The sequence below is a fragment of the Abramis brama genome (genome assembly GCF_963993115.1).
Source record: "Abramis brama genome assembly, chromosome: 3".
Lineage (NCBI taxonomy): Eukaryota > Metazoa > Chordata > Actinopteri > Cypriniformes > Leuciscidae > Abramis > Abramis brama.
The window spans coordinates 61247422-61319510 of record NC_139965.1 but is presented as its reverse complement, the minus strand read 5'-3'; the positions used below and the strand labels follow the sequence as shown (position 1 = coordinate 61319510).

At 40.9% G+C, this 72089-nt stretch overlaps 3 protein-coding genes across 3 annotated transcripts; all 3 read right to left on the bottom strand.

The window, feature by feature from the left end:
* Positions 1–16470: 16470 nt before the first annotated feature.
* Positions 16471–25839, bottom strand: LOC311079945 (cadherin-1-like; the record flags this gene model as incomplete). Its single annotated transcript, XM_084109671.1, has 13 exons — positions 16471–16670; positions 16785–17009; positions 17081–17226; positions 17710–17954; positions 18036–18221; positions 18343–18471; positions 18554–18726; positions 18832–18976; positions 19214–19369; positions 19462–19602; positions 20148–20398; positions 22452–22566; positions 25666–25839. 13 exons carry the CDS (start codon positions 25837–25839, stop codon positions 16471–16473), a joined length of 2286 nt encoding a protein of 761 aa, XP_083965797.1.
* Positions 25840–28870: 3031 nt separating this feature from the next.
* LOC311079943 (cadherin-1-like) lies at positions 28871–39609 on the bottom strand (the record flags this gene model as incomplete). Its single annotated transcript, XM_084109669.1, has 14 exons — positions 28871–29501; positions 29617–29841; positions 29913–30058; positions 30459–30703; positions 30785–30970; positions 31093–31221; positions 31304–31476; positions 31582–31726; positions 31966–32121; positions 32214–32354; positions 32897–33147; positions 35234–35348; positions 38710–38833; positions 39566–39609. The coding sequence occupies 14 exons, from the start codon at positions 39607–39609 to the stop codon at positions 29269–29271; spliced, it is 2313 nt and encodes a 770-aa protein (XP_083965795.1). The 3' UTR covers positions 28871–29268.
* Positions 39610–40959: 1350 nt separating this feature from the next.
* On the bottom strand, positions 40960–67964 carry LOC311079942 (B-cadherin-like; the record flags this gene model as incomplete). Its single annotated transcript, XM_084109668.1, has 14 exons — positions 67866–67964; positions 67461–67575; positions 55232–55482; positions 54556–54696; positions 54242–54397; positions 53767–53911; positions 53479–53651; positions 53268–53396; positions 52982–53167; positions 52659–52903; positions 52167–52312; positions 51871–52095; positions 51540–51758; positions 40960–41474 (listed from the first exon to the last, which is right to left on the bottom strand). The coding sequence occupies exons 1-14, from the start codon at positions 67905–67907 to the stop codon at positions 40960–40962; spliced, it is 2688 nt and encodes an 895-aa protein (XP_083965794.1). The 5' UTR covers positions 67908–67964.
* Between the last annotated feature and the right edge of the window lie 4125 nt (positions 67965–72089).

Below are 72089 nucleotides of genomic sequence, written 5' to 3'. Positions count from 1 at the left end.
GGGTTTGTGTCTTTGGTAGGCAGTGCTGTAAAAGTGCCTGTAAAAATTCTGAGAGACACAGGAGCATTTGACTCCTTTATTCTGGCCGAAGTACTGCCCTTTTCTCGGGAGTCCGAATTGGGTACTTTAGTGCCAGTTCGGGGAATGGGGTTAAATGTATTGCATGTGCCATTGCATAAAGTGCTTGAATGTGATCTGTTTCAGGGTGAGGCTGCACTGGCTGTGCGTCCGGCGTTGCCGATTGAAGGAGTTACTGTTATTCTTGGTAACAAATTAGCAGGTGATCGGGTTTGGTCCGATATCCCATCGTTGGGAACGGTGGAGGAAAAACGCTGGGTAGGTCAAGAGCTGGATGGAGACGGGTTGGATTTTCCTGAAGTTTTTACGGCTTGTGCGGTAACGCGTGCTATGTCGCGCATAAAAATTGATGAGGAATCTACCGCACTGTCTAGTGTGAATAATCCGTTGAAAAGAATGTACTTGCCTTTGGCTGATTTTCCTTTGTCTGTATCTTACAGTGAGTTGGTCTCAGAGCAACAGGGGGATTCCTCTTTATCGAAGCTGTTTCAACAAGTGAAACCCGACGCTGAGATTGAGGATAGTGCCAGCGGATATTTTCTCCAGAACTCATTGTTAGTGAGAAAGTGGGTTGATCATAAAGGTAAAGTCCTTGGGGAACCTGTTTTTCAGGTTGTGCTGCCAGTAGGATTTCGTGAGGCGGTTCTGAAAGTGGCACATAACGAGTCTGGGCATGCGGGCGTTAACCCTCTGGAGTCTGGGGTGTTTTTGGGGTCCTTGAGATGTTCTGACATGCCCTGACATTTGTGCTTTATTCAGTTGCTTATAAACATATCAATGGCAAAAAAAAATTACACTCTATTTAGCACAAACAGGACTACCATAATATGTGAGCCACATGTATGTACATGTTTTCATTTTTGAGAGAATAATGTTTATGCATGGTTATTGAAAAAACTAAAAATGAAAGTTTCTGAAATAAGGCCACAAAACACATACTAAATATGTGTCAATAAGACTTTTGACTAATGGATGTCCTCGCCTAGAGTTTTTTCTTCAAAATGATGTGAAAATCATCCTGCCTAATCATTCACATAAAACGATACATTGATTTAAGTTTTGCAAAAAACTTTTAGTTTGGAAAGCCAATATGCGGATGGGGCGTAAACGATCATGCATATTTAGTAGTTCACACCTGATTAGACAATGCCCCTGCATACTTAATGAGCCATTCATTCAGGTGTGTCACCTATAGCTAACTTAAATATATAAGCTTCATAAAAATGATCATTCTAGAAGAAAATTTCAGATGGCATTTAGAGGCTTTTGCATCTGAACTCTTCATATATATACACACACACATATATATATATATATATATATATATATATATATATATACACTACCAAATTGGTTCAGTTGGAGGCATCGCATTTTTTTTTTTTTTTCACAAATTGTGCTTGCAAATTGTATAATATCCAAGGTAAACATGTCTAGTAATTGTGCAGTTAATTCTCATACTGTATTTTCAATTTTGGAATATTTATCCTCTCCACAAATTTGTCACTAATAAAACACAATACAAATTATTTAAAGAAAAAAAAAATATTTACTTGTTTACATCTACCTTATAAATATATATTTTTTATTAAAAAGGTTACAATTACAACAATTCAAGTGTAATCTTTCTTTTTAAAAACTAAAGTATACAAAACGTATTATTTGATGACTTTATTTTTGATAATTTTTGATATTTTTCCTCATCTCAGTATAGCAATAGAGTTTGCTAAAAGCTGTTCATTCAATACAGCAGTATTTGAAAATCGATAATATTTTGTAAAATTACATTTATATTTGCATTTATGTCAAAACCTAGACATTTTATTTCAACATATTTCAGTCGATTTTACTCATCTCAGTAAAGCAATACAGTTTGCTAAAACATCATCATTCATTCACACACGCGATTTAAATTTAAACTCTTTTTGTGAGCTGTGGTAAACAGCGCGCATCTCTGCCGTTCATTCATTCATAAACAGAAACGCCTCGGTTACGACTGTAACCTCGGTTCCCTGAAGAGGGAACGAGCGTTGCGTCGAGAATGACGCTATGGGGAACGCTTTGCGTGATGACGTCTTGAAGCACATGTAAAATCAGTCCAATGGTGTGGCGGAACGTCAGAGGCGGGTGACGTCACGTACCAGGAAGCTATAAAAGCCGGCCTGAAACAGAAAACGAAAGCTTCGTATAGTCTGAAGTCGGGCTGACAGGCATGAAGGAGATATGGCAGGGCGACGCAACGCTCGTTCCCTCTTCAGGGAACCGAGGTTACAGTCGTAACCGAGGCGTTCCCTTTCAAGGGAACTCGCGTTGCGTCGAGAATGACGCTATGGGGAACGTCTATACCAACGCCTCCATAGCTACAAGTGTCTGTCCCGTGTGAAATCTGGTGAGCAGCACTAGGAAGACAAAACATGAGACCCTGGAGCAGAGTCTAGATCCAGAGAGTAGAACCTGACGAAAGTGTGCGGTGAGGACCAGCCTGCCGCATCACAGACGTCCTGTAACGATACTCCTGATATAAGGGCCTTAGAGGCTGCCATACTCCTTGTAGAATGGGACCGGACAGCCATAGGAGAAGGCTGCCCAGCCGCCTCATAAGCAAGTGAGATAGCCTCGACCACCCACTTGCTCATCCTCTGCTTAGACACTGGACCTCCCTTGTTAGGAGACCCAAAGCACACAAATAATTGATCACTTTTACGCCACAGGGCAGCTCTGTGGACATAAGCGTCTAACGCCCGAACTGGTTAAAGCAAATTATTAGCCTCCTGGTCAGCATTTTGAAAAGGAGGAGGACAGAAGGCCTGCAGAACAATAGGTCTGACCACATTAGTGGGGACCTTGGGGATATAACCCGGTCTCGGATGAAGAAAAGCTTTAACCATACCCGGAGCAAACTCTAAGCATGACGGAGCAACCGACAATGCTTGCAGATCCCCTATTCTCTTGAGAGAAGAAATAGCAAGAAGGAAAAGAGCTTTCAGAGTTAAAAACTTCTCAGGAACCTCCTCAATGGGCTCAAAGGGGGCCAGGGACAAGCCTTGTAATGCAATGGACAAGTCCCATGGTGGTACCCTAGAGCGAACTGCAGGCCTCAGCCTCCAAGTGCCACGAAGGAAACGAGATACCAAAGGGTCTTTCCCCACAGACATTCCACCCAAAGGAATGTGGTAAGCACCTATGGCCGCCACATAAACCTTTAAAGTGGACGGGGTCAGACCTGCAGTGAACCGGTCCTGCAGGAACTCCAGAACTGTACCAATTGGGCAGTTGACTGGATCCAACCGACGGTCACTACACCAAGAAGTGAAGACTCTCCACTTCAGGGCATAAAGTTTCCTCGTGGAGGGAGCTCTGGACTGTAGAATGGTCTCAACAACCTCAGAGGCCAAGCCCACAGGTTCCACAGTTCTGGCCGAGGGTGAAATATCGAGCCCTCCGCCTGGGACAGAAGGTCCCTCCTGACGGGTAGCTCCAGAGGAGGCCCGTCGAGGAGCGACACAAGATCGGGAAACCATACTCTGCCCGGCCAGCGCGGGGCTATAAGAAGCAGGCAAACCCGGTCCCTGCGAACTCTCTCCAGAACTCCCGGGAGCAGAGCAACTGGGGGAAAGGCGTACAGACGTAGCCTCGGCCACGCCTGTACCATAGCATCCAGTCCCAGAGGAGCTGGATGCGTGAGGGAGAACCAAAGTGGACAGTGAGACGTCTCTCGAGACGCAAACAGATCCACTTGAGCTTGGCCAAACTCCCTCCATATCAGCTCCACCACCTTGGGGTGGAGCCTCCATTCCCCGGGCCTCGGCCCCTGTCTCGACAGAGTGTCTGCTCCTATATTCTGGACCCCGGGGATGTAAGCTGCCCTGAGTGACAGTAACTTCCCCTGGGACCACAAGAGGATATGGCGTGCCAAGTTGGATAACGGGCGCGAGCGCAAACCCCCTTGGTGGTTGATATAGGCGACTACCGACGTGTTGTCCGTGTGTACTAACACATGGTGTCCCCTGAGATCTGTGATAAAGCTCCTCAGAGCCCGGAAGACAGCTAACATCTCTAGGCGATTGATATGCCAGGAACGATGATGGTCTTCCCACAGACCTTGAGATGAGCGACCCTCCAGGATCGCTCCCCAACCCGTGAGGGAAGCATCCGTCGTTAGCAGTTTGCGACGACAAGGAGCTCCCAACACTGGGCCCTGGGACAGGAACCAAGGTTTCTTCCACATAACCAGGGCACGTAAGCATCGCCGCGTGACCCTGATTGTGCGAAATGGGTTGCCCCTCGGGGAAAACCCCCTGGTCCTGAGCCACCACTGCAGGGGCCTCATGTGCAGTAGTCCAAAAGGTATCACGTTGGAAGCTGCTGCCATGAGACCCAACAGTCTCTGGAACTGTTTGACAGTGAGTAGCTGGCCTAGCTTTACACTTTTCACAGCTGCAAGGATGGATTCTATACGTGGCGGTGACAGGCGCGCCTGCATCGACACAGAATCCCAAACCACGCCTAAGAAAGTGGTCCTCTGTAGTGGAGAAAGCACACTCTTCTTGGCGTTCAACCGTAACCCCAACTCTTTCATATGGGCGAGAACGACATCTCGATGTCGAACCGCCAACTGATGCGACTGAGCTAAAATCAACCAATCGTCGATGTAGTTCATTATGCGAATGCCCTGGAGGCGCAGAGGCGCCAGAGCTGCATCCACGCATTTCGTGAAAGTGCGGGGTGATAAAGCTAGGCCGAATGGAAGAACTCGATATTGGTATGCTTTGCCCCCGAAAGCAAACCTCAGGAACTTCCAGTGACATGGACGGATGGAAATGTGGAAATATGCGTCCTTGAGATCTATCGTGACAAACCAGTCCTCGGACCTGATCTGTGGCACGATCTGTCTCAATGTTAACATTTTGAACTTGAGCTGCATGACTGACTCGTTCAGAACTCGAAGATCTAAAATGGGACGCAATCCCCCGTCCTTCTTTGGAACTATGAAGTACCGGCTGTAAAACCCGGTTTCCCTGCTGGAGGGAGGTACATATTCTATGGCCCCTTTCTCTAACAGAGTGTTTACTTCCTGTTCCATAACCAGAACCTGCTCGGGGCCCACCACTGTGGGCAGGACCCCCATAAACCGAGGTGGGCGTTTCTTGAATTGTATCTGATACCCTTTTTCTACGGTCTGCAGGACCCAACGAGAAACATTTGACAGTAGCTTCCACGCTGTCAAAGATTCTACTAGAGGTACCAGCCTCTCGAGACCTGTAACGGCGCACCGGCAGGGAACGACTGAACAGACTGCTCTAACACCCTCCTCAGAGGGGGCGGGCATCCCGAGGCCACTACGTTTCCGGGTGGTCCTTGAGATATGTGCTCGCCGGAGACCGCTGCGCCCTGTAACACCGGAGGCGGCAGGGTTAGCAGAACGGTCCCCTGAGGGTACCGAAGAGAGACGGGCACCGTAAAAAGAGGTGTTAACCGCTCTGCTTCGGGGGGGACTACCCTCATTCGTCCTGAGCCCACGGACATCAGGACTTTTTCCCAGCAGCCTTCTTGGCGGTAATAACGGTCCGCAGATCCGTTTTACCCCTCGAAGACTGCTGGGTTTGAGAGCGCCCTCCGTGTCCCCGTGATTTTTGTGGGGGAGCACGAGAGGACACACTCTGTTTTTGAGTGGCACGATATTCAGCGCTCTTTTTAGAGGAGTGAGGCTGCTCCCGCTCAGCAGCCTCAACGAAAGAACGGCGGGGGAGAATTTTCTGAAGTGCAGCTGTCTGTTTTGCAGCTTCTTGTGACTTAGCTACAGCACTGTTTACAGCATCACCAAATAACCCAACAGTGGAGACCGGAGCATCTAAGAGAACATGTTTCTCTTTATCTTTTATGTCGCTTAGATTGAGCCACAGATGCCTCTCAGTGGCCACCAGGGCTGCCATAGACCGCCCGATTGATTTAGCGGTCTCCTTGGTGGCCCTGAGAGACAGATCTGTGGCTCTGCGCAGTTCGGCTACTGTGTCAGGGCCAATTCCCCCGCCCTCCTCTAAATCACCCAGTAATTCGGCCTGATATGCCTGCATAAGGGACATCGTATGCAGACACGCTGCAGCTTGACCAGCGGCTGCATACGATTTATGAACCAGGGCAGAAGTAAACTTAACTGGCTTAGAGGGAAGTGTAGAAGCCTTCAGGGGGTTAATAAAACATATGACAGAGTGTTGAGCCATTTTTTTGGCCTTGTGTAAAAAAAGATGTTGCCGCTTATATTAAAACTTGTCATACATGTCTGCTTACAGATAAACCGAATAAAAATTTAAAACCTGCTCCGCTATTTCCTATTCTGGTGGTGGGACAGCCGTTTGAACATCTTATAATTGACTGTGTAGGTCCTTTGCCTAGATCGAAATCGGGGGCAAATTATTTACTAACAGTGATGTGTCAGAGCACCCGTTATCCAGCGGCATATCCCTTACGCACAATAACTACTAGGTCTGTGGTTCGTGCACTTTCTCAGTTTATGTCGATTTTCGGCATTCCAAGGGTAGTTCAATCAGATCAAGGATCTAACTTCTCCTCTCATATGTTCGGTCAAGTTTTAAAACAACTTCGTATCCGTCATGTCCAAGCCTCGGCCTATCATGCTCAGAGTCAGGGAGCGTTAGAACGTTTCCATCAAACGTTAAAATCCCTGTTACGAGCGTATTGCACTGAACTAGGAGCGTATTGCACTGAACTGATGTGTCAGAGCACCCGTTATCCAGCGGCATATCCCTTACGCACAATAACTACTAGGTCTGTGGTTCGTGCACTTTCTCAGTTTATGTCGATTTTCGGCATTCCAAGGGTAGTTCAATCAGATCAAGGATCTAACTTCTCCTCTCATATGTTCGGTCAAGTTTTAAAACAACTTCGTATCCGTCATGTCCAAGCCTCGGCCTATCATGCTCAGAGTCAGGAAGCGTTAGAACGTTTCCATCAAACGTTAAAATCCCTGTTACGAGCGTATTGCACTGAACTAGGTGGGGACTGGGAGGAAGGTCTGTCCTGGTTAATGCTTTCAGCTAGAGAAGTTACACAAGAGAGCTTGGGGTTTTCTCCGAATGAGCTGGTGTTTGCGCATAAAGTGCGGGGTCCGTTAGGAGCATTGGCAGATGGTTGGAAGGATGTTGAACCTCCTGTAAACCTGATAGATTTCGTTAATGGGTTTCGACATCGGCTTTATACAGCTGAATATATTACTAAAACCTTATTTTACTGGTGTACTTCAGCATTCTGCGTGTAGTGATCCTCCTTCAGTAGTTCAAGCTCATGTGGCATGTGTCGCGGTCTCTGCAGGTTCAGTTAAAGCTGACGATAGAGACATTGAAAAAACATTGGATGAGGTAGAAGAAATGTCGATAGGTGGTTTTAATAACTCGCAGACTTTGGCTGAATTGGAAAAACTGTTTGCTCATTTGCCGGTGCAACGTGCGGAGCAGTTGACAGAATTAATTCATCGGTTTTCCTGTTTATTTTCTGATTCGCCTACGTGCACTCATCTGATAGAACATGACATTGAGGTGGTTGATGGGAAACCAATAAAGCAGAGATTCTACTGGGTAAATACGGACAAACAAAAACAAATGGAGGACCAGGTAAAATATATGTTGGAAAATAACATTGCTGAACCTAGTTTTTCTAGCTGGGCTTCTCCCTGTTTACTTGTTCCGAAGTCAGATGGGACTATGCGTTTTTGCACTGACTTTCGTAGAGTTAATTCTGTTACAAAGCCGGATTCGTTTCCCCTGCCGAGAATGGATGACTGCATCGATCAGGTGGGGGCTGCGAAGTTTGTCAGCAAGTTTGACCTACTTAAAGGCTACTGGCAGGTGCCCTTGTCTAGACGTGCTCGTGAGATTGCTGCGTTTATTACTCCAAAGGGTTTATATTCGTATAAGGTAATGCCGTTTGGGCTTTGGAATTCACCTGCGACCTTTCAGCGTCTCATGAATCACGTTGTAGGTGACATGCAGGGTTGCGCTGTATATCTTGATGATGTAGTCATTTATTCAAACACTTGGGATAGTCATTTAGAACGTATGCAGGAATTGTTTACTTGTTTGGCGGAGGCAAAGCTCACGGTCAACCTCGCAAAGTGTGAGTTTGCGAGGGCGACCGTGACCTATCTTGGCCGAGTAGTTGGGCAGGGTCAGGTGCGTCCGGTGAATGCAAAAATTCAGGCGGTGGAACAGTTTCCAGTTCCAACAACTAAAAAAGAGTTGATGCGTTTTTTAGGCCTGGTAGGGTATTATAGAGCATTCTGTAGAAACTTTTCTAGTGTTGTGGCACCTCTCACTGATTTGTTGAGGGATAAAGTAAAATTTTTTTGGTCTCCTGTTTGTCAAAGTGCCTTCCAGCATGTCAAAACGCTTCTATGTACCGCTCTGGTGTTAGCGGCGCCGTGTTTGGACAGATCATTTAAATTGTATGTGGATGCGAGCCAGGTAGGGGCTGGGGCGGTCCTCATGCAGGAGGATGACTGTGGTATCGAAAGGCCAGTTAGTTTCTTTTCAAAGAAATTTAATCGTTACCAGGGGAATTATTCTGTGATCGAAAAGGAGACGCTGGCTTTGATTATGGCTTTAAAACATTTTGATGTGTATGTTAGTGGCAGTGCTCCTGTGGTGGTCTTTACCGATCATAATCCTTTGACCTTCTTAAATTCCTTGCATTGTCCGAACCAAAGATTGATTCGATGGTCATTGTTTTTGCAGTCCTATTGTTTGGACGTTCGCTATGTGAAAGGAGTTGATAATGTAATTGTGGATGCGCTGTCCAGAGCGCCGCTAGGGTAATTGTTTTTGTTCCTACTGTTGTCTGCCTCTTCTGGATTCTTAAAATTGCTTTTTAGGTACATTGATTACTGAACCAGAAGTAGGAATGAAAGATGCTGAGGATTGAAACAGTAATCGCTTGTGTTAAGTATTTATTCATTTATTTCTGAATGTTGGTTGGGGGTAATTGTTTGGGCTTAAGTTGGAGTAATTGTGGTCGGGTTTCCACTTGGGAACCCCTTTCTTATGGGGGGGAGTGTGACGGCCTGCATACCTGTCTTTGTTATTCTTTGTTTCAGTAGGGCGGGGCGGCGATCCTGAGAGTGGATGGAGGACACCTGTGTTTGGAGTTTAACGTCCTGTTAAAAGCTTCCTACTTCCTGCCTTCCGGGAGGGAGAGAGTGGTTCTCTCCCCGGCGTGTCTTCTCCTTTATGTTTTTGTTATTGCCGGCATTTTGTGTTTAGTTTTGGTTCTGTTTAGTAAATAAATTGGTTATATTTTTATTAAGCGTTTTCGTTTTACTTCTTTGTCATAAACTCCGAGCCGGGTTATGACAATGCAAAGGAGGAAAAGAAAGGGTGAGAGCAGGCACCCTTGCCGCACACCAGTCAGGACCTCAAATGCCTCCGATATACATCCTTCATGGAGGACTTGACATCTCGTCCCTTGGTAGGTGCTCCTTATGATGTTGATGATCTTTGCTGGGATCACATAATGAGCCATCAGTTTCCACAGTCTTTCCCTATCCACACTGTCAAAGGCTTTTTCGAAATCTATGAAATTCACATAGACAGGCGAATTCCATCGATGGACTGTTCAATAATAATCCTGAGGGTGGCAATTTGGTCTCCACAGGATCTGTTGTTCCTGAAGCCAGCCTGGTTTTCCCTCAGTTTCTCATCGACCCCCTTCTGGAGCCTCTCGAGCAGGATATGGTTGAGCACCTTCCCAGGTGTTGAAAGAAGCATTATTCCTCTGTAGTTTTTGCACTGCCGGAGGTCTCCTTTCTTGGGGATTTTCACGATGTGGCCATCTCTCCAGTCAGATCTCCAATGGGTTTGGGGCTATTGGGATATCTGCTGTCAGTTGAGGAGGCTGCCTGTTGAGCAGGTCTCTGAAGTGTTCAGTCCATCTCTTCACCTGGTCTTCCTTGGTTGTGAGGAGTACACCCTGTGAGTTTTTAATGTGTGCCTGTACATGTCTGAATTTGCCTGTGAGCTTTCTTGTAGTTAGGTATAGGTGTTTCAGGTTGTTCTTTCCTGCTGCTTCTTCTGCCTGTTGTGCTAAATCCTCAATACATTTCTTCTTGTCTCTCCTTACACTTCTTTTCACTTCTTTATTTGCTGTTGCATATTCTTTCTGTGCTGCCGCCTTGGTCGCTCTGGTTTTACTTCTGTTTACTGCCTCTTTTTTCTTCCTCCTCTCACTCACTTTGCTATCTGTATCTCTGGATAGCCAGGGCTTGCTGTCTGTCTTCCTCCTCCCTACTACTTCTTTGCATGTGTCTTTCCATAAGGTTTTCAGACCTTTCCATATCTCTTCCACTTTGCTTAGGGTTTCTATTTCTAGGGCTTGGTACCGGTTGTGTAGTGCCACTTTGTAGAGTTCGGATTCATCGCACCCTGCTAATTCCCTTTTCACCCCTCTACCATCAGGCAGAAGGTTAGGAAGCATAAGATCCAGAACCATCCGTTTTTCTAATAGCACTTACCCGCAGGCTGTGAGGGCTCTCAACTCACAACAACAATCTCTATCTACTTATACAGACACAGCTACGTCCTCCTTCTCAGGGTCACTAAACGCACTAGCACTTTGTCTGATCAGTTTTATTACTATTTATTAGCAGTAATCTAAGTATCTGTTCTCTGTTTAGATTTCATGTTTTTATTGTTTATGTTGCATTGTCTTGTGTGAGCCAATTCACCAAAATGAATTCCAGGCGATGTGGGTCGTTCTGGCAAAATAAAGACTTGAACTTGATGTACCTATATCCTGAAATTGCTGTGTGTTGAATTTGACCCTTTCTTCCCTGTGCTTCATGCATTTTAACTTCAGCTGGATCTTTGCTGTGAGGAGGTGGTGTCTTACTTGCTCACAGCAGCGTGTCATTAGTGTTGCTTTCGTCAACGAAAATTATGACGAAATATTGTCGTCAACGAACCGTTATCACCTGACGAAAACGAGACGAGACGTAAATGCTGCATGTGACGATGACTAAAATACATGTATAATGCAATATCGTTGACGAATAAAAACGAGACTAAATGTGGTTTACAAAATAAAAACTATGCTAAAATGTCTCTTCATTTTCGTTGACCAAAACGAGACAAGGCAAAATGTCACGACGAATGAGAATGTTGTGCGTGAACCCATAGCTTTGTCGGCTTTAAATTCTGGTTTGCGATCTGGTCACCCGATTATCAGCGAATTTAATAATATTACTCCATTAGTTATTCTATTAAAATGTCTCATTGATATATTTGACACATTCATAATCATTACTTTTGCCGGTTCTTTGTGACAGCTGTATGTTATTGGCAGCGTCTCTGGTTACATGAATGCGTCACCGCATCAGCACCAGAACATGGAGATTTTATTTTAGAGAATAATCGCACAACCTATTCGATATTCTATAATTAAATAAACTAATCGAATATCCAAAAATCGTGACTCATCCCTGCATGGAATCTCTTGTTTCTTTTCCCAAATCTTCACTCACGTCTCACCCATTTTCTAAAGGGATTATAAACGTTTCTTCATTGGTTCGCTTTTAATTAGGCCTATTACATTCGTATTCTTTACTGTGGTAAAAACGCTGTAGGACAGATAGCCTACATTTGTACTTGCATGTCAAATTCTTTTTAACACAGTTTGTGCTTGTTATATTAGACATAGGGCGCGTCAAGTTTAGTTGTAAAGCGCGTTTCATACGCGCGGGTGATTTTTAGTTTCACTTTCTCTGGCAGCGCAATCTCAAACACAGCCTAAATATCTCGCCCTTGTGGAGGATAAAATTCGCTCTTCAGACCAATTTACATCAAGTAGAAAACACGAAGATATCATAAAGAGATCGATGGTCTCTTTCCTGCTCGTGTCCCACATCCCTCTCAGAGCGCAGAGTATCACGCGTCTTTGTGTGGAAATATAAAACGAGTTTTTATTTTTTTATTTTTTTAAATAACCCCCCAACCACCGCCGGTAGTTGGTCCATTACCGCGGTGGTAAAAAAACTGCCACCGTCACAGCCCTAAATATAGACTAAATATAATAAGATAACCTTGTTTGAAATTCTATATTGACTGGGTTAAATAGAATTGCATTACTAAAAAGAGACTAAAATACAATTTTCATTGACTAAAACTAGACTAAAATGTCATCAGTTTTCGTCGACTGAAACTAGACTAAAATGTCATCAGTTTTCGTCGACTAAAACTTGACTAGACTAAAAAGAGTATGAACGTGACTTAAACTAATAAAAACTAAAACGACAGCTTGACACAAAGACTAGACTAAAACTAAAATTAAAACAGGCCGCCAAAAACAACACTACGTGTCATGTATGTATCTGCAGTAGCAATAACAGGAGCAATAATACCAGCAATAACAGCGACAATAATAATCAACAACAGTAGCAGCAATAACAGCAGCAGCAGCAGCAGCAGCAGCAATAACAGCATCAGCAACAATAACAGCATCAGCAACAACAGCATCAGCAACAATAACCGCAGCAGCAATAACAGCAGCAGCAGCAATAACAGTGTCAGCAGCAGCAACAACAATAACAGTGGCAGCAGCAACAATAACAGCAGCAGCAGCAATAACAGCATCAGCAACAATAACAGCAGCAGCAGCAATAACAGTGTCAGCAGCAGCAGCAACAACAATAACAGTGGCAGCAGCAATAACAGCAGCAACAACAATAACAGCAGCAACATCAATAACAGCATCAGCAACAATAACAGCAGCAACAACAATAACAGCAGCAGCAACAATAACAGCAGCAGCAGCAATAACAGCAGCAACAACAATAACAGCAGCAACAACAATAACAGCAGCAGCAACAATAACAGCAGCAACAACAATAACAGCAGCAGCAACAATAACCACAGCAGCAACAATAACAGTGGCATCAGCAACAATAACAGCAGCAGCAGCAATAACAGCAGCAACAGCAATAACAGCAGCAGCAGCAGCAATAACAGCAGCAACAACAATAACAGCAGCAACAACAATAACAGTGGCAGCAGCAACAATAAGAGCAGCAGCAGCAGCAATAACAGCAGCAACAGCAATAACAGCAGCAGCAACAATAACAGCAGCAGCAGCAATAACAGTGTCAGCAGCAACAATAGCAGCAGCAGCAGCAATAACAGCAGCAACATCAATAACAGCATCAGCAACAATAACAGCAGCAGCAGCAGCAATAACAGCAGCAACAACAATAACAGCAGCAACAACAATAACAGCAGCAGCAACAATAACAGCAGCAGCAACAATAACAGCAGCAACAACAATAACAGCAGCAGCAACAATAACCACAGCAGCAACAATAACAGTGGCATCAGCAACAATAACAGCAGCAGCAGCAATAACAGCAGCAACAGCAATAACAGCAGCAGCAGCAGCAATAACAGCAGCAACAACAATAACAGCAGCAACAACAATAACAGTGGCAGCAGCAACAATAAGAGCAGCAGCAGCAGCAATAACAGCAGCAACAGCAATAACAGCAGCAGCAACAATAACAGCAGCAGCAGCAATAACAGTGTCAGCAGCAACAATAGCAGCAGCAGCAGCAATAACAGCAGCAACAACAATAACAGCAGCAACAACAATAACAGCAGCAGCAACAATAACAGCAGCAACAACAATAACAGCAGCAGCAACAATAACCACAGCAGCAACAATAACAGTGGCATCAGCAACAATAACAGCAGCAGCAGCAATAACAGCAGCAACAGCAATAACAGCAGCAGCAGCAGCAATAACAGCAGCAACAACAATAACAGCAGCAACAACAATAACAGTGGCAGCAGCAACAATAAGAGCAGCAGCAGCAGCAATAACAGCAGCAACAGCAATAACAGCAGCAGCAACAATAACAGCATCAGCAACAATAACAGCAGCAGCAGCAGCAATAACAGCAGCAACAACAATAACAGCAGCAACAACAATAACAGCAGCAGCAACAATAACAGCAGCAGCAGCAATAAAAGCAGCAACAACAATAACAGCAGCAGCAACAATAACCACAGCAGCAATAACAGTGTCAGCAGCAGCAATAACAGCAGCAGCAGCAATAACAGCAGCAACAACAATAACAGCAGCAACAACAATAACAGCAGCAGCAACAATAACCACAGCAGCAACAATAACAGTGGCAGCAGCAACAATAACAGCAGCAGCAGCAATAACAGCAGCAACAGCAATAACAGCAGCAGCAGCAATAACAGCAGCAACAACAATAACAGCAGCAACAACAATAACAGTGGCAGCAGCAACAATAAGAGCAGCAGCAGCAGCAATAACAGCAGCAACAGCAATAACAGCATCAGCAACAATAACAGCAGCAGCAGCAGCAGCAATAACAGTGTCAGCAGCAGCAACAACAATAACAGTGTCAGCAGCAACAATAGCAGCAGCAGCAGCAATAACAGCAGCAACATCAATAACAGCATCAGCAACAATAACAGCAGCAACAACAATAGCAGTGTCAGCAGCAACAATAACAGCAGCAGCAGCAGCAATAACAGCAGCAACATCAATAACAGCATCAGCAACAATAACAGCAGCAGCAACAATAACAGCAGCAGCAGCAGCAGCAGCAATAACAGCAGCAACAACAATAACAGCAGCAACAACAATAACAGCAGCAGCAACAATAACAGCAGCAGCAGCAATAACAGCAGCAACAACAATAACAGCAGCAGCAACAATAACCACAGCAGCAATAACAGTGTCAGCAGCAGCAATAACAGCAGCAGCAGCAATAACAGCAGCAACAACAATAACAGCAGCAACAACAATAACAGCAGCAGCAACAATAACCACAGCAGCAACAATAACAGTGGCAGCAGCAATAATAAAAGCAGCAGCAGTAATAACAGCAGCAACAGCAATAACAGCAGCAGCAGCAATAACAGCAGCAACAACAATAACAGCAGCAACAACAATAACAGTGGCAGCAGCAACAATAAGAGCAGCAGCAGCAGCAATAACAGCAGCAACAGCAATAACAGCATCAGCAACAATAACAGCAGCAGCAGCAGCAATAACAGTGTCAGCAGCAGCAACAACAATAACAGTGTCAGCAGCAACAATAGCAGCAGCAGCAGCAATAACAGCAGCAACATCAATAACAGCATCAGCAACAATAACAGCAGCAACAACAATAACAGCAGCAGCAACAATAACAGCAGCAGCAGCAGCAGCAATAACAGCAGCAACAACAATAACAGCAGCAGCAACAATAACAGCAGCAGCAGCAATAACAGCAGCAACAACAATAACAGCAGCAGCAACAATAACCACAGCAGCAATAACAGTGTCAGCAGCAGCAATAACAGCAGCAGCAGCAATAACAGCAGCAACAACAATAACAGCAGCAACAACAATAACAGCAGCAGCAACAATAACAGCAGCAGCAGCAGCAGCAATAACAGCAGCAACAACAATAACAGCAGCAACAACAATAACAGCAGCAGCAACAATAACAGCAGCAGCAGCAGCAGCAGCAATAACAGCAGCAACAACAATAACAGCAGCAACAACAATAACAGCAGCAGCAATAACAGTGTCAGCAGCAGCAAGAACAATAACAGCAGCAGCAGCAGCAGCAACAACAATAACAGCAGTAGATTTATTCTGCCAGACCAAATATATCAACATTGTCATATCCATTACATGCCAAACACTCAGAGAGTTGTCATGACAGAAATTTGGTTATCTGTTTCAGAAACTGCAATTCAGTTCTATAAAACAAATCTATATCTGTAGTATAAATGTACTAAATGAGTAACTGATTAAATGTTAGGATCACTTTGATTAATTGTTGGTCAAATGTATTCAAATGATAAACAACAGATGCAAATTAGAAAGTTTAATGTTCATAACATTATGAAAGCAATTGCAATTGCTTTATAAGAAAGGCAAATAAAGATTAAACTTGTAAAAAATAGTTAAAGAGTTACGTCAACAGAAGATATTCTTAAATGTTTGAAAACCAATTGTAAAACAGTAGAAAAGCCATCAAAAAACTATATTATAAACCATCTGGCTGTATTATCCTTTAGATAACAATGATTACAGCAATATTAAGACGACAGATATAATACATGTAAAATAATGTAAAAAATGATTATTTATGAATAAATGATTAATGAGTTATAAAGTAATTATATTCATTAATTCATTCATTAAATTTATATTACATTATAAATGTAATGAATGAATGAATTATTGATAAACATCATCAGGGAGTCATGTCATTTATGTCCTCATTCAATTATAAAATAAACTTCTATTTTTGGATTTTACCTCGTTTACTTCTTCACAGTAGAAGTGGGCAAAAGGTTGATGAATGTATCATTGCAGACAGAATGTATTGCTTATTAGGCAAGAAGCGTTGTCACAGTCACTACAATGCACTTCTTCTCCTTCACAGTCACACACAGTTGCTTGAATGGTGTTTTCCTGATCCATCCCACCCTGATCAATAACTTTCAGGACAACATTGTACTCTCCCTTCTCCAATGCAGACTTTGGGGTCAGAAAGACACCGGTTGCTAAAATGAATACATTATAATAGTTAGACATGTATACCAAGCCAGACAGATATTTCAATGTGTAATGAATGAAAGAATGAGATTAATTTATTTAAAACATTAGTAATTGCTCACATGTGCCATTCATCGAGGTGGACCAATTTTTTCTGGTTTCTCCGTAGATCTCAACTCTAAAGGGACCAGCGAAAGGAGGTCCATCTTTGTCCGTTATAGAGAGAAGCACTGGGGCTGAACCACGATTGCACATTCTTATATTCCTTTCACTGATGACAGGAGCGTTGTCATTTACATCCTCCAATTCAATTATCAGGGTTCCTGTGCTAGTTGCTGGAGCTTCACCTGCACACAAGCACAGACATCAGAAAAAGGCCAGCAATAATTCTCCTCTTAAAAAAGGAAACACAAATTACCATCATTATCCAATGCCCAAATGATAGCTCTGTATTTGCCATCTTTGACAAAGGAAGATTCTCTATCCATAGGGCTCCTGACTTTAATAACTCCAGTGTCTGGAGTAACACTCAGCCAGCCGGCAGGATCAGTGGCAATTTTATACCTGGAAGGAACCAAACATACAGGTTAAAACTAGAAATGTTCAGCAAGAACAACTTAAGTCTTGCCTGGTGGTTTAAAAACATTTGAAGTTCAAAGGATATACAGGCATGATATGATTTAAATTCTGTGTATGAGAGATTTGACATGGGAAGGGATATAGGCATTAATAGGTAGACATTTACTAAGGTGGTTCTCAGTGGTTACTAGTCGTTAGCCTCATAGCATAATTGCCTACGTCCTATTTAAAATAAATGACTTATAGGCAATTATGCTATGAGGCTAACGTAGTGCTAGTGAGGCTGTTTGACCAAAAAAAACAAAATAAAAAAAAACATAAAAAGTCTATCACTGGAAGACTATGTGATTTTTATTGTTCTACAAGATCTGAATCTCTAGAGAAATCAGTCAGAATTTTCAAATGAAATAATGATATTTTGGTGGGTTGATTGTCTGAGAGGGGAAAATGATTTGCAAAATTTCTTACGTTATCTTCTGTGATTTTCCAGTGTCTGGATCAGTGGCTTTATATGTAACTAATACACTATCAACTGGTGAATCTTCAGGTTTGGAGATAACCTTCTCCTTTGGATTAAACTCCGGAGAATCATTAACATTTTCTACATTCACAGTGACTGTGGCAGTGGAAGTGGGCAAAGAACCGACAAATGGATCATCGTTCTCAACAATCACAGTCAGAATGAATTGCTTGTTCTTCTCAAAGTCCAGGGGCTGAATGGAAAAGAAAGCATCTTTTACTAAAGGAACATGATCACGAATTGCCTGTGGAAACACATGAGCAACACACAGTACCTTTACAGTGGTGATGATGCCCTCTAGCTGGCTGGGTCCAGTACTGACACTGAAAAACCCACTCTTGTCACCGCTAATAATCTTATATTTGGTTGACCAGGCAGGAGATCCAGGATCATCTCCATCAGTAACTGCAAGTCTGGCCACTTCAGCCCCTACTTTATTCTCTGGGACAGATACAGTGTGCTAAAACAAAGAGATGTATGGCGTACATAAGTATTAATAAAGTTAAAATGAAAGAATTTGTTTATAAAATGCTTATTATAGCTTTCTGAATTTATATTATAAATGTATTAATATATATTACCGAGGTTTGGTCAAACTGAGGTGCGTTATCATTGCTGTCAGTCACAGTAATAACAGCTGTGCCAGTGGTTTCATAACCTTTTCCTTTCATGTCAGTAGCCGTAATTAACACAGTATATCTGAAAAATGTCTGAAAAGAAAGATGTTTTCAGGTGAGTTTGTTTACATGAAATTATTCTTCACTAATGTGAGATCCATTCATCATTTCTCACCTCTTTGTCCAAGCCTAAAGCATTCACACGAATTCCTCCAGTAACAGAGTTGATTGTAAACAGGTTTGGTTTTGGCAATTCTGGATCTTGCTTGACGATTGAGTAACTGATAATACCATTGTTAGTTTTTGGATCATCTGCATCAGTGGCTGTGACTGTCATAAACTCATGACCTTCAGTGAGAGAAGAAGAAAGACTGATTCTGTGAAACTGAAGAGGCATTTGAAAAAGACAAAAAAAAAAAAACATTTTATTAAGAAACTGCATCATACACCTACCTATATCAGCAGCTTCAGGAACATTCCCATTGAATGGATTTTGAGTAAATATAGGCCTATTATCATTCAGGTCCAGCACATTTACAATAATTTCCATTGGCGCTTCTACAATATTCACACCAACTCCAGTCGCATGAGCTACAAGCTAAAGACAGGAGAAGAGATACAGGCATGTTAAGAGACAAATATCTGAGGTTGTGTCTTTTAGTCCATGTCTGTTAGCTTTGACATCAATATGCAAGTGTAGTTTAAGAAAACACTTAATTTTTTTAGTAGATGTACAAATTACAAACGAAAGAAAAAAGAGAAAAAAATCTAACATTAAAAATACACCAAGAACTATCTGCTGATTTTAAAAGTTAGAGACCTAAAATCAACTTACTCTGTATGAAGCTTTTTTTTCTCTGTCAAGTGGTTGAGTCACATACAGATCCCCTGATAATCTTTCTATAGTAAAAATCCCCTTAGGCTCCAGATCCGCTCCTTCACCTGTGATCCTGTATTCCATCTTTGCTTCCTTAGAATAGTCCGACTTTATCTAAATACAGAAAGACATAAGAGAACAAAGTCAATAACAGACAAACCTCTCTCAATCTCATTTTGAACATTCCCTTCATGACTTTCTCTCACCTGGACCAGTAATTCTGGGAATTCACCATTGCCATCCTCAAGTATATTGACTGGAGGAATAACCCAACCTCTCTTTGCTCTCTTCAGACCCGAAGACGACTTTGGAAACATCAGAACCAGATCGTCAGCGGGAGATTCCATCTGAAAAAGTTAGTAAAAGAAACTGAGCAACAAAATATTTTTGTTTACAGTTAAATAATGAATAATGTTTGCATCTCAAAATGTTTACTAACGCTACTGACTGTATTCAAATCAGTCTGTTACAGTATTAATATATGAAGAGGGTAAAATTGTTGGGTCCCTTTTCAATAAACCAATTTAGGGTGATTCTAGACCTCTTCACTTCGTCTCTGGCTGAACATTATTTCCTTATAATAAATGGAGTACAATATAAAAGAGTGTAAAGTTTAGGTAATCTTAGGTTTTAGGCTTTAGCTCTGCATAAATAAAATATCTGAATTTTGTATTTGAGACTGATCAGAGAGAGCTGAGACAAATTATATTCATCAGCAGGGATTGGAAACATCATCAATTTAACACAGGCCTCCAATAATTAGTCCTAAACATGTACAGAAATTGAATTGTCCATTTACAGAACCATAAACCACACATAAAAACTGAAGTGTCCAATAGAGGTCAGGCTTGTACTGTACTGACAGCACTTTCTGGAAGGAACTTGTTTGTACCTGTGGAGAGGAGATGTTCATGACCGTGTCCATGTGATGGTCCTCATGATGATGATGGACACGCTCAACTCTGACAGATACCGTGTGCTTCTTGCCACTGGAGTCCCAAGCGTCCACAGAAAACACCTTGTGGCCTTCATGAAGAGTCACTTGTTTCTTCAGTGTTACAGTCCCATCCGTGTCCACATCAAAACCCTTGTCAGAGGACTGGAAGAGCGTTCTTGTTCTTCCATCGCATGCATTAAAAATTACTGTCAGAAAAAGTGTTTCAATTGGCACAATAAAGCATCTTGTCACATGTAAACCTGGTTCCCTGAGTTTTAAGGCTACATGCTAATCTTCTCATTTATTATTTACTTATAAATATTTTAAAAATTCTCAATAGATTTTACACATGTCTGTGTTCAGAGTGGAAGGCAATGGTATTAGTGGAAAGAGCAAGATAAGCAAATATAATAAGACATGGACAGAGGGGAAGGGAGGAGCAAGGTGTAAGACGAGGGAGGAGAGGTAGAAGGATAGGGAACAGACGGGTTTCATATTAAATCAGAGCCACCCTAATTGACCATGTCATAAATTATAATTTATAATATGGTCTTTCATTGAGAGGAGCTGGAGAGAGAGCCCATCCCAATAAAAACATTGTGCCACAGTCAATGTCCCTGGACAACAACTTCTGCAAACTCCTGGTGTTGTGGTACACAACACTAGCCGCGTTTCCATTACCCTTCAAATTGCGCAAATTGAAAATGTGAATTTTCTCCAGCACTTTCAAAAGAACTGACAGAAAAATTGCCCATTGGCCACGCATGAGCCAAAGCATCTATCCCCAGAGGCAATGGAAGAGGCAGAGTGGACAAGGGGCGCACTGGGCTGTCTCGCTCAAAGCAATCAGATCCACCTCTGCCAAATGTCTTAGCCCTTACCTTGAGAGAAGATTTTGACATCACTCGCGCACGGTGAAAGTATAACACAGCTTTAGTTATCAGCCTCAGGTCTGTGCACTTTAGAGGGTGCAAATGCTTAATTGAGTGAGGCCGGTGACCCCAGCACTTCTTGGGGGAGTCAGGACTACTTCACTGCTTCTCTGCTCCCCTCATGGGTGCTGGTGAGAGCTGAAGAGGGATCGGCTCACAAGCATGACAGATTCTCGAGCACAATTACACTTTGTTCATGTGTGTCTTCACAGAGACACAGAGACACACACTTTATGAAAAAACTGAGAAAATGAGAAAACTATGAGAACAATATTTCGCTGGAAATTCTAACAAAATATGGACAGATAAATTGCTTCCAGAATAAGAAGCAATTGAAGAGCAATGGCATGTCCTGTTGAGTCACGGGTGATGACCCTCGGAGAGTGGTGTTAGCACCATCAGCCAATGAATTGGTGTGACTCTATACAGACTTCAGACAATCGTTGCAACTGCCGGCTGTTTGATGAGACATTAGCTGCGTTTCCATTACCCTTCAAATTGCGCAAATTGAAATTGCGAATTGAAAATACGCCCAATGGAAACACGTCTATTTCGCAAAAACTCCCATTTATCGCAAAAAAGTTTTTCCGCTCGCATGAGGAGGTTTTTCAGGCAATTCAAATTAAGAAATATTTTGCAAAACTGCGATGGAATGGGACTGCATTTACAGTCACCTTACGCAGATGACGCGGTATGTTTGGACAGAATTTGAGACAGAGTTCTTTATTAAATTCATACAAGACAAAAAGAATTACAGGAATAATGGATTCTAAACCTCAAATAAATGCCACAATCAAGACCTCGAAGCAGAAATGAGGGAGAAACACCCAGAAACTCCTCATATGAGCCGCTCACAAGTATAATAAGGGTCGTTCCTTACCATTAATGCTTGGAAAACACACATACATCTCCTTCAATTAATAATAATGGCTAGTGCGGCGGCTGGGATATAGTACATAAACCTACCAGTGTCCGTTGACATGTTTTGTTGAATGATTTTACTGATCGCGAGAGGAAAAAATGAAGTTTTAGTCGCATAACATCGTTTAATGGAAACGACGTCATTTCGCAATAGTTTTTTGTTGACATTTAGAAGGAAAAAAAAAATCGCAAAAGTTTTGCGCAAATCTGTAATGGAAACGCGTCTACAGATAGCATTAATCATTAATCAACACTTACAGTATTTGTGAGCTATTTTTTTTTTAAAGTCCTCAGTTAAACGATGGTTAAAAAGATTGCATTTCGTAGAGAGATTATTTAGCCAAATACTAAAAATATTTTACTATTTTCAGATGCTTCAGTGTTTTGTATAAAGAGATCAGCTTACCTCTTCCTAGTATTTTTCCTTGGTGAAGGTCATCTCTGTGCACTTTAAAAACCAGCAACTCCGACTCAAAGCCTGGAGTACATGAAGACTCCTCCGCAAATTCACACAAAAGGACCTAAATTGAAGCAATCTCTTTATGTAACACATATACACTTAAAATTTAAGGTATTTCCAGCACAACAGGAGTCCATGTGAGCTAAACTGTGGATCATTTATCATTGCTTTGGCACAAAATGCATTCAACTACTAGCTCTCAACTTCATTAAACCTCTTAAAAAACACACATTAATAATGTCAAATAAAATCAGATTCACAAAAAATAAAACAATTCTCTGAACATGATGAGTACAATCAAACACTAAAGAGATCCAAAGTTTTTGGAAAGTGCCCTGAATAAAATCCTACCTTACAGAAGAAAATAAGAACACCCAATCGCATAATCTTCATTGTCTCAATTTGAAGCTAAATGCCTCGAAAGGTCCTTTAGGTAATACTTCCTTGTTGGTCTTTAAGATTGTACAGTTGTTTAATTTCTTGAGTTGCACATTTATTATCTTTTTAGGGGGGTGGGGGCGGGGTCGCCTAAAGGAGGGGCATGAAGTGATGTAAATTTGCTAGAAAATAAAAAATAAATTGATTCAACTCAAAATTTTAAATACCTGCATTATTCAGTGAATGAAGACTACAGTATATCAGCATTTCACAATTTAGGACAGTGTTTTTATGACTTGACTGGATCCAAGAGGATCTATGATATCGGAAGCTGTATCTGTTAGCATTTTAAATAACCTCAAGGGCAGTTTCTGGACTCACATGTTTTTCTGAAACCTGGTGAAACAAGTGTTTGGGAACACAACAAGGATTTCCACAGAGAAATAAAGTCCAGGAAAAGTTTTACACAATTATATATTATTTACCATTATTTGCCTACACAAAACATTCTGGCCAAAACAGCAGTTTATTTTTTATTTTATTTTATTTGCTAACAATCTTTCAATACTGAAGTCACTTCGTACAAAAATCTTTATACAGTCTGCATTACCATCATGCTATGAATCTTTGCTATCACGCATCGGTCAAACCTGAAGCCACAGTCACAACTCTTCTCACAGTCAGAGAAACAGAAGACTGGCACTAAACAGTGAATAATTTTTCATTTCATTAAATGACTGCATCTTCCAAAAACCATAAACTCTTTAGTCATTCATACTCCAACATCTTCTATGCAGTTTCTAGTTAATTCGCCTTGGTACTATTTTTTAAAGTAAAGTGTAAAACTGTCGCAGAAGAATGAAGGGCTTTTATTAATAATAAAAAAATACAAAACTCAAACAAAGACCACCCCGAGGGGGAAAACAAGAGACTTGACCTGACACATGAGGTTACATTAAACAACAATTCATTTTTTATTTGTTTTTGTTTTTTTTGTACATTTTTGTACATTTTTACATTCACAATAAAAAAAAGTGTTTATTCAGCATTTTGGATTATATAGACATGGACATGTCTCATAATATAGGGGATGTGGCCTAAAACCTAAATTCACACCACACAATTTTCTTGTGTGTTTTGTATTTTATTTTGATACATTTGATGAGCAAGTAGTTGTAATTTATAACAAGACATGATGTACTTGATGTACTTTTCCCCCCATCTCTGATTGTAACATATAATGAGAACATTTGGTTTAATTATTAGAACCCAACAGTATGTATGATCTTCTTTCAATTTAGTACTTTTAACAAATCATTTATTCAACAGCAAACAATGTCAATTCATGTCACCTTTACTTATATAGCGCGTTATACAATACAGATTGTTTCAAAGCAGCTTTAAATGGATAAACAGGAAAATAATGATTAAATGATGCAAACAGAGTTCAATTTTATATATATATATATATATATATATATATATATATATATACACACACACACACACACACACATACAAATTTTTACTTTTTATGGCATTGACAAAAAACTGACATCAAGATTATGTATACTGAATTAAAGTTCAACTTTGAAAACAATAAAAATACATGCAATGCACATTACAGTGGAAGATGTTTCAAATTACCCTTGTTGGTGAATTAAAGATGTTACAGTAATTCAGCTACAGTTGTCACATTGGAAAATATACATTACCTAATTCACATTCTAAGAGATATACAATTCATTCATTATAAATGTTTCGTTCCAGTGTGTTAGCAAATGTTTTATGAAGATATAACATAGCCATTGGGTTTTATGCTAGTACAGATGTTCTCAGTGTGAAATGTTGAGATATTAGTAGCCTTTAAAGAGTGGAAAAAAAATTCCACTTGCTTATGAAAACATTACCAAAGCGAAACTGTAGACAGGAAGAGACTGGCTAATCACCATGTCAGAGGATCGACCACAGTTATGTTTTCACATGCTCTGTGGTGTTATCTAAAATAGATCAGCAATAGCAAAATAAATTCAAATAGTGGTGCAACAGTTCCAGTAAACCATTGACCATAAAATTAAAATCGCCATACAATTAGCAGAAAATGTATATAGAATTTCTGTCCATCCAATTTGAATAAATATTGATTATTTTACAAACATATCTCAGCCATCAAAGCAGAATTTCCAGGTATGAAACAGTTAAAAGGGAAGGTAATGAAGACTGCGCTCTGAGGACATAAGGACTGATTTTTTGAAGACTTGCAAGTATTTTAGCAAGAAGATCAATGACGAGTGAATTTCAATGGTGCGTAAGTACACAAAGGCATGTACAACAGCTTCTGCACACTTAACACTGTGAGAGGTGAAGAAATGATGTCTTAACCAAATCAAATGCAAATCAAATGTGAGGGAGAAGTCAAAATGTACTACTTACTGTAAAAATGACAACATTTTTCAGGCATCATTCTGGGTTCCTCAGATCAGCACGAAGAGCCCTCTTCCGATCCAGAGGAGAGCATGTTGTCTAGCTCAGGGGACGTAGTTGGAGAGGACAAAGAGAGAATCAGTTGAGCCCTCTCCTTCTGTCAGCCCCACATCCAGGAGATTATTGGGTGTAATGGTCATGCCATGGCCAAGCTAAACTTAACCTGGTCAGGTGAGAAACAGACTCGGCAAGTGATTTCTGGTGTGCCATGACCGTCCCATGATCCTTCTGTTTCTTCGTGATCTTGTCCAAAAAAAAGTCAGAAGGAAGCCGTATTCAGCCTGCATCTTTGCTTTACCACATTCGAGTCCTTCTTTATGCTCCTATTTTGCCCTCTGGACTCCTCGGTACCTCCATTGAGACCGTTGAGACCTCCGTCGTGGGAAGGTTTGGAGATGTGAAGGGGCAGTTGGTGGTGTTCAAGAGATACATCCCGGTCCAATCCAATTCCTCCTCCTTCAACTACAATCATCCTGACCCGTCAACAGATAACTGGAGACAGGGTCAGAAGGGAAGTGTGGCCACTCATACACCCCACCCCCTCATGCACACACATACTCACACATCCATAAACGGGCGTCGAAATGAAACGCGCGTGTGACACGCAGTATGTGTGAATCTGGCGGTAGATTGCATGTCCAGACACAGAAAAAAAAAAAAAAAAAACTTTCAACAAAACACTCTGGAAATTTTTTACTTTCTGATGAAAGGGTATGTATAGGCCATGGCTAGAAAGATGTTTGAGAATGCATTGCTTGTTTTACCAGAGAAAAAAATATTTGTGTGGTGCCCCCCTGAACGTGGTGACCCTGGGCCCTTGCACAACTGGCCATATGGTTAATCTGCCTGAGAAGGCACTGAACCAGCCATATCCTTTGGACTCCCCCGAAGACCGGATGTCAATCGCTACATCGGAGGGTGGGCCAGACTTCTTTGGAGATGACGATTCGGCTTTGTTGCCTCCTTGAGGAACCGTAGCATTGCCCAAGTCAGATCTAGAGATGATGGCTATGCTTTCCCGGGCTGCTGAGAGGATCGGGCTCGAGTGGAACCCACCACCGTGTCCCAAGCCCTCGAGGCTGGACGATTGGTTTCTCGCAGTGGCTCGTGCTGGTTCTCAGCATCCCACCCCAGTACCTTTCTTTCCGGAGGTGCATGAGGAACTCACTAGGTCGTGGACACAACCTTTTACTGCCTGAAACCGTCTTGGTGGTTCCTCCCCCCTCGCCACCCTTGATGGCAGGATGGGTAAGGGTTGCTATGCAACTCTGCACTAACTCCACCTGGTGGGGGAATCCCTGTCTCCCTTCCCGGATCTGTAAGCACTCGTCGGATTTAACCTGCAAGGCTTGCCAGGCCTATGAGGAAGCCGCCTCTGCCATACACGCCATGGTGTTGTTGCAGGTCCATAAAGTCAAGGCACTGAAGGACCAGAGCAAGGGTGGTCATGACACAGAAGTTCTGCAAGAACTTCGCACCCGGACATCGCGCTTCATGCAACAAAGGTAATGGTGCGGTTTGTGTCTGGCTGACATGAGGGAAACCGACGAGGTCAGGTTTCTTAATTCCTCCTTGTTCCAGATGGCCTCTTCGGTGACGCAGTTGAGAGCTTTTCCCAGCAGTTCTCAGCCTCCCAGAAGCAGACTGAGGCGATCTCACACTTCCCCCTGTCAGCCGGCCGTACCTCAGTCTGCTCGGCGCCAAGCAGCAGCAGCCTCCACCTAAGCAGCGCAGAGGAGCCGGCCACAGACAGGGCCACAACCAGCCGTGAAGCGCAAGGGTAAGAGACTCTAGGACGGGCGACCCGGAGATGGAGGGGATTGCTCTTCGGGAGATGGTGACCGCACCGCTCTTTCTCCCGGAGGAGGGCCGGGTGGAGAATCTTGTGTTCCATTTTGTCTCTGTTCCGCCGCTGGACCCACAGTCAGCAGCACCCAAATTTTTAATACAAATTCCTCTATCTCCGGGTCCCAGGAGGGCTCGGAGGGCTCGGAAAGCAGTGGAAGGCCAAAAACCTTACCACTCTCATCCACCACTTTTATTGCCAGCGGGCAGCAGAAGGCAGTTCGAGGACGCCACCAAGCCTTCCCACGCACCCTCTGCCCAACCATGGAACCAGGTAAGTGTTGCACAGCACACTCAGACCCCGCCTCAAAGAGAGAGCCCCCTGGCCAGGCCCTGCATTCCACCTGGCTTCCCCACTGCAGGTACACCTATAGTCCTTTTGGTCCCGCTTGCATGGTCTCTGAGAGCCTGGCTAGCGCTCCCCAGCCCATCACGATGGGTACCATTCAAGATTCTAGCACAGAAACGCATTTTCGGAAGCATCCATCCCCGAGAATGCGTAGGATGTGAAGGATGCATACTTTAATGTCTCGATTCTTCCTCGACACAGGCCTTTTCTGCGCTTTGTGTTCGAGGGTCGAGCTTATCAATACAAAGTCCTATCCTTCGGGTAGTCCCTGTCTCCCCACGGCTTCACGAAAGTTGTGGAGGCGGCCCTTGTTCCCATGGAGGAGCACGCCGTTTGCATTCTCAACTATCTCAGCGACTGGCTGATCCTTGCACAGTCTTGGGACCAGTTGTGGGAACACAGGGACCTGGTGCTCAGTCACTTCAGTCAGTTGGGGCTTCAAGTCAACTGGGAAAAGAGCAAACTCTCCCGCATGTAGAGAATCTCTTTTCTCAGTATGGACTTGGGTTCGGTCGAACAGTCAGCAGACCTCACAGAACATGCTCCATTCCCAAGGAGGGAACGGAGATGTCACGTCACGTCGCCACATCTGCTGGGGAAGCCAGGTCACTGGCTCGGCTCCTCAGTGAAAACCTGAAGATGCGATGAACTTGCTGCTCATTAAATGCGCGTGCCGTGATGCAGCGCATCTGATGCAATTATAGTTTTAGTTACACTCAAAGTAGATTGCCCTCTCTAGCGAGATTCCTATTCGTTGGTCACTGACGTGACAATTATATACGTTCCCTTTCAGTCGGTCACTCTCAACATCATAAAAGAGTAAGCAAAAAAGTACCTGGATGACCTTCTTCTTCCATTGAAATTCTGAAGTGTGTGTATACGATGGACACTTTACTGTCCCATGAGGCCACGGGAGAATCGCGTAACAATGGTGAACTCTATTAAAAGTTTCCTCACATATTGCTAGATGTGTTGAAAACCCTCTGTGAAACTTCTGGTGATTTTTACATCTTTTTAAGTTTTATTAAAGAATACATTAGTGTCCCGTATTCTCTATTCACAGTAAAAATAATAATAATTGAATTACAATAGGGTCAGTTTAAGTGCTGCAATTGGCTGGCAACCCAGCTGCCAGTGTACTGTGTTTTCCTTCTATAGTTCATAATTGGTTACTGTGATTTTTTACAGGACATTTGAAGTTACTGTGATTTTTTACAGGACATTGCTGCTCACACACACACACACACACACACACACAATCTGTAGCATTAATTGATAGTCAAATGTATTCAAATGAACAACAACAGAGGCAAATTATAAAGTTTAATGTTCATAACATAACGAAAGGTTACTGCTTTATAAAAAAAGTAAATAAAGAATAATCTTATGAAAACAGAGGAAAAAAGTTACTTTGAGATTTTGGATCTTGCAATAAGTCAACAGAAAATATTATGAAATGTTTAAAAACAGTACATTTATGATAATCTGTTGTGCGATTAATACAAAAAAAGTTTTTAAATTGTGAAAATAGTACAAAAACAATAAAAAAATGTATACATAATAAACCATCTGGCTGTACATTATACTTTAGATAACAATGATTAGCCTACAGCAATATTAAGATGATATAATAAATGTAAAATAATGGTAAGCAAATGTAAAAAAAAAGAAAAAAAAAAGAATGATTACTTATGAATAAATGATTAATTATAAAGATGTGAAAGACAAACACAACATGAGCGATGCTAGCAATAGACAGAATGTATTGCTTGCTAGGCAAGAAGCGTTGTCACGGTCACTAAATTGCACTGCTTCTCCTTCACAGTCACACACAGTTGCTTGAATGGTGTTTTCCTGATCCAACCCACCCTGATCAATAACTTTCAGGACAACATTGTAGTCACCCTTCTCCAATGCAGACTTTGGCGTCAGAAAGACCGCTAAAATGGGCACATTATAATAGTTAGACATGTATACCAAGCCAGCCAGATATTTCAATGTGTAAAATATGAAAAATAAGATTAATATCTCTTTAAAACATTAGTAATTGCTCACATGTGCCATTCATCGAGGTGGACCAATATTTACTGGTTTCTCCGTAGATCTCAACTCTAAAGGGACCAGCGAAAGGAGGTCCATCTTTGTCCGTTATAGAGAGAAGCACTGGGGCTGAACCACGATTGCATAATTTTATATTCCTTTCACTGATGACAGGAGCGTTGTCATTTACATCCTCCAATTCAATTACCAGGGTTCCTGTGCCAGTTGCTGGAGCTTCACCTGCACACAAGCACAGACATCAGAAAAAGGCCAGCAATAATTCTCCTCTTAAAAAAGGAAACACAAAATACCATCATTATCCAACGCCAAAATGACAGCTCTGTATTTGCCATCTTTGACAAAGGAAGATTCTCTATCCATAGGGCTCCTGACTTTAATAACTCCAGTGTCTGGAGTAACACTCAGCCAGCCGGCAGGATCAGTGCCAATTTTATACCTGGAAGGAACCAAACATACAGGTTAAAACTAGAAATGTTCAGCAAGAACAACTTAAGTCTTGCCTGGTGGTTTAAAAACATTTGAAGTTCAAAGGATATACAGGCATGATATGATTTAAATGCTGCGTATGAGAGATTTGACACTGGAAGGGAAATAGGCCTTGATAGGTAGACAGTTGCTAAGGGTGGTTCTCAGTGGTTAATATTGTGCTAGTGAGGCTGTTTGAAAAAAAAAAAAAAAAAAAAAAAAATCATAAAAAGTCTATCACTGGAAGACTATGTGATTTGTATTGTTCTACAAGATCTGAATCTCTAGAGAAATCAGTCAGAATTTTCAAATTAAATAATGATATTTTGGTGGGTTGATTTGAGGAGAAAATGATTTGCAACATTTCTTACGTTATCTTCTGTGATTTTCCAGTGTCTGGATCAGTGGCTTTATATGTAACTAATTCACTATCAACTGGTGAATCTTCAGGTTTGAAGATAACCTTCTCCTTTGGATTAAACTCCGGAGACTCATTAACATCTTCTACATTCACAGTGACTGTGGCAGTGGAAGTGGTCAAATAACCAACAAATGGATCATCGTTCTCAACAATCACAGACAGAATGAATTGCTTGTTCTTCTCAAAGTCCAGGGGCTGAATGGAAAAGAAAGCATCTTTTACTAAAGGAACATGATCACGAAGTGCCAGTGGAAACACATGAGCAACACACAATACCTTTACAGTGGTGATGATGCCCTCTAGCTGGCTGGGTCCAGTACTGACACTGAAAAACCCACTCTTGTCACCGCCAATAATCTTATATTTGGTTGACCAGGCAGGAGATCCAGGATCATCTCCATCAGTAACTGCAAGTCTGGCCACTTCAGCCCCTACTTTATTCTCTGGGACAGATACAGTGTGCTAAAACAAAGAGATGTATGGCGTACATAAGTATTAATAAAGTTAAAATGAAAAGAATTTGTTTATAAAATGCTTATTATAGCTTTCTGAATTTATATTATAAATGAATTAATATATATTACCGAGGTTTGCTCAAACTGAGGTGCATTATCATTGCTGTCAGTCACAGTAATAACAGCTGTGCCAGTGGTTTCATAACCTTTTCCTTTCATGTCAGTAGCCGTAATTAACAAAGTATATCTGGAAAATGTCTGAAAAGAAAGATGTTTTCAGGTGAGTTTGTTTACATGAAATTATTCTTCACCAATGTGAGATCCATTCATCATTTCTCACCTCTTTGTCCAAGCCTAAAGCATTCACACGAATTCCTCCAGTAACAGAGTTGATTGTAAACAGGTTTGGTTTTGGCAATTCTGGATCTTGCTTGACGATTGCGTAACTGATAATACCATTGTTAGTTTTTGGATCATCTGCATCAGTGGCTGTGACTGTCATAAACTCATGACCTTCAGTGAGAGAAGAAGAAAGACTGATTCAGTGAAACTGAAGAGGCATTTGAAAAAGACAAAAAAAAAAAAACATTTTATTAAGAAACTGCATCATACACCTACCTATATCAGCAGCTTCAGGAACATTCCCATTGAATGGATTTTGAGTAAATATAGGCCTATTATCATTCAGGTCCAGCACATTTACAATAATTTCCATTGGCGCTTCTACAATATTCACACCAACTCCAGTCGCATGAGCTACAAGCTAAAGACAGGAGAAGAGATACAGGCATGTTAAGAGACAAATATCTGAGGTTGTGTCTTTTAGTCCATGTCTGTTAGCTTTGACATCAATATGCAAGTGTAGTTTAAGAAAACAATTAATTTTTTAGTAGATGTACAAATTACAAACGAAAGAAAAAAGAGAAAAAAAAAATCTAACATTAAAAATACACCAAGAACTATCTGCTGATTTTAAAAGTTAGAGACCTAAAATCAACTTACTCTGTATGAAGCTTTTTTTTCTCTGTCGAGTGGTTGAGTCACATACAGATCCCCTGATAATCTTCCTATAGTAAAAATCCCCTTAGGCTCCAGATCCGCTCCTTCACCTGTGATCCTGTATTCCATCTTTGCTTCCTTAGAATAGTCCGACTTTATCTAAATACAGAAAGAAATAAGAGAACAAAGTCAATAACAGACAAACCTCTCTCTATCTCATTTTGAACATTCCCTTCATGACTTTCTCTCACCTGGACCAGTTTCTCTGGGAAAGGACCATTGCCATCCTCAAGTATATTGACTGGAGGAATAACCCAACCTCTCTTTGCTCTCTTCAGACCCGAAGACGACTTTGGAAACATCAGAACCAGATCGTCAGCGGGAGATTCCATCTGAAAAAGTTAGTAAAAGAAACTAAGCAACAAAACATTTTTGTTTACAGTTAAATAATGAATAATGTTTGCATCACAAAATGTTTACTAACGCTACTGACTGTATTCAAATCAGTCTGTTACAGTATTAATATATGAGGAGGGTAAAATTGTTGGGTCCCTTTTCAATAAACCAATTTAGGGTGATTCTAGACCTCTTCACTTCGTCTCTCGCTGAACATTATTTCCTTATAATAAATGGAGTATATAAAAGAGTGTAAAGTTTAGGTAATCTTAGGTTTTAGGCTTTAGCTCTGCATAAATAAAATATCTGAATTTTGTATATGAGACTGATCAGAGAGAGCTGAGACAAATTACATTCATCAGCAGGGATTGGAAACATCATCAATTTAACACAGACCTCCAATAATTAGTCCTAAACATGTACAGAAATTGAATTGTGCATTTACAGAACCATAAACCACACATAAAAACAGAAGTGTCCAATAGAGGTCAGGCTTGTACTGTACTGACAGCACTTTCTGGAAGGAACTTGTTTGTACCTGTGGAGAGGAGATGTTCATGACCGTGTCCATGTGATGGTCCTCATGATGATGATGGACACGCTCAACTCTGACAGATACCGTGTGCTTCTTGCCACTGGAGTCCCAAGCGTCCACAGAAAACACCTTGTGGCCTTCATGAAGAGTCACTTGTTTCTTCAGTGTTACAGTCCCATCCGTGTCCACATCAAAACCCTTGTCAGAGGACTGGAAGAGCGTTCTTGTTCTTCCATCGCATGCATTAAAAATTACTGTCAGAAAAAGAGTTTCAATTGGCACAATAAAGCATCTTGTCACATGAAAACCTGGTTCCCTGAGGCTACATGCTAATCTTCTCATTTATTATTTACTTATAAATATTTTAAAAATTCTCAATCGATTTTACACATGTCTGTGTTCAGAGTGGAAGGCAATGGTATTAGTGGAAAGAGCAAGATAAGCAAATATAATAAGACATGGACAGAGGGGAAGGGAGGAGCAAGGTGTAAGACGAGGGAGGAGAGGTAGAAGGATAGGGAACAGACGGGTTTCATATTAAATCAGAGCCACCCTAATTGACCATGTCATAAATTATCATTTATAATATGGTCTTTCATTGAGAGGAGCTGGAGAGAGAGCCCATCCCAATAAAAACATTGTGTCACAGTCAATGTCCCTGGACAACAACTTCTGCAATCTCCTGGTGTTGTGGTACACAACACTAGCCGCGTTTCCATTACCCTTCAAATTGCGCAAATTGAAAATGTGAATTTTCTCCAGCACTTTCAAAAGAACTGACAGAAAAATTGCCCATTGGCCACGCATGAGCCAACGCATCTATCCCCAGAGGCAATGGAAGAGGCAGAGTGGACAAGGGGCGCACTGGGCTGTCTCGCTCAAAGCAATCAGATCCACCTCTGCCAAATGTCTTAGCCCTTACCTTGAGAGAAGATTTTGACATCACTCGCGCACGGTGAAAGTATAACACAGCTTTAGTTATCAGCCTCAGGTCTGTGCATTTTAGAGGGTGCAAATGCTTAATCGAGTGAGGCCGGTGACCCCAGCACTTCTTGGGGGAGTCAGGACTACTTCACTGCTTCTCTGCTCCCCTCATGGGTGCTGGTGAGAGCTGAAGAGGGATCGGCTCACAAGCATGACAGATTCTCGAGCACAATTACACTTTTTTCATGTGTGTCTTCACAGAGACACAGAGACACACACTTTATGAAAAAACTGAGAAAATGAGAAAACTATGAGAACAATATGTCGCTGGAAATTCTAACAAAATATGGACAGATAAATTGCTTCCAGAATAAGAAGCAATTGAAGAGCAATGGCATGTCCTGTTGAGTCACGGGTGATGACCCTCGGAGAGTGGTGTTAGCACCATCAGCCAATGAATTGGTGTGACTCTATACAGACTTCAGACAATCGTTGCAGCTGCCGGCTGTTTGATGAGACATTAGCTGCGTTTCCATTACCCTTCAAATTGCGCAAATTGAAATTGCGAATTGAAAATACGCCCAATGGAAACACGTCTATTTCGCAAAAACTCCCATTTATCGCAAAAAAGTTTTTACGCTCGCATGAGGAGGTTTTTCAGGCAATTCAAAAAAGAAATATTTCGCAAAACTGCAATGGAAACAGTTTTTGCGCATTTACAGGTCACCTGACGTAGATGACGCGGTGTGTTTGGACAGAATTCGAGATAGAGTTCTTTATTAAATTCAAACAAGACAAAAGAATTACAGGAATACTGGATTCTAAACCTCAAATAAATGCCACAATCAAGACCTCGAAGCAGAAATGAGGGAGAAACACCCAGAAACACCTCATATGTGCCGCTCACAAGTATAATGGTAAAACAATTATTGTTTATCACAATAATAAAAGGGTCGTTCCTTACCATTAATGCTTGGAAAACACACATACATCTCCTTCGATTAATAATAATGGCTAGTGCAGTGGCTGGGATATAGTACATAAACCTACCAACGTCCGTTGCCATGTTTTTTGGAATGATTTTACTCATCGCGAGAGGAAAAAATTAAGTTTTAATCGCATAACATCGTTTAATGGAAACGCCGTCATTTCGCAATAGTTTTTTGTTGACATTTAGAAGAAAAAAAAAATAAAAATCGCAAAAGTTTTGCGCAAATCTGTAATGGAAACGCGTCTACAGATAGCATACATCATTAATCAACACTTACAGTATTTGTGAGCTAAAATTTTTTTATAGTCCTCAGTTAAACGATGGTTAAAAATATTGCATTTTGTAGAGAGATTATTTAGCCAAATACTAAAAATATTTTACTATTTTCAGATGCTTCAGTGTTTTGTATAAAGAGATCAGCTTACCTCTTCCTAGTCTTTTTCCTTGGTGAAGGTCATCTCTGTGCACTTTAAAAACCAGCAACTCCGACTCAAAGCCTGGAGTACATGAAGACTCCTCCGCAAATTCACACAAGATGACCTAAATTGAAGCAATCTCTTTATGTAACACATATACACTTAAAATTGAAGGTATTTCCAGCACAACAGCAGTCCATGTGAGTTAAACTGCGGATCATTTATCATTGCTTTGGCACAAAATGCATTCAACTACTAGCTCTCAACTTCATTAAACCTCAAGATTAAACTCAAAATTTTTATAAAAAACACACATTAATAATGTAAAATAAAATCAGATTCTTAAAAAATAAAACAATTCTCTGAACATGATGAGTAAAATCAAACACTAAAGAGATCCAAAGTTTTTGGAAAGTGCCCTGAATAAAATCCTACCTTACAGAAGAAAATAAGAACTCCCAATTGCATAATCTTCATTGTCTCAATTCGAAGCTAAATGTCTTAAAAAAGTATTTTAGGTAATACTTCCTTGTTGGTCTTTAAGATTATACAGTTGTTTAATTGCTTGAGTTGCACATTTATTATCTTTTTAGGGGGGTGGGGGCGGGGTCGCCTAAAGGAGGGGCATTAGAGATGTAAATTTGATAGAAAATAAAAAAATAAAATGATTCAACTCAAAATTTTAAATACCTGCATTTTTCAGTGAATGAAGACTACAGTATATCAGCATTTCACAATTTAGGACAGTGTTTTTATGACTTGACTGGATCCAAGAGGGTCTATGATATCGGAAGCTGTATCTGTTAGCATTTTAAATAACCTCAAGGGCAGTTTCTGGACTCACATGTTTTTCAGAAACCTGGTGAAACAAGTGTTTGGGAACACAACAAGGATTTACACAGAGAAATGAAGTCCAGGAAAAGTTTAAGTATACAGTAGAAGTACAACTTTTACACAATTATATATTATTTACCATTATTTGCCTACACAAAACATTCTGGCCAAAACAGCAGTTTATTTTGTATTTTTTTTATTTGCTAACAATATTTCAATACTGAAGTCACTTCGTACAAAAATCTTTATACAGTCTGCATTACCATCATGATATGAATCTTTGCTAACACGCATCGGTCAAACCTGAAGCCACAGTCACAACTCTTCTCACAGTCAGAGAAACAGAAGACTGGCACTAAACAGTGAATAATTTTTCATTTCATTAAATGACTGCATCTTCCAAAAACCATAAACTCTTTAGTCATTCATACTCCACCATCTTCTATGCAGTTTCTAGTTAATTCACCTTGGTACTATTTTTTAAAGTAAAGTGTAAAACTGTCGCAGAAGAATGAAGGGCTTTTTATTAATAATAAAAAAATACAAAACTCAAACAAAGACCACCCCGAGGGGGAAAACAAGAGACTTGACCTGACACATTATTAATTATTATTATTATTATTATTATTTATTTATTTTATTTTTATTTTTTACATTTTTTACATTTTTACATTTACAATAAAAAAAATGTGTATGTTTATTCAGCATTTTGGATTATATAGACATGGACATGTCTCATAATATAGGGGATGTGGCCTAAAACCTAAATTCACACCACACAATTTTCTTGTGTGTTTTGTATTTTATTTTGATACATTTGATGATCAAGTAGTTGTAATTTGTAACAAGACATGATGTACTTGATGTACTTTTCCCCTCATCTCTGATTTTAACATATAATGAGAACATTTGGTTTAATTATTAGAACACAACAGTATGTATGATCTTCTTTCAATTTAGTACTTTTAACAAAACATTTATTCAACAGCAAACAATGTCAATTCATGTCACCTTTACTTATATAGCGCTTTATACAATACAGATTGTTTCAAAGCAGCTTTAAATGGATAAACAGGAAAATAATGATTAAATCATGCAAACAGAGTTCAATTATATATATATATATATACATATATATATATATATATACACACACACACATACAATTTTTTACTTTTTATGACATTGACAAAAAATGACATCAAGATTATGTATACTGAATAAAAGTTCAACTTTGAAAAACAATAAAAATACATGCAATGCACATTACAGTGCAAGATGTTTCAAATTACCGTTGTTGGTGAATTAAAGATGTTACAGTAATTCAGCTACAGTTGTCACATTGGAAAATATACATTACCTAATTCACATTCTAAGAGATATACAATTCATTCATTATAAATGTTTTGTTTCAGTGTGTTAGCAAATGTTTTATGATGATATAACATAGCCATTGGGTTTTATGCTAGAACAGATGTTCTCAGTGTGAAATGTTGAGATATTAGTAGCCTTTAAAGAGTGGAAAAAAAATTCCACTTGCTTATGAAAACATTAACAAAGCGAAACTGTAGACAGGAAGAGACTGGCTAATCACCATGTCAGAGGATCGACCACAGTTATGTTTTCACATGCTCTGTGGTGTTATCTAAAATAGATCAGCAATAGCAAAATAAATTCAAATAGTGGTGCAACAGTTCCAGTAAACCATTGACCATAAAATTAAAATCGCCATACAATTAGCAGAAAATGTATATAGAATTTCTGTCCATCCAATTTGAATAAATATTGATTATTTTACAAACATATCTCAGCCATCAAAGCAGAATTTCCAGGTATGAAACAGTTAAAAGGGAAGGTAATGAAGACTGCGCTCTGAGGACATAAGGACTGATTTTTGAAGACTTGCAAGTATTTTAGCAAGAAGATCAATGAAGAGTGAATTTCAATGGTGCGTAAGTACACAAAGGCATGTACAACAGCTTCTGCACACTTAACACTGTGAGAGGTAAAGAAATGATGTCTTAACCAAATCAAATGCAAATCAAATGTGAGGGAGAAGTCAAAATGTACTACTTACTGTAAAAATGACAACATTTTTCAGGCATCATTCTGGGTTCCTCAGATCAGCACGAAGAGCCCTCTTCCGATCCAGAGGAGAGCATGTTGTTTGCGGCGTCTAGCTCAGGGGACGTAGTTGGAGAGGACAAAGAGAGAATCAGTTGAGCCCTCTCCTTCTGTCAGCCCCACATCCAGGAAATTATTGGGTGTAATGGTCATGCCATGGCCAAGCTAAACTTAACCTGGTCAGGTGAGAAACAGACTCGACTAGTGATTTCTGGTGTGCCATGACCGTCCCATGAGCCTTCTGTTTCTTCGTGATCTTGTCCAAAAAAAAGTCCCACATTTGAGTTACACGAATGTGGATGGATTGTGCGAGTAGGGATTTGCTGGCTAGCTGTCTCTCGCAGAGTGTGGCACACACTTTGAAGGCTCCGGTTTTGCCATCTAAGCCGTTAGAGACCACCTCGCAGATGATTGTAAAGGCGTATGTGGCAGCTGGTCAGGATGCAGGTGCCTTGCACACAATGGTCAGATTTAGGTCAGGGGTAGGGATTTTCTCCTGAAGCGGTCGCTAAATTGGTTTCACAGACCTGGTTTTCTGTGACACCAAACAGACGGCTGCCACTATCAGTGTTTCGATGGCAGTGATGGTGGTTATGGAGAGGCATCTGTGATTGAACCTCTAGGACATCAAGACAGGTGACGTTACCCAACCTGAGGTGGTTTATAAAAAGCGGTTAGAGAAAAAACAGGAGCGCTCAGAATGCTCACTGTGATGATGCGACCTCCTCTTGTTCAGTTGTCTTCATTATTTAAAACTGGAGGTTTCAACAGCTAGGATTACAGATAATATTTGTCCAATATACCTGAGAGTAGCTAGCAGTCTGTATCTAGATGAGTGATTGTAGTTAAATCATGCGACCCCTTTGTCTTATTTTCACTTCATATAGCTGTCTGAAATGGTTTGTTGTGAAAAATAAAGATAACATTTATTTTTAGCTCTTTTTGAAACTCCCACCAGTACTTCTAGAGGGCATGAGAGATTGGTGAGATAATGTAGAAAGAAAGAAAATGATCATTTCTCATCAGTTTCCCTCCATTTTACTGACTGCCTGGCTATCATGTGAGGTTGGGCAGACTGATAGAATGTAAGGGACCATGTTATAGTTTCTACATTGTGAGTTGTGGTCCCCTCTCCACAGGTTTTGAAAATTTTTACACTTCTTTGTTGACTTGTGGTAGCCTAGCAACTGTTGCCGAGTTGGCACAGGGATGGAACGGGTTTTGTTTAAAAAGAAAAAGAAAAAGAAAAAGAAAAAAAGCAGGAATCAGAAAATAAAAGCTTTAGCATAAGTTCTGCCGGGAAGACTCAATTGTTACGTCACTTTACCTTCTCATCTATCCAATCACATTCTAATACTCGTGGTATAAAAGATTGGTACTTACACACGTTTGAGTTCGCAGATGCTGACGCTTCCATTCACCTCCATCCTCCCTACCACCTCCAAGACGGATCCTTCCCTCCATCCTCCCCACCACCATCAGGATGGTCCCTTCCCATACCTCACAGGGGGTCGGCTGCGCCCCTGCCTTTGTCTTCAGGCAGGATATGCAGAGTCCGGACCCTCGGATTGCGAGCTACGGACGCAATCCAAAGAACTTTATTGTTCGAGCTATGCCAAAGAACTTTATTGCTTGCTGGGCTGTTAATAAATGTCTAATTGTCACAGTATTTATTCTCCCGAGTCTTTCTGGTAGAACTGTTCTTGCTGTCACCTGTGTCAAATATCGCGCTCAGAGCAGTGCTTGACTAATTTATGCATGCCGGAACGTTTGTGTATTCGGCAAAGATACTTTACGATAAGGTTGGAGGTTTGGCATATGTCTAAGGACATCCTGCCCCCTTCACTTGCCCCCCAAGTTGGGAGTGTCATTTGTCAGTGGCTGGAAACAGGGGTAGATCTGAAAGCGTCTCGGTTACGTATGTAACCCTCGTGCCCTGAGTAGAGAACAGAGACGTTACGTTGTGACGATGAATGGGGTTTAGCTTCACACCTTCGAGTATTACAAAACGAGCCAATGGCAAGGAAATGCCATGGGTCTGCGGAATTTGCATAGCGTAACTCCACCCCACCTCGTGGGTATATAAGGAAGTACACTGGCAACATGCAGATATGTTAGACAGAGGGGAACTGGAGCGCTGCTGGTATCCCTTGTATCCTCTGGTGCTTGTGGAAGGGTTAAACGTTCTTAATAAAGAATCCAGGTCCAGGCACTCAGTAGGATGCAAAAGTTAAAAAGCCTTTATTATTTTATTATTTTATAGGGACTCCCCGGAAGTGGGGACAAGACTGCGCGAACTGAATTGCGTAGCCGAGACTGATGGTTCTCGCAACCCAGCAGGACAGGTTGGGAACCTCTAGCCAAGCTCCCAAGAACTGTACCAGCGGGGTCATGCGAACCACTGACGTACCCTCGATGGGGCAGCAAGGTGGAATGACCGGCCCGGACATGGGAAGTAAAGCGTCCCGGTGTGGGGGCACAGTCAGGCCAGGAAATTACCAGCGTTCCACGGCGGTCTGCTCTGCCAGGGGTCTGGCGACAGAGGGGGACGAGAGTGGCGAGGCTCGTGAGTGGCGCGCACTGTCATCCGAGACCTCTGGTGGCTCAGAGATGGGTGTGTCAGTTCTTTCTTAAACCAGATTGTAGTGCTGCCCGCCGTGGGGCAAGCAGCGGGGAAAGGAGAACAAAAGATTCTCCCCCGGCCCACCACTGGGGGAAGGAGTGGCCCTGCTACCATCTCCTGTGAAGAACTGATCGCCATCTCTGAGCAGCCAATCTCAGGGGCGCCGGTTAGCCTGGCATTTAGCAGGCTGAGGGTTCTGTGCCGATGGCTGGGTGGAAGCGCTCTGAGGACACAGTTGCATCGCAACAGAACATTCCACCGGGGGAACCCCAGTGTGCCCTTTGGCAGCGGCCCCGTCGAGGGGAGGAAAGGCGGAGATGGTCGGCGAGCGATCGCGGGAAGACAATGGTGCCTTCCAGGACCTTGTGACCTCCTCATGCACTTCCGGGAAGAAAGTTATTGGGGGCGGGCATTGACGGGAGTCAGCACTCGCAGCACCTAAAAACCAATCGTCCAGCCGCGAGCGCTCAGGACAGGGTGGAGGGTTCCACTCGAGCCCATCCATCCCCAAGATTGGCTTGAAGAAAAAGATTTTCCCATGAAGGAACACGCCGTTCGCATTCTCAGCTATCTCAACGACTGGCTGATACAAGCACAGTCTCGTGACCAGTTGTGGGAACACAGGGACCTGGTGCTCAGTCACGTCAGCCAGTTGGGGCTTCAGGTCACCTAGGAAAAGAGCAAACTCTCCCCCATGCAGAGAATCTCTTTTCTCGGTATGGAGTTGGGTTCGGTCAGACAGTCAGCACGCCTCACAGAGGAACATGCTCGGTCGGTGCTGAACTGCTTGAAAACGTTCAAGGGCAGGATGGCGGTCCCACTGAAATTCTTTCAGAGGCTCCTGGGGCATGTAGCAGCCGCAGCAGCTGTAACGCCGCTCGGCTTGCTTCATATAAGACCGTTTCAGCACTGGCTTCCACGAACTGCTCAACCATGTGGCCGACGAGCTAACATGAGCTGTGCTCCCAGGAGAGTGGTGACTCCATCCCCTAATGGTCCAACTGATCTGGTGTCTTTTCGTTGCCGCACAGGTAGACCTGTACTCCCTAACCAAGGGAATGCTCAGCACCGATGCACTGGCACACAGATGGCTCCGGGGCCTTCGCAAATATGCGTTTCCCCCAGCAAGCCTACTTGCACAGACACTGTGCTATTTCAGGGAGGATGAGGAGCAGGTCTTGCTGGTTGCGTCCTATTGGCCAAACCGGACCTGGTTCCCAGAACTCATGCTCGGGGCACTCTATGACACCCATGCCCAGACCTCTGGAAACTCCATGTCTGGTCCTTGTATGTGAAGTGGAGGTTCTAGGTGACATAACCCCTGAGGTACTTACCACCATCACTTTGGTGTGAGTACCATCTACGAGACACGCTTACGCCTTTAACTGGAACCTGTTCGCCGTGTGCTTTTCCTCTCGCCAAGTGGACCCCTGAAGATGTTCGATCAGTGTCAGTGCCTTCAGCATAGGTTGGAGTGAAGGCTGTCTCCCTCCACCCTCAAAGTTTATGCTGCCGCTATTTACACATATCACCACCCCATAGGAGGTAAGTTGGTTGAGAAGCATGACCTGGTCGTCAGGTTCCTTAGGGGGGCGAGACGGTTAAATACTCCTTGACCTCCATCCATAACCTCTTGGGACCTAATTCTGGTTCTTCAAGCACTTCAGAATGTGCCCTTCGAGCCTTTTGAATCAGCAGACTTAAAGACCCCGGCCTGGATATGTGCCCAAAGTTCCTACCACTCCCTTCAGGGACCAGGTGGTGAACCTGCAAGTGCTGCCCTCAGAGGAGGCAGACCCAGCCCTGGCTGTGCTCTGTCCCGTCAACGCTCTGTGGCGGTATGTGGACAGAACTCAAAGCTTCAGGACCTCAGCTCTTTGTCTGTTACGGGGTCCAGCAGAAGGGAAAGGCTGTCTCCAAGCAGAGGTTGACCCACTGGTTAGTGGATGCCATCGCTTTGCCTCACCAAGCACAAGCTGTGCCTTGCCCACTCAGGTTGCGAGCTCACTCAACAAGTGTTGCATCCTCCTGGGCGCTGGCACGTGGGGTCTCACTAACAGATATTTGTAGAGCTGCGGGATGGGCAACATCCAACATGTTCGCTAGGTTCTATAGCCTAGGTGTAGAGCCGTTTTCCTCCTGTGTTCTAGTGTCTAGTGAGGCTGAAGCACTGAGAGGCTCATCTCTTGTCAGCTTGCTGTGCCTACAGTTGTGCTCATGTCTCCATGTCAACCTGTTGAGTCCTCCATCACCCTCGGCAGCCGGACGTGGAGCTGAACCCTTGAGAACCGGGTCTAGGCTGGGTGCCATATGTGTGACCCTACGTGGATGCCATATGTTGCTTTTTTCACACAGTTGCTCCTAAACGGAAGCCTGTATCTTTCCATTGGGAGAACCCTTCTATTTGGTATATTGGTATCACCCCAGTAATTCCATATGCAAACTCCACAAGGTTAGTCCATATGTTATCTCCACATGACTCCTTCGGGGAAGGATGTGGCTTCCGCAGCGTTTCTTTCCAATGGAAAGGGCACGCTTTCCCGGTGTTATCCAATAGTCTCACTGATTGGGACCAGCAGTGATGGACTTCTCTGTGTAAGCCCTGTCTCATCAGGTAGAAGCAGTGCTCAAAGTGGGGCGGTACTCACCGGTACGCAGTACCGGCACTTCTACATTTTACTCTTAAACGTACCTGAACCTTTTCTTGCGTACCACTACTTCTCATATTTAGCCGGTACTCTTACCACTGACAGAAAAAGCGTCAGCGTCACGCCCGTTTCACACATACTCCTTTTGCAGTGCGTATGGGGTGCGTATCTTTTTCCGCACCCATGTTAAAAGATTAGAGCTTTCACACTGCACGCGGATGCAATGCGTTAGTTGCGGTGCGTATACAGCAGTGCAGCGATCGTTTCCACACCGAGTCTATTTCTGCTGTGCTGCACACGCTGAATTAAAGTGACAGCGCATGATTCGTGGTCAAAATGAGCACAGATTGACATGAAAATATAATAATCATTATCTCACCATAAATGCGTTTAATTAAATAAAATGTAGTAATCTCACCATAAATGTATTTTTGGACTTGCAGACTTGGAGGAGTTCTAGAGCTGCCAGCTCTCACGCATTCACTGTGAGACTCACGCAATTGACTTTTCACACGCTCTCACGCCACACATCCATTTTCTCACGCACAGAAAAATCGCGAAGCAAAGAGGACATGGAGACCGACAGACTAGACAGAGCAGGTTAGTTATGATATAAAAAAAATCTCAGCTCTCAGATTCTGTCAATTTTATTACGAAATTCAAACAATAAATACCGTTTTGGCGTTTGTAAATGTGACGCGACAGATCCCTAGCGGCACGTGAACCGATCATCTCTAGCTAATAGTAAATAAACACGAATGAACAATGTTGAAAGAAACAGTACAACTTACCGAAATGTATATTCATCATACATAATATCGATCAATCAGTGCTTTTCAACCGCGGAAAGTGTCAATAAAACAGCTGGAGAACAATTATGTCATATAACATTTACCTCAGGAAAGCCATTTAAAGGGATAGTTCGCCCAAAAATGAAAATTCTGCCATCATTTACTCACCCTCAAGTTGTTTCAAACCTGTATGAATTTCTTTTTTCTGCTGAACACAAAAGAAGATATTTTGAAAAATGTCGGTAACCAAACAGTTGATGGACCCCATTGACTTCCATAGTAGAAAAAAAAAAAATACTATGGAAGTCAATGGGGTCCATCAACTGTCTGGTTACCTACATTTTTCAAAATATATTCTTTTTTGTTCAGCAGAAAAAAGAAATTCATACAGGTTTGAAACAACTTGAGGGTGAGTAAATGATGACAAAATTTTCATTTTTAGGCGAACTATCCCTTTAATGACCATAATATAATCTATAGCATGTTAGTTGGCTAGAAAAAAAGAGCTATAGAGAGTATTTTGCTAAATATGTGTAGCCTACTATATTACATATTTATTATATTTTTACTTATATCATTAAATAAAGTTGTTATTAAAATAAAAAACGCATTATATTTAATTTGAGTTATTTTTAACCTTAAATAATACTACCAGCTGATAGGGCTCTCTGTATGTTTACAGCATTAGATGAGATTTTTTTTTTTTTCTTGAGAAAAATTAACGCCTATCTTGTATAGGCCTACCTAATATTTATCCAAATGAGTTAATATTAAATCAAATCACAAGAATTGAATTGAAATCGTGAAATTTGTTTCAAGCAATAAAAAAAAAAACGTAGCTTACCAGAAATTGTACCATATAAACATTGTAACATGTTGTCACTAAACCTAATAAAATTCAGTTTAGTTAGAGATTTTTTTTTTGCAAGATTTTTTTTTAACAAAATCCCCCCCCCAATATTTGTTTAAATACATTTATGTTTTTAATAAATAACAATAAATTGTTGTTGTACCAGCAATATCTCCGAGTTTTGTTTTTCACTGTAGAAATTTCAAATGTCATGATTTGCCAATGCAAGAGAGTACCGGCACCTTTTTTTCCCCACTTCAAGCACTGCGTAAAAGGGAGTAGGAGGTTTACACAGGGCACTGGATGGGGTCAGCAGCTGTGGCGCTTTGGTAGGGGCATAAATACTGACTGATGAATCAGTTTGCTTGGCCAGTAGGATATTAATTTTGACTAACATTTTTTGAAAGTATGGGTCAATTTGCCTCATGCAATGCAGTATTGCAGCTTTACAGCAATACTGAAGCTAGTCACTGCAGGTATTCAGACAGTTATTCTTGATTTTACAAAAACATAAATATAATCGCCACTATGTGGTCATGATATAAAGTACCAGTCACAAGTTGAACACACTTTCTCATTCAAGTGAATGTTGAGGGTTGGTTCAAACTTTTGGCTGGTACTGTTGTTCATGTCCATGTTCTACAACAGAAAAATGTGGAAAAACAAAACAAAAAACTCTAAATAACACGTTTAAATAACAAAAAAAAAAAAACTGATTTAAAAAAAATGAAATGAAAGCATCAATCAGATAATTGCAACGTGTATATTCTGTTTTGATTTGGTTCTGTTCATATTTTCCCTGTCATTATTTGTTGACTTTGGCTGCAGCAGAAATGGCATACTTCCATAATATATAGTAGGTGAAAAACAGTGACAAAAGATGTATGTCCAAAGTGTGTATACGATGGACACTTTACTGTCCCATGAGGCCACGGGAGAATCCCGTAACAATGGTTAATTTTATTGGAAGTTTCATCACATATTGCTGTGTTGAACACCCTCTGTGAACTTCTGGTGATTTTTGACATCTTTAAGTTTTATTAAAGAATACATTAGTGTCCTGTATTCTCTATTCACAGTAAAAATAATAATAATTAAATTACAACTGGGTCAGTTTAAGTGCTGCAATTGGCAAGTGTACTGTGTTTTCCTTCTCTATATAGTCCATAATTGGTTACTGTGATTTTCTACAGGACATTTGAAGTTACTGTGATTTTTTGTGAAACACACACACACACACACACACACACACACACACACACACGCACGCACAGACACACGCGCACACACACACACTTTGAACATTGGTGTAATTACCAAATTGCTTAAACTCTAACAAAGATTTATTATATTTGGTTATCTGTTTTGGAAATTGCAAATCAGTTCTATAAAATCTATATTTTCAGTATAGATGTACTAAACAAATCACTGATTCAACATTCTATGATTAAACATTCAATCTGTTGGATTAATTGATAGATGTATTCAAATAAACAAAAACAGATGTAAATGATAAAGTTTAATGTTCATAACATCACAACTTATGAAAGGTTATTGCTTTATAAGAAAGGTAAATAAAGAATAAACGGTAACACTTTATTTTGATAGTCCGTTTGTTGAGACTTTACTAGTTATTAGTAGCCATTCAGTAGCTTGTCAACAGTGCATCAGTTGGCATTCAACAACACTGTTTCAACTGACAAGTAACATACATTCAACTGACTGCCTATAGACTATAAGGTACAATTCAAGTGTTAATCTACAGATTTTACGAAAAAGTGCCTGTTGACTGTCAATGTTATTTTGCAACAGGTTATTAACCAATTGACGACTAACTTTAAATTTTCAACTAACTTTCTGTAGATTGAGTACCAACAACTCAAGATCAATCTGTCAGTTAAAAGTCAACAGTCATGTCAGCATATGAAGTATATGATACTGTATATCCTACTCAAGGGGTCTCATGTGCATCAAATTAATAATTATTTTAGCTAATTTAAAACTGTTAAAAAAATGTTTTAACCATTTGTAGATAATCTGTTGATAGTCAACTAAAGATTACATGTAGTTGCTTATTTGTTGCTTGTCAACAAAGAAATTGTTTATGATCAGTAGACTATTAATAGACATTCACAACTAAGCATTAGTAGATATATTTTAGGACTATCTAATTAAAGTGAAAAAGAGTTTATATCAGTAGAAAGTCTATAACCTATCAACAGATTAATATATTGTTTATGATCAGTTGACTATTAATAGACATTATCCACTAAGTGTTAGTAGATATCTTTTAGGACTATCTAATTAAAGTGAAAGACAGTTGATATCAGTAGAAAGTCTATAACCTATCAACAGATTGCATACCTAACCTGACTGAAGTAGAACAAACACTATGGCCAGCACATCAGAGAAAAAAAAAACACTTTTATTAAATTAAAAAAAAAATAATAATAATAATACAACCCATTATTTACTAGGATATCACGATCACATTTGAACCATCTGATTATGTGAAAAAAAATCATTCCAAATGAGAAAACTCTCAATAGTCTACATCATTTCAAATGCCCGAGGCCAAGATCAAAAGTTATAAACAACAAATAACAATAATTATTAATTAATACATTTAGCCTTTCATGACAGTAAGTTTTACAGAAAATCGCATTTATTAAATGCAGTTTAACGTTATAACAGTTACTCATTTAAGAAATAATCTCTGTTCCTGCTGCAAACTCGCTTCGGAGGATTAACAGACAAGACTATAGTTTAAACCCTTAACAATACCTTCTTTAATCGTTTAACCATTTTGTAACATTTAGTTTATTTAACGTTACGGTGAGACACAAAAGGCGTTTTCTCCTATAGAACCATAATACACCAAAACACAATATAAATTAACAAAATACATAATCTTTATTAGCTAACATAACGTTAGATGTAATCCAAATCTTTATAATCCATACGCAAGCAAGAAACAGATCCAAATTCAGCCCTTCATCCACATCCAGCGATCTCCATCTCCATTCTCAGCAGCGACCGTAAATGTCAAATCCCGCGCTCGTGATGAATTTAAATTCAAAAATTGCGCCCTCAAGAAGCGTTACGACATGTTTTACGGCAGTGATATCAAACGCTCATTGGCTCTCGCCTGCTTCGTCACAGATTGCAGCATGCCGTGTTTCAGTTGAAACAACATTGAAATGCAGAAGCGCGTGCGCGCGCGCCGTCTTCACGCAGAGGGAAGCGGGGTTAACATTTTCATGGATTAATAACTTAAATTCTGCTCTGTCCCTTATACAAAACTATTATATACTGCCAGAGAGGACTGCAACACATCGTCATTTGAGCGACTTTTGGTACCAATTTACATTTTCGCAATAAATTATTATGATTACACATCTGTTGTTTTTCTTCATAATTTTAGCCTGCATAGTTTTAAAGGGACACTCCACCCATTTGCATTAAGCTTTGCATTGTTAGAAACCCAGTCATACTGTTGAATGGTCGTGCAACACTCTCTCATTTTCCCCTGAGACGGGAGAAATCCGTTATTTACCTCTTACACTTCCTCCTACAATGACGCAAAAATCGTCATTTTGCGTCATTGTAGGAGGAAGTGTAAGAGGGGGGGATTTCTGTTGAGACTACAGACACTCGTTCCTCATCTTTCCCAGGGGGCGGGACCCGCTCACGCTACAGACCTATCACAGATCAGTGGGTGGGACTTTACTCTCTGAAACTGAAAGCAATATCCTCCATCTTGTTTGAAGCTAAGCTAACAGGCACTGTGGAGACAGATGTAAAGTTATGACAATAGCGGAGGAGAGTGCTCAATATGATATAGAAGAAGAGGATTTCGGAAGTCTGATGCTTGAATCAGGTGTTTGTGGCTACCTTTACAAGCCGCATTATAGCGAAGAGCAGCCGAGGCAGAAGACCTGCCTGCCGCGGACGAGGAGCCCGGACTGGCTCGAGTTAGGGCGGACTGGTGGCGCCGGTGATCTCACTATGCAACTACGAACACAGAGATAGAGTCCGTCTGCGGCAAAGAATTTCAACGATGACAATTTCTCCTGGACGAAATCTCTGAATCAGACGAGGACACGGACGTTTGTGTTGAGAACTATCCTAGTTTCGCACCGCATATGTTCTGACTGAACATCCAGGTACCATGCAATAATTCACCTTTTCGAAAGAAATACAAACGAGGAGTAATGCACTAATGAGTTCGCCAACTAACTAGACATTTTGTGTGAAATGAATTTCAAGCTCTGGTGGTAGCTAGCCTTGTAGACGGAAGAGTGATTTCGCTTTCTGGATTAGTGGGAGTGGCTTGTGGAGCTGTGCAATGTGGTGCATTGTGGGAGTTGTTGTCTTTCATACAAATGCGTCCTGAAGTTATTTTTTGTCTTTCCTCGGTCACGAAGGCACCAAATTCAAAATTTATTTTACATTTCGACTACATATATGACCCACTTTAAATAAAAAACAATGTTCAAATGGGTGGAATGCCCCTTTAAGAAATGGTTATGGGTAGGTTTAGGGGCAGGAGTAGGATTAATGTTAGTGGCTCAAAATATATTTTAATGCTATTAATAAAACTGGCATTTCCCTACACATCTCTGTCCATAAAGTGTTTTATTCTTTTTATATTCTGTATAAAATGAGTAATTTATATTTAGGTTTGGGAGTAGGGTTAAGGGAACTTACATTTATCTATAAAACAGTATAAGGGAAATGATACAGATCTTTATGATTCGCAAACGTTTTGTAGCTGTGAATTCGTAATAATTCTACGTTGACATGTCTGTATCATACGTTTTCAATCTGTTGATAGGTTATAGACTTTCTACTGATATAAACTGTTTTTCACTTTGATTAGATAGTCCTAAAATTTATCTACTAACACTTAGTGGATAATGTCTATTAATAGTCTACTGATCATAAACAATTTATTTGTTGACAAGCAACAGATATAATCTTTAGTTGACTATCAACAGATTATCTACAAATGGTTAACAATTTTTTAAAAACAGTTTTAAATCAGCTAAAATAATAATTAATTTGATGCATATGAGACCCCTTGAGTAGGATATACAGTATCATATACTTCATATGCTGACATGACTGTTGACTTTTAATTGACAGATTGATCTTGAGTTGTTGGTACTCAATCTACAGAAAGTTAGTTGACAATTGAAAGTTAGTCGCCAATTGGTTAATAACCTGTTGCAAAATAACATTGACAGTCAACAGGCACTTTTTCGTAAAATCTGTAGATTAACACTTGAATTGTACCTTATAGTCTATAGGCAGTCAGTTGAATGTATGTTACTTGTCAGTTGAAACAGTGTTGTTGAATGCCAACTGATGCACTGTTGACAAGCTACTGAATGGCTACTAATAACTAGTAAAGTCTCAACGAACGGACTATCAAAATAAATTGTTACCGAATAGACTTATGAAAAAAAAAAAGAGTTAAAAAGTTACATTGAAATTTTGGATCTTGTAATAAGTCAACAGAAAATATTGTGAAATGTTTAAAAACAGTACATTTATGATGATCTGTTGTAAGTTGTTATAATGTGAAAACCAATTGTGAAAATAAAAAAAATAAAAAAAATATATATATAATAAACTATATGGCTGTACATTATCCTTTAGATAACAATGATTACAGCAACGTTAAGATTACATAGATGTATGATAATGTAAAATAATGGTCAGCAAATGTAAAAATGAATTATGAATAAATTATTAATGAATTATAAAGATGTAAAAGACAAACACAATATGAGTGATGCTAGCAATAGACAGAATGTATTGCTTGCTAGGCAAGAAGCGTTGTCACGGTCACTACATTGTACAATTCCTCCCAGGATTCCCAGAACTCCAGATAGTGGCATTCCTACTACTTTTCCTCCTCATGAACAAGAGCAGAAGAAGAGCGAGCACTGTGGTAAAAGAAGCACAACTTAACACAGCAAACAAAGAATTCAGCAGTAATAATGAGCCAAGAAAGATTGAATAGGGACTCTAAAGAGGTCAAGGAAAATTGCTATTGATCTTATAGGAGTTCAATTCAAAGAGTAAATATGTTTGGAAAAAATTGCTAGCAATGAGACTCCTTTTCTGCAGTATAACGTACAGTGTTTCCCATACGTTGACTAGACTGTGGCGGCCATTAAATATATTTTAACTTCTAATAATGACAAAATGTATTTAAATGTGTTTTGCACTATTGAACTTTTTCTTTGTTCAATCTGCACACTGAATATGGGTTGGAGGTCCTGATTTTGAAATCTCAAAGTGATCAGATTGATGAATTTCTCTTTGAAATGTACAACATTCTATCCTGTGGGAAACACTGAACTTTCTGTATGCATACAACGCTTGGAAGACCAACTACATGGACACAAATAAATGCATGGGAGAAATTACATACATAGCAGAAGCAAGATTCCTCCCAGGATTCCCAGAACTCCAGATAGTGGCATTCCTGCTATCTGTTTGTTAGTACATTGCACTTCTTCTCCTTCACAGTCACACACAGTTGCTTGAATGGTGTTTTCCTGATCCAACCCACCCTGATCAAAAGCTTTCAGGACAACATTGTACTCTCCCTGCTCCAATGCAAACTTTGGCGTCAGAAAGACACCGGTTGCTAAAATGGGAACATTATGATAATTAGACATGTATACCAAGACAGACAGATATTTCAATGTGTAACATGAAAGAATGAGATTAATTTCTTTAAAACATTAGTAATTGCTCACATGTGCCATTCATCAAGGTGGACCAATTTTTACTGCTTTCTCCGTAGGGCTCAGCTGTAAAGGGACCAGCAAAAGGAGGTCCATCTTTGTCCGTTATAGAGAGAAGCACTGGGGCTGAACCACGATTGCATATTCTTATATTCCTTTCACCGATGACAGGAGGGCTGTCATTTACATCCTCCAATTCAATTACCAGGGTTCCTGTGCCAGTTGCTGGAGCTTCACCTGCACACAAGCACAGACTTTAGAAAAAGGCCAGCAATAATTCTCCTCTTAAAAAAGGAAACACAAATTACCATCATTATCCAACGCCAAAATGACAGCTCTGTATTTGCCATCTTTGACATGGGTAGATTCTCTATCCATAGGGCTCCTGACTTTAATAACTCCAGTGTCTGGAGTAACACTCAGCCAGCCGGCAGGATCAGTGGCAATTTTATACCTGGAAGGAACCAAACATACAGGTTAAAACTAGAAATGTTCAGCAAGAACAACTTAAGACTTGCCTGGTGGTTTAAAAACATTTGAAGTTCAAAGGATATACAGGCATGATATGATTTAAATTCTGTGTATGAGAGATTTGACATTGGAAAAGAAATAGGCCTTGATAGGTCTTTAAAAGTCAACTTGCCTTGCCTTAAAAATCCCATAGTCTTCCACTGATGGACTTTTTATTGTTCTACAAGATCTGAATCTCTACAGAAATCAGTCAGAATTTTCAAATGAAATAATGATATTTTGGTGGGTTGATTGTCTGAGAGGGGAAAATGATATGCAAAATTTCTTACGTTATCTTCTGTGCTTTTCCAGTGTCTGGATCAGTGGCTTTATAAGTAACTAATACACTATCAACTGGTGAATCTTCAGGTTTGAAGATAACCTTCTCCTTTGGATTAAACTCCGGAGAATCATTAACATCTTCTACATTCACAGTGACTGTGGCAGTGGAAGTGGCCAAAGAACCGACAAATGGATCATCGTTCTCAACAATCACAGTCAGAATGAATTGCTTGTTCTTCTCAAAGTCCAGGGGCTGAATGGAAAAGAAAGTGTCTTTTATTAAAGGTAATCATCACAACCATTGTGGAAACACATGAGCAACACACAGTACCTTTACAGTGGTGATGATGCCCTCTAGCTGGCTGGGTCCAGTACTGACACTGAAAAACCCACTCTTGTCACCGCTAATAATCTTATATTTGGTTGACCAGGCAGGAGATCCAGGTTCATCTCCATCAGTAACTGCAAGTCTGGCCACTTCAGCCCCTACTTTATTCTCTGGGACAGATACAGTGTGCTAAAACAAAGAGATGTATGGCGTACATAAGTATTAATAAAGTTGTAACACTTATAAACACTTATAATTATAATATTCTGAATTTTTTAAAATATATTACAGTGGTTTGGTCAAACTGAGGTGTGTTATCATTGCTGTCAGTCACAGTAATAACAGCTGTGCCAGTGGTTGAATAACCGTTTCCCTTCATGTCAGTAGCCGTAATTAACACAGTATATCTGGAATATGTCTGAAAAGAAAGATGTTTTCAGGTGAGTTTGTTTACATGAAATTATTCTTCACTAATGTGAGATCCATTCATCATTTCTCACCTCTTTGTCCAAGCCTAAAGCATTCACACGAATTCCTCCAGTAACAGAGTTGATTGTAAACAGGTTTGGTTTTGGCAATTCTGGATCTTGCTTGACGATTGTGTAACTGATAATACCATTGTTAGTATTTGGATCATCTGCATCAGTGGCTGTGACTGTCATAAACTCATGACCTTCAATGAGAGAAGAAGAAAGACTGATTCGGTGAAACTGAAGAGGCATTTGAAAAAAAAAAAAAAACACACACACAAAAAAACATTTCACTGAGAAACTGCATCATACACCTACCTATATCAGAAGCTTCAGGAACATTTCCATTGAATTGATTTTGAGTAAATATAGGCTTATTATCATTTTGGTCAATCACATATACAATAATTTCCATTGGTGCTTCTACAATATTCACATCAACTCTAGTCGCATGAGCTACAAGCTAAAGACAGGAGAAGAGATACAGGCATGTTAAGAGACAAATATCTGAGGTTGTTTGAAAAAAACAAATAAATTAAGAGTGATATCTTTAAGTCTATTGTCTGTTAGCTTTGAGAAGTCAATATGCAAGTGCAGTTGAAGAAAACTGACTTATTTTTAGTAGATATACAAAAAAAAAATTCATGCTGTCAGCAAACACATGAAAAGAAAACGTTTAATCTGATTAACTGGTGACAGGTTTCATATAATTAAGAATGATCAGAAAATCCAACGCTAAAAAACACTAAGAACTAAAAGCTGATTAGAGAATATTAAAAAAAAATCAACTTACTCTGTATGAAGCTTTTTTTTCTCTGTCGAGTGGTCGAGTCACATACAGATTCCCTGATAATCTTTCTATAGTAAAAGTCCCCTTAGGGTCCAGATCCGCTCCTTCACCTGTGATCCTGTATTCCATCTGAGATTCCTTAGAAAAGTCCGACTTTATCTAAATACAGAAAAAAACTGAATATGTATATTCTAATAAGATATTCTATGTATATTCAGAATATGTTAATAAGAAGCAATAACAAAAGATGTCGATAACAGACAAAACTCTTTCTCGTTCATCTAATTTTGAACTTTCCCTTCATGACTTTCTCTCACCTGGACCAGTTTCTCTGGGAAAGGACCACTGCTATCCTCATATAGAGTGAATGGAGGAATAACCCAACCTCTCTTTGCTCTCTTCAGACCCGTTGAAGACTTTGAAAACATCAGAACCAGATCGTCAGAGGGAGATTCCATCTGAAAAAGTTAGTAAAATACACTGAGCAACAAAACATTTTTGTTTACAGTTAAATAATGGATAATGTTTACTACAGCTACTGACTGTATTATTCAAATCAGTCTGTAACAGTATTAATATATGAAGAGGGTAAAATTGTTGGGTCCCTTTTCAATAAACCAATTTAGGGTTATTCGAGACCTCTTCACTTCGTCTCTGGCTGAACATTATTTCCTTATAATAAATGGAGTACAATATAAAACAGATTATTTTATTTTAAGTACAATATTTTAGGCTTTAGCTCTGCATAAATAAAACATCTGAATTTTGTATTTGAGACTGATCAGAGAGAGCTGAGACAAATTATATTCATCAGCAGGGATTGGAAACATCATCAATTTAACACAGGCCTCCAATAATTCTAAGTCCTAAACATGTACAGAAATGTAATTGTGCATTTACAGAACCATAAACCACACATAAAAACTGAAGTGTCCAATAGAGGTCAGGCTTGTACTGTACTGACAGCAGTTTCTTGTAGGAACTTGTTTGTACCTGTGGAGAGGAGATGTTCATGTCCGTGTCCATGTGATGGTCCTCATGATGATGATGGACGCGCTCAACTCTGACAGATACCGTGTGCTTCTTGCCACTGGAGTCCCAAGCGTCCACAGAAAACACCTTGTGGCCTTCATGAAGAGTCACTTGTCTCTTCAGCGTTACAGTCCCATCCGTGTTCACATCAAAACCCTTGTCAGAGGACTGGAAGAGCGTTCTTGTTCTTCCATCGCATGCATTAAAAATGACTGTCAGAAAAAGAGATTCAATTGGCTCATTAAAACATCTTGTCACATGAAAACCTGGTTCCCTGAGTTTTAAGGCTACATGCTAATCTTTTTATGTATTATTTACTTATAATTATTAAAACATTTCTCAATAGATTTTACACATGTCTGTGTTCAGAGTGGAAGGCAATGGTATTAGTGGAAAGAGCAAGATAAGCAAATATAATAAGACATGGACAGAGGGGAAGGGAGGAGCAAGGTGTAAGACAAGGGAGGAGAGGTAGAAGGATAGGGAACAGACGGGTTTCATATTAAATCAGAGCCACACTAATTGACCATGTCATAAATTATCATTTATAATATGGTCTTTCCTTGAGAGAAGCTGGAGAGAGAGCCCATCCCAATAAAAACATTGTGCCACAGTCAATGTCCCTGGACAACAACTTCTGCAATCTCCTGGTGTTGTGGCACACAACACTGTCTTGGGTCTGCACAACACAGAAAGGCTTCTAATTTTTTTAAACTCCCTCAATGAAATCCACTTTCCTCAGAGTGATAAGGAGCAAATTGAGGGAAATTGTGTAGTTGTTTGGGACAATTTCCAATTTCACCATTCAGCACAAGTGCAAGAGTGGTTTGAGTATCACCCACATTTCAGAATGTTGTTCCTTCCAGCATATTCTCCTCATGGAACTGGAGAAATTACTTCCAGTGGCGCGGTACTGCTGCGACCCGGACTCTTGTCTCACGCTGCAGATTTTCTTCTTTTTTAATGTTGTTTTGTGTTTTTAAGAGTAATACTGTCATTTTTTTTTTTTAGACATTTAAAACCGTGGAAGTGTGTATATGTATAGTCGACACAATGACGACTTTGGCAAAACTTCTATTGGCACTTTTTATTGTGGAACTCCTCCGGCCATGCCAAACAAAAGGAAACAATCTGGCGCTGTCATACACCAGAGTTGAGCTGCTGGGAGACCATCCACTGCCCGACTTCATCGAGGACATACGACCCTCTGCCCCGAGGAGATGAATTTGGAGAAGAGGAGGTATCCGGCAATGTCTCTGAAGGAGAGGCAACAGGTTGCCGCTGCCCTCCATGATCCTCAGTAACGTGAGGTCTTTGAAAAGGACAATGGACGAGTTACGGATTAACGCTTCAGCCTGCTACGAATACCGTGAGTCATCTATAATGGTGTTCACGGAGACATGGCTGTGTCCCAATGTTTCTGACTCACTGTGTGAGGTGGAGGGTTTCTCTTTCATTCACTCCGATAGGAGTGAGACGTCGGGTAAAGACAGAGGCGGGGTATTTGTGTTTTTATTAATGATAAATGGTGCAGGCAACATATACTGCGCAAAAGTATTTGTAATCCCTACGTTGAATTAATGTACTTGAGCCTAAGACCCCTGTATCTGCCCAGAGAGTTTGGGAACATCATCCTCTGCAGTGTGTATGTCCCTCCCACCGGGAACGCTGCAAATGCTGTGGCACACATTACTGACTGTGTACACCAACAGCTACTGCGCACTCCGATGGCCCCGTTTGTTATTTTACAGGAATCCCGTGAAGCCCTACTTTAATATTGGTGGGAATCGGATAGGAAGTCACCGCCAGGGTCTTCTCTGGATCAACCTGAACACCCATCTCGGATACCACATGGCCCAAGAATTTCAGCTCCCGTCGGAAAAAGAGACATTTTTTTAGGTTGAGAGTCAATTTGGCCTCATGGAGCTTTTCCAGGATGGCGTTCACATCCTTGAGATGTTGTTTGGGGGTGGCCGAAAACACGATTACATCATCAATGTAAACACAGCATATTTTCCCCCTCAGCTCTCCCAGGACCTTCTCCATCAACCTTTGAAACGTGGCTCCAACATTTTTTAGTCCGAAAGGCATACACTTGAATTGGTAGAGACCCATTGGAGTTATGACGGCCGTCTTTGCTTTACTTTCTTCAGACACTGCAACCTGCCAATAGCCTGATTTCAAATCTAAAGTGCTGAAGAAAGCTGCCCCATGCATGGACTCAAGAAGGTCATGTATGAGAGGCATGGGGTAGGCGTCTGGGTGGGTCTTGGCATTAAGGCGTCGAAAATCAACACAAAACCTTATCGACCCATCAGGCTTGGTGACCAAAACCACTGGAGCACCCCAGGCAGACTGGGAGGGCTCAATAATGCCATCCTTGAGCATCTGTTCTATCTGGTCTACAATGATCTGATGCTTAAAAGGGGATACACGATAGGCTTTGCAACGGACAGGAATCTCATCCACTGCAAAGATCTTGTGTTCTTCCACTGTGGTCTTCCCCAGTTTCCCTGAACACACCTCAGGCCAGGCCTGCAGCAGATGTTGAATCTCCGGAGGTTGATCAGGAAAAGACAGAGCTACCACCCCAGGTGAAGAAAATGGAATCAAAGCGCTTCCTGAAGGAATAGCTACATAAAGACTGGCATTAGAATGAGCATCAATGACTTGACACCCCGTACTCTCATGAAGCGGTGCCAGGAATGGATGAAACGTATAACCCCTGGGCCCCTTCACCCCATACGTTTGGTCCCCCATATGGATGATGGTAGAGGTCTTGCAGAGGAAATCCAAACCAAGAATAATGGGAAATGCCAGATTGTCATCAGCCAGGATGTACGTCTCCAGAGCTCACATCATTTCATGCCAGCAATAGAGAAGATGTGCCTTTCCTATGGCACCGTACGTCTTCCCATTAGCAAGGGCAAAGCTTTGGTCCCCACTTGCCTTCAATTGCTCACCCTGTCGAGCCATCCTCCTTATAGTCGCTCCACTGCAGTTCAAGCTTCTCATGGTTTGCCTAGGGCTCAAGCCTCCACTGGTGACGTCTCTCAAAGTTATTTTCCTCTTACTGTAGGTACCCATGATGGGGAGCCTACAGGAAACACCTTTCCATCTCCTTTTACTTCCATTACCTCTTCTAATATGCTGTCTGCTTCTTCCAATGATGCTCATTCTGCTAATGATGCTCAGCCCTCTGTTTCTCTTACTGGAAAAATGCTTACGTGAGCAGGACTAAACCCCCGATGTCAAACTCAGACCTTAACGTAGTACATCTCATTCCTACATTCCAACTGTTCTCAAGAGCAGTAAACCATACACCAAGACTGTGAAGGTCTGGACGAGTGACAGCATAGAGTCCCTTAAAGGCTGTTTTCTCTCGACAGAGTGGAGTATCTTTCATGAACTGGACATAGATAAAGCGGCAGAGATGGTTACGGATTACATAAAATTCTGTGTGGATAATGTCATACCTCAAAAAGAAATAACTGTATATCCTAACAACAAGCCATATATAACTAAGGAGGTTAAACACTGCATCAACCGCAAGAAATTGGCATTTAAGAACCAGGACAGAGCACAACTGAAAATTGTGCAAACAGAGCTTAATCATTTGCTTAGGAAAGTCAGGAGGAGACAAAAAGAACTAATAGAACAGAGTTTTACAGAAATGAACTCAAAAAATCAATGGGGCACGATGACGGTAATTACGAATATGATGCCAGCTCAAAAACGCATCAGTACTTCAGATGACCTGCAAAAAGCTAATGAACTGAATGACTTCCCACCCATACCCACCCTGTGGAAAAAATCAGTAATTACACCTGTACCTAAAAATCCATGCCCAAAGGTGAAAAATGATTTCAGGCCTGTGGCACTGACTTCTATTGTCATGAAATGTCTTGAGAGGATAATGGTGTAATTTCTTAAGCAAGATGTTGGCGTGTTTTTAGATCTGTTTCAGTTTGCTTACAGGCAGGGGTGCGGCACAGATGATGGTATTAACAGCATTTCACATCTGGTCAGTGGGAGGACCTCAAGGACCCCAAGGCCTACACACTTATTTTGTTTCTTGATTTTAGTTCAGCTTTTAATACTCTGCAGCCTCACATGCTCATCCAGAAACTGAAACATATGAATGTTAACTCTTTTATTCTCAACTGGTATTTTTCTTTTTTAACAAACTGTACTCAACAGGTTAGAGGGAATAATGCTCTTAAGGAGCCCTAGGCCAATCAGCACTGGTGTCCCTCAGGGCTGTGTCAGCTCTCCAGCCCTTTTTACATTGTATACTAACAACTGCACTAGACTCCATACTGACAATTATATTATTAAATTCTCTGATGATACAGCAATCCTCTGCCTTATGCATAAAGATAGAAGTAGAGCAGCGTATCATACAGAAATTGAGGAATTTGTTCAGTGGTGCGACAACAACTATCTTGTGCTAAATGTGACCAAGACTGAGGAGATGATGTTTGACCCAAAAGCCGTAGGCAATACCAGTAGTGCCTGTAGTGATCAACAATTTACCCATTACTCAGGTTAGCTCTTACAAGTACCTTAGTGTACATATTGATAATGCACTGACCTGGAAGGACCACGTAAATACTGTCTGTTCCAGACTCTAACAGAGGATGCATTTTTTACGAAGACTTAGATTGTATGGAGTGGAACAAAAATGTATGTTGTTGTTCTATCATGCAATATCAGAGAGTATTTTAAAATACGGTATTACAGCCTGGTATGGTAACCTGACAGTACAGTCAAAATCACAGATTGCCCGTCAGGTAAAGACAGCTATGAAGATTATGGGGGTTAAAAACCATCTGCCCCCCCAGAAAATTTATGAGCAGTCTGAAGCAGGTGGCGGGTGGCGGCTGAAGCAATCAAATGAAAAAAGTTTGCCACTAAGCAAACCTGCAAGTTATGAGCTGGGTTATTTTGTTTCGATATTAGCTATATTTTAAAACAGCCAGTCATTGCGCCTACCACTCATGGAATAGGCAAAGAAAGAAAGGTAAGAAAAAAAGTCGGAAAACTTTGCCCATTAATTAGATGTGCAAGGCAAGCAGGCTAGTTTTCAGGGTGTTATGGACAATTAAAAATGTGAATATTCACGTTGCACTAGCGGTGGACTTTCAGCGAGTTTATTTAAACATTTATTTTTTAAAGAGCCGTTTGTGAGTCAAAAGAGCCGGCTCTTTCAGTGAGCTGAGTGAAACGAGCCGGCTCACGAAAAAAGAGCCGAAATACTTATTAGGTGGCCAGTGTTTCACTTTCCCTCCAATAATATATTGTTTTAATATCGCGGCGACGTATGTGTGATTACTGGGAACATAATAAAGAAACCTGGACTCGGTCGAGACCAAAAGCCATATTTGGCAAGACCAGTGGCCGAGACCGAGACAAGTCCGAGTCCGAATACCAGCGAGTCCGAGACAAGTCCGAGACCATAGAAAAGCGGTCTCGAGTCCGGACTCGAGTCCAAGACCGGACTCGAGTACTACAGCCCTAACTGAAGGAGGTGTTCAGTAAGTCCCATGCTGCTTCTCTCCCTCCGCACCGTCCCTACGACTGTGCTATAGATTTACTGCCAGGTAAGTCTCCACCTAAAGGCAAGTTATATTCGCTTTCTGTTCCAGAGAGGGAGGCCATGGAGAGATATATTTCTGATTCTCTAGCAACAGGGTTCATACGGCCTTCGTCTTCACCTGTGGGGGCGGGGTTCTTTTTTGTGGGTAAGAAGGATGGTTCTCTGCGACCTTGTATTGATTACCCGGGGTTGAACAACATCACAGTAAAGAATACTTATCCTTTGCCGCTGATGTCTTCAGCCTTCCAGAGGTTGCAGGGAGCATCAGTCTTCACAAAATTGGATTTACGGAATGCCTATCATTTGGTTCGCATTAGGAAGGGGGATGAATGGAAGACCGCTTTTAACACCCCCAGGGGGCACTTTGAATATTTGGTCATGCCTTTCGGTCTGTCCAACTCCCCAGCGGTCTTCCAGGCACTCGTCAATGACGTGCTGCGAGATATGGTAGATCAGTTCATATATGTCTACCTGGACGACATATTGATTTTCTCATCTTCTCTCCAGGAATACGTGCCGCACGTCCGACGAGTACTTCAGAGGTTGCTAGAGAATGGGCTTTTTGTCAAGGTGGAGAAATGCGATTTTCATGCACAGTCTGTTTCTTTTCTAGGATACATCATCTCATCTGAGGGAGTATGTATGGATCCTGACAAGGTTAAGGCTGTGGTAGATTGGCCAAGTCCAGATTCCCGTAAGGCCCTACAGTGGTTTCTGTGGTTCGCCAATTTCTATCGGCGTTTCATTCGCAATTTCAGACAACTAGCTGCTCTTCTGACCGCCTTGAACTACGTTCAAGTGGTCCGATACAGCGGAGGCTGTATTCGCCAAACTAAAAGGTCGCTTCGTTTCGGCTCCCATTTTTATAGCCCCTGATCCCTCACGTCAGTTTGTGGTGGAGGTCGGCGCGTCAAAAGTGGGGGTAGGCGCAGTTTTCTCCCAGCGTTCTTCCACAGACGACAAGATGCATCCGTGTGCATTTTTGTCTCATCGTTTATCTCCTGCCGAACGTAACTATGACATTGGTAACAGAGAGTTGTTAGCAGTCAAGTTAGCGTTGGAAGAATGGCGCCATTGGTTAGAAGGGTCGGGGGTACCTTTTATCGTCTGGACTGATCACAAGAACTTGGAATATATCAGAACAGCCAAAAGACCCAACTCCAGGCAGGCTCGGTGGGCCCTTTTTTTCGGTCGTTTTGATTTTTCTCTCTCGTACCGCCTGGGTTCCAAAAACATCAAACCCGATTCTTTATCGCGTATTTTTGACCATTCCGAATGCCCGTCTACTCCCGAGTGCATTTTACCTGAGACCCTATTTGTCTCCACACTCACATGGGAGATCGAGTCGAAGGTCAAGACGGCCTTAGAAGGGGTAACTACTCCGGCCGGTGGCCCACCGAACCATTTATTTGTACCAGAGGGATTATGGTCTGACGTTATCCAGTGGGGGCATTGTTCTAACGTGGCTTGTCATCCAGGAGTTAATCGCACCAGTTTTTTGGTCAGACAACGATTCTGGTGGCCACTAATGGCTTGTGACATTCGCAGTTTTGTCTTGGCTTGCTCGGTTTGTGCCACTGGTAAGACTTCCAATCGACCCCCGGATGGGTTACTCCAACCGCTGTCTGTCCCTTCGAGACACTGGTCCCACACTGCACTACATTTTATCACTTATCACTATCATTTTATAGTTTAGGTTATCAGCCACCAGTTTTTCCTAGCCTGGAATCCGAAGTTGCGGTCCCCTCCGCCCACGCCTTCATCCAGAGGTGTCACTGCACATGGACCAGAGCCTGTGAGACTCTGCTCCAGGTGGGGGCACGCACCAGAGGTGGAAAGTCCAGGGGTCAGAAAGTAAAAGTCCTGCCATATGTTTATTCCACCCATGAACTTAGCCGGCTGATTTCATTAATTAGTTCTAATTAGCTAGTATCTCCTGGCTGAAAGACTGTGCTAATTAGCAAATCCAGGTGATTGGAACAAAATACTGTGGAGGACTTTTACTTTCTGAACCTGGACTTTCCACCTCTGGCACGCACCAAGGCCAAGGCTGATCGCCAACGGACGAAGCCTCCCGTATACGTCGTTGGTCAAAAAGTGTGGCTTTCAACTAAGAACATTCCACTCCATTCCATTTCTAATAAACTAGCTCCCAAATTTATCGGCCTGTAAATACAGAGACTTTACTTTACTTTACTTTACAGGGGGGTACTGTCACGGTTCATGAATTCACTGCCTTTTCCTTGTCTCGTGTGATTGTTGAGTTGTGTGTATCATTAGTGTGGGTGTGTCCTCCGATCACCGCTGATCATCAGCGCCAGCTGATGCCAATCTACTCACTTATATATTCTCTGTGATTGGTGTCTTCTGTTGTCAGAGCGTTATGGTGTTACCGGTGTTTGTTCCTGTCCCGTTTTGGCTGTCTCCTGTGATCTTCGTTCCTGTTGGATTGTTCGTCGTGTCTTCACCTCCGATGATCTTCGCCACTCTTCTGGATTCTGACTCTAGCTTCATCCACCACCCATCACCAGCCCCGTTGCCCGTCGAAGTCCCGCCGTCACTCTCCCGCCCCAGTGTGTCGTGTTTGTGTGGACCTGACCTCTCTGTTTATCTCTAAATAAACATACCTTTACCTGCATTTGCCTTCTCTCTCGCGCTCATGACAGTAATGCTTAGGTTATGTGAAATGTGTCCTCTGTGCAATTTGTAGGCTATTGGGGGGTTGTGCATTATGTCATTTGTGCAATATGTATATTATCGGGGTTGTGCAATATGTCAGTTGTGCATTTTGTAGGGTAGGGGGGTTGTGCATTATCTCATTGTGCAATATGTATACTATTGGTAATGTGCAATATGGGAGCTGTAATTAATAACGGTTGTAATTTTTAAAACTGCCAATGAAAGGCGTAAATGTGCCTACTATATACGTACCTGTCTAATGTATATGAGAGCATGTTTTGTGAGAGGATGTGTTGAGAGACGTTTATTCTCTGTATTTGTATTTTGTGTTGTGTCTGTAAAACTGACAATAAACTATATCTTATCTCTTATCTTATCTTATAAAGTACAGTGCATTCTGAAAGTATTCAAGCGCTTCACTTTTTCCACATTTTGTTATGTTACAGCCTTATTCCAAAATAGGCCGGGAGCCAGGTCCACTCCTCAGGATGTTTTTGCTACCTTTTTTTCACTATTATTTCTTATTATCTTATACCTTGGGCCATCACAAGTTAATAATGACCACCCCCAACTCGGCCCCGTTTGGTCTCAGGGGCCAAAAAACACCCTTTTTGGGAAATTTTTTTGGCGGAATGATGTAATTGTGAATAATAAGGTACTGCAGCTACATAAATGGTCATATAACCCTAAAATTTTGCATGGTGTATCCTGACACATAGGGGAAACTAGCACAAAAAGATTCTGGGGATTGCTGCCTTTTTGCTGTCAAATATCACCCTCAACATACCCCAAAAGACAAAAAAATGTCTGTCTGCCTGACAAATTGTCATCAAAGGTGATAATTTTCAAGCATTTTATTATACATATCACTGCCTCAAATGTACATGAAAAACTTCCACAATATCGGTTAATGGAAACGCTGATATTTCACAATAGTTTTTTGTCAACATTTAGAAAAAAAAGAAAAAAAAAAGAAAAAAAAAATCACAAGAGTTTTGCGCAAATTTGTAATGGAAACGCACCTACTGTTTTGCGTCTGCACAACACAGAAAGGCTTCTAATTTTTTTTTTAACTCCCTCAATGAAATCCACATTCCTCAGGGTGATAAGGAGCAAAATCAAGCATAGCGTTAGTTCTGGCAGGTCACGTTAGTCAAGCTCACATCAGCTGACCCTCAGCTGATCCACATCTATCTATAGGGATACGACACCTATCACCGTATACATATATAAGCTCCTTCAGTATTATCAGCAACTATCGCGTTTCTCAGGAGCAATTACCCTCCTCCATCCCCAGCTCCTCCTCTCGCCCAGTCAGGATTTGACATTCTGATTCCCCTTGAATCAGAATAATTATCGAATAATGTTGTACTTTAAATCTTGAATTAAATATATTTGCAAATTTTCATGTTGGTTCTGTTCTGTTTACCCTAAGAGGGATTATTGCTGCTCTCCCTGCTCTTATCCATGCTAGGCTGCATGGATGCGCAGGGAGTTCTCGCCCAGAACGGAACCATTCCGCCAATCCAAACTGTATGCTAATTGTCAATCATATTTGACGGTAGTGGTCCTGACAGAACTGAGGGAAATTGTGTAGTTATTTGGGACAATTTCCAATTTCACCATTCAGCACAAGTGCAAGAGTGGTCTGAGCATCACCCACATTTCAGAATGGTGTTCCTTCCAGCATATTCTCCTCATGGAGATGGAAGGTACAGTGCATCCTGAAAGTATTCACAGCGCTTCACTTTTTCCACATTTTGTTATGTTACAGCCTTATTCCAAAATGGATTAAATTAATTATTTTCCTCAAAATTCTACAAACAATACCCTATTATGACATCATGAAAGAAGTTTGTTTGAAATCTTTGCAAATTTGTTAAAAATAAAAATAAAAACGAAAAAAATCACATGTACATAAGTATTCACAGCCTTTGCTCAATACTTTGCTGATGCACCTTTGGCACCGATTACAGCCTGAAGTGTTTTTGAGTATGATGTTACAAGCTTGGCACACCTATTTTTGGGCTGTTTCTCCAATTATTCTTTGCAGAACCTCTTAAAGGGTTAGTTCACCCAAAAATGAAAATTCTGTCAGTAATTACTCTTCCTCATGTTGTTCCAATCCCTTAAGACTTTCATTCATCTTCGGAACACAAATTAAGATATTTTGATGAACTCTGAGAGTTGGCTCACTCCTTCATAGGCTGCAAGGTAATTGCATCAGCCGGCCCAGAAGGGCACTGAACCAGATTCAGATTGTGCTCTCTGGACCACACTGCAAATAGCCACCTAACGTAGAACCTCCTCGTAGAGGGGAATCTTACATTCAAAATGGTCTTTGTGATCTCCAACAAATTTAATCAGACAGACCCCGAGCCTGGGAGAGTAAATCAGCTCTGTTTGGCATCTCCCAAGGAAGGTCTTCCAGGAAAGACGCCAGATCTGAGAACCCTATCTGAACCAAAAAAGAGCCACCAGCAGAAGATGCACTCTATTCTCCAGCACTTTCAAAAGAACTGACAGAAAAATTGCCCATTGGCCACGCATGAGCCAAAGCATCTATGCCCAGAGGCAATGGAAGAGGCAGAGTGAACAAGGGGTGCACTGGGCTGTCTCGCTCAAAGCGATCAGATCCACCTCTGCCAAATGTTCTGCCAAATTCTCTGCTCCCCTCATGGGTGCTGATGAGAGCTGAAGAGGGATCGGCTCACAAGCATGACAGATTCTCAAGCACAATTACACTTTTTTCATGTGTGTCCTCACAGATAAACTTTATGAAAAAACTGAGAAAATGAGAAAACTATGAGAATACTATGTCGCTGGAAATTCTAACAAAATATGGACAGATAAATTGCTTCCAGAATAAGAAGCAATTGAAGAGCAATGGCATGTCCTGTTGAGGCACGGGTGATGACCCTCGGAGAATGGTGTTAGCACCATCAGCCAATGAATTGGTGTGACTCTATACAGACTTCAGACAATCGTCGCACATGCAGGCTGTTTTCATAGCATCAGCTACTGATGAGACATTAGTTGCGTTTCCATTACCCTTCAAATTGCGTAAATTGAAATTGCGAATTGAAAATACGCCCAATGGAAACACGTCTATTTCGCAAAAACACCCATTTATCGCAAAAAAGTTTTTATGCTCGCATGAGGAGTTTTTTCAGGCAATTTGAAAAAGAAATATTTCGTAAAACTGCAATGGAAACAGTTTTTGCTCATTTACAGGTCACCTGACGTAGATGACGTGGTATGTTTGGACAGAATTCGAGACAGAGTTCTTTATTAAATTCATACAAGACAAAAGAATAGTGGATTCTAAACCTCAAATAAATGGCACAATTAAGACCTTGAAGCAGAAATGAGGGAGAAACATTTTTTGAGGGAGAAATGTGCTGCTCACAAGTATAATGGTAAAAAAAAATATTGTTTATCACAATAATAAAAGGGTCATTCCTTACCATTAATGCTTGGAAAACACACATACATCTCCTTCGATTAATAATAATGGCCAGTGCAGTGGCTGGGATATAGTACATAAAACTACCAACATCCGTTACAATGTTTTTTGGAATGATTTTACTTTTAGTTTTTCTTTTTAGTTTTTTAAGTTTTAGTCGCATAACATCATTTAATGGAAACACCGTCATTTCGCAATAGTTTTTTGTTGACATTTAGAAGAAAAAAAAAATCGCAAAAGTTTTGCGCAAATCTGTAATGGAAACGCGTCTACAGATAGCATACATCATTAATCAACACTTACAGTATTTGTGAGCTACAATTTTTTTATAGTCCTCAGTTAAACGATGGTTAAAAAGATTTCATAGAGAGATTATTTAGCCAAATACTAAAAATATTTTATTATTTTCAGATGCTTCAGTGTTTTGTGTAAAGAGATCAGCTTACCTCTTCCTAGTCTTTTTCCTTGGTGAAGGTCATCTCTGTGCACTTTAAAAACCAGCAACTCCGACTCAAAGCCTGGAGAACATGAAGACTCCTCCGCAAATCCACACAAGATGACCTAAATTGAAGCAATCTCTTTATGTAACACATATACACTTAAAATTGAAGGTATTTCCAGCACAACAGCAGTCCATGTGAGCTAAACTGTGGATCATTTATCATTGCTTTGGCACAAAATGCATTCAACTACTAGCTCTCAACTTCATTAAACCTCTTAAAAAACACACATTAATAATGTCAAATAAAATCAGATTCTCAAAAAATAAAACAATTCTCTGAACATGATGAGTACAATCAAACACTAAAGAGATCCAAAGTTTTTGGAAAGTGCCCTGAATAAAATCATACCTTACAGAAGAAAATAAGAACTCCCAATCGCACAATCTGCATTGTCTCAATTCGAAACTAAATGTCTAGAAAGGTCCTTTAGGTAATACTTCCTTGTTGGTCTTTAAGATTGTACAGCTGTTTAAATGCTTGAGTTGCACATTTATTATCTTTTTAGGGGGGTGGGGGCGGGGTCGCCTAAAGGAGGGGCATTAGAGATGTAAATTTGCTAGAAAAAAAATAATAAAATGATTATACTCAAAATTTTAAATACCTGCATTTTTCAGTGAATGAAGACTACAGTATATCAGCATTTCACAATTTAGGACAGTGTTTTTATGACTTGACTGGATCCAAGAGGATCTATGATATCGGAAGCTGTATCTGTTAGCATTTTAAATAACCTCAAGGGCAGTTTCTGGACTCACATGTTTTTCTGAAACCTGGTGAAACAAGTGTTTGGGAACACAACAAGGATTTACACAGAGAAATGAAGTCCAGGAAAAGTTTAAGTATACAGTAGAAGTACAACTTTTACACAATTATATATTATTTACCATTATTTGCCTACACAAAACATTCTGGCCAAAACAGCAGTTTATTTATTATTTTATTTTATTTGCTAACAATATTTCAGTACTGAAGTCACTTCATACAAAAATCTTTATACAGTCTGCATTACCATCATGATATGAATCTTTGCTAACACGCATCGGTCAAACCTGAAGCCACAGTCACAACTCTTCTCACAGTCAGAGAAACAGAAGACTGGCACTAAACAGTGAATAATTTTTCATTTCATTAAATGACTGCATCTTCCAAAAACCATAAACTCTTTAGTCATTCATACTCCAACATCTTCTATGCAGTTTCTAGTTAATTCACCTTGGTACTATTTTTTAAAGTAAAGTGTAAAACTGTCGCAGAAGAATGAAGGGCTTTTATTAATAATAAAAAAATACAAAACTCAAACAAAGACCACCCCGAGGGGGAAAACAAGAGACTTGACTTGACACATTATTAATTATTATTATTATTATTATTATTATTATTTATTTATTTTATTTTTTTACATTTTTTACATTTTTACATTTACAATAAAAAAATGTGTATGTTTATTCAGCATTTTGTATTATATAGACATGGACATGTCTCATAATATAGGGGATGTGGCCTAAAACCTAAATTCACACCACACAATTTTCTTGTGTGTTTTGTATTTTATTTTGATACATTTGATGAGCAAGTAGTTCTAATTTGTAACAAGACATGATGTACTTGATGTACTTTTCCCCTCATCTCTGATTTTAACATATAATGAGAACATTTGGTTTAATTATTAGAACACAACAGTATGTATGATCTTCTTTCAATTTAGTACTTTTAACAAAACATTTCTTCAACAGCAAACAATGTCAATTCATGTCACCTTCACTTATATAGCGCTTTATACAATACAGATTGTTTCAAAGCAGCTTTAAATGGATAAACAGGAAAATAATGATTAAATCATGCAAACAGAGTTCAATTATATATATATATATATATATATATATATATATATATATATATATACACACACACACATAAAATGTTTTACTTTTTATGACATTGACAAAAAATGACATCAAGATTATGTATACTGAATAAAAGTTCAACTTTGAAAAACAATACAAATACATGCAATGCACATTACAGTGCAAGATGTTTCAAATTACCGTTGTTGGTGAATTAAAGATGTTACAGTAATTCAGCTACAGTTGTCACATTGGAAAATATACATTACCTAATTCACATTCTAAGAGATATACAATTCATTCATTATAAATGTTTCGTTTCAGTGTGTTAGCAAATGTTTTATGAAGATATAACATAGCCATTGGGTTTTATGCTAGTACGGATGTTCTCAGTGTGAAATGTTGAGATATTAGTAGCCTTTAAAGAGTGGAAAAAAAATTCCACTTGCTTGTGAAAACATGCAAAACTGTAGACAGGAAGAGACTGGCTAATCACCATGTCAGAGGATCGACCACAGTTATGTTTTCACATGCTCTGTGGTGTTATCTAAAATAGATCAGCAATAGCAAAATAAATTCAGATAGTGGTGCAGCAGTTCCAGTAAACCATTGACCATAAAATTAAAATCGCCATACAATTAGCATAAACTGTATATAGAATTTCTGTCCATCCAATTTTAAAAAATACTGATTATTTTACAAACATATCTCAGCCATCAAAGCAGAATTTCCAGGTATGAAACAGTTAAAAGGGAAGGTAATGAAGACTGCGCTCTGAGGACATAAGGACTGATTTTTTGAAGACTTGCAAGTATTTTAGCAAGAAGATCAATGACGAGTGAATTTCAATGGTGCGTAAGTACACAAAGGCATGTACAACAGCTTCTGCACACTTAACACTGTGAGAGGTGAAGAAATTATGTCTTAACCAAATAAAATGCAAATCAAATGTGAGGGAGAAGTCAAAATGTACTACTTACTGTAAAAATGACAACATTTTTCAGGCATCATTCTGGGTTCCTCAGATCAGCACGAAGAGCCCTCTTCCGATCCAGAGGAGAGCATGTTGTTTGCGGCGTCTAGCTCAGGGGACGTAGTTGGAGAGGACAAAGAGAGAATCAGTTGAGCCCTCTCCTTCTGTCAGCCCCACATCCAGGAAATTATTGGGTGTAATGGTCATGCCATGGCCAAGCTAAACTTAACCTGGTCACGTGAGAAACAGACTCGGCAAGTGATTTCTGGTGTGCCATGACCGTCCCATGAGCTTTCTGTTTCTTCGTGATCTTGTCCAAAAAACAAAAGTCCCACATTTGAGTTACACGAATGTGGATGGATTGTGCGAGTAGGGATTTGCTGGCTAGCTATCTCTCGCAGAGTGAGGCACACACTTTGAAGGCTCCGGTTTTGCCATCTAAGCCGTTAGAGACCACCTCGCAGATGATTGTAAAGGCGTATGTGGCAGCTGGTCAGGATGCAGGTGCCTTGCACACAATGGTCAGATTTAGGTCAGGGGTAGGGATTTTCTCCTGAAGCGGTCGCTAAATTGGTGTCACAGAACTGGTTTTCTGTGACACCAAACAGACGGCCACCACTATCAGTGTTTCGATGGCAGTGATGGTGGATATGGAGAGGCATCTGTGGTTGAACCTCTAGGACATCAAGACAGGTGACATTACCCAACCTGAGGTGGTTTATAAAAAGCGGTTAGAGAAAAAACAGGAGCGCTCAGAATGCTCACTGTGATGATGCAACCTCCTCTTGTTCAGTTGTCTTCATTATTTAAAACTGGAGGTTTCAACAGCTAGGATTACAGATAATATTTGTCCAATATACAGAGTAGCTAGCAGTCTGTATCTAGATGAGTGGTTGTAGTTAAATCATGCGACCCCTTTGTCTTATTTTCACTTCATATAGCTGTCTGAAATGGTTTGTTGTGAAAAATAAAGATAACATTTATTTTTAGCTCTTTTTGAAACTCCCACCAGTACTTCTAGAGGGCATGAGAGATTGGTGAGATAATGTAGAAAGAAAGAAATTATCATTTCTCATCAGTTTACTGACTGCCTGGCTATCATGTGCAGTTGGGCAGAGTACACATATGGAGAAACACTGGGGTGTCCAGCCCGCAGGGTGGAATGTTTCAACCCTGGGGGGGGGGGCAAGGTGGCTTGCCAAAGGAAAGACAGATGCTTACAGTGGAAATACACATGTGGGGGTCGCCCAAGGGGGGAACCATGCACATGGAGGCACCTAGCCAACGCGAAAGCTGCTGGTGGCATAACTCTGGCGCTGACGTTAACGGTGCTGGAGGAAGCCCTGAGAAGGGAACATTAGGGGAACAATGCCTGCCAGCTTGATCCCCGAATTCCTGGTTTCTGCGGACGATATCATTAAGTCAGCGGCAAGAGTCAAGCGACGCAGCCGAGCGAGAGGGAGGAGAGCTGGGGCTCTCCACAGGTGGAGGAAGCGGGGACACCGAGTTTCTCTCCCTGCTGTCTGCCTGTCTAACGTGCGTTCCCTCAGTAACAAAATCGACAAGCTTAATCTGCTGTTACGGAGCAACAGGGATTTCAGTATGAATGCGGCTTTTGTCTTCACTGAAACCTGGCTGAATGTGGACATCCCGGATTCAGCTGTGGAATTACCTGGGTTTAACCTAATCAGAGCCGACCGTGACAAAGGACTGAGTGGGAAGTCATCAGGCGGAGGTCTGCAACCAGGAGCGCTG